The sequence below is a fragment of the Rhopalosiphum maidis genome, chromosome 1 (genome assembly GCF_003676215.2).
Source record: "Rhopalosiphum maidis isolate BTI-1 chromosome 1, ASM367621v3, whole genome shotgun sequence".
In the NCBI taxonomy this organism is placed as follows: Eukaryota; Metazoa; Arthropoda; class Insecta; order Hemiptera; family Aphididae; genus Rhopalosiphum; species Rhopalosiphum maidis.
In genome coordinates, this window is record NC_040877.1 from 675,967 (window position 1) to 737,192 (window position 61,226).

The 61,226-nt window shown below is 28.5% G+C and overlaps 5 protein-coding genes across 9 annotated transcripts in view; 3 read left to right on the forward strand and 2 right to left on the reverse strand.

Moving 5' to 3' along the window:
* The window catches only part of LOC113561052 (guanine nucleotide-releasing factor 2-like), a 13,667-nt gene extending 8,519 nt beyond the window's left edge, over positions 1-5,148 (forward strand). For 4 of the 5 annotated variants that reach the window (XM_026967247.1, XM_026967243.1, XM_026967248.1 and 1 more), the window contains 9 exons: positions 122-145; positions 312-492; positions 565-711; positions 1,044-1,225; positions 1,596-1,770; positions 1,833-2,195; positions 2,922-3,200; positions 3,711-3,842; positions 3,905-5,148. In XM_026967247.1, coding sequence (XP_026823048.1) covers positions 122-145; positions 312-492; positions 565-711; positions 1,044-1,225; positions 1,596-1,770; positions 1,833-2,195; positions 2,922-3,200; positions 3,711-3,842; positions 3,905-4,034 — 1,613 coding nt within the window. In that variant the 3' untranslated portion in view covers positions 4,035-5,148. The remainder of the gene's footprint in view (positions 1-121; positions 146-311; positions 493-564; positions 712-1,043; positions 1,226-1,595; positions 1,771-1,832; positions 2,196-2,921; positions 3,201-3,710; positions 3,843-3,904) is intronic. The other variant, XM_026967245.1, reaches the window with a different exon arrangement.
* Positions 5,149-8,384: 3,236 nt separating this feature from the next.
* LOC113548015 (sprT-like domain-containing protein Spartan) lies at positions 8,385-10,378 on the reverse strand. The gene has a single exon (XM_026948650.1). The coding sequence runs from the start codon at positions 10,022-10,024 to the stop codon at positions 8,483-8,485; it is 1,542 nt and encodes a 513-aa protein (XP_026804451.1). The 5' UTR covers positions 10,025-10,378; the 3' UTR covers positions 8,385-8,482.
* Positions 10,379-13,641: 3,263 nt separating this feature from the next.
* Positions 13,642-16,952, forward strand: LOC113549650 (something about silencing protein 10). The gene is made up of 10 exons (XM_026951045.1): positions 13,642-13,658; positions 14,511-14,664; positions 15,143-15,377; positions 15,435-15,553; positions 15,629-15,791; positions 15,891-16,008; positions 16,078-16,257; positions 16,319-16,506; positions 16,575-16,726; positions 16,809-16,952. The coding sequence occupies exons 1-10, from the start codon at positions 13,642-13,644 to the stop codon at positions 16,899-16,901; spliced, it is 1,419 nt and encodes a 472-aa protein (XP_026806846.1). The 3' UTR covers positions 16,902-16,952.
* A 15,914-nt stretch (positions 16,953-32,866) lies between these two features.
* On the forward strand, positions 32,867-60,074 carry LOC113554749 (homeobox protein EMX2-like). Its single transcript, XM_026958725.1, has 3 exons — positions 32,867-33,889; positions 47,940-48,112; positions 59,427-60,074. The coding sequence occupies exons 1-3, from the start codon at positions 33,244-33,246 to the stop codon at positions 59,694-59,696; spliced, it is 1,089 nt and encodes a 362-aa protein (XP_026814526.1). The 5' UTR covers positions 32,867-33,243; the 3' UTR covers positions 59,697-60,074.
* On the reverse strand, positions 34,139-36,391 carry LOC113554742 (E3 SUMO-protein ligase KIAA1586-like). The gene is made up of 2 exons (XM_026958712.1): positions 34,758-36,391; positions 34,139-34,660 (listed from the first exon to the last, which is right to left on the reverse strand). The coding sequence occupies exons 1-2, from the start codon at positions 36,354-36,356 to the stop codon at positions 34,229-34,231; spliced, it is 2,031 nt and encodes a 676-aa protein (XP_026814513.1). The 5' UTR covers positions 36,357-36,391; the 3' UTR covers positions 34,139-34,228.
* Positions 60,075-61,226: the final 1,152 nt, after the last annotated feature.

A 61,226-nucleotide genomic window follows, 5' to 3' on the forward strand; every position in this document is an offset into this window, starting at 1 on the left:
TCTGTGGTTTATATAAAATTGAATAATTAATAAAATAATTGAAATCACTAATAATTTTCTTTTTAATATGATTATTATTTATGGTAAATCAATTTATAGTTATAAATTTATTTTTCTTTAGTGTTTCATTCGGTGGCATATTCTGGTAAGATGTTAAAAAATATAGGTTTTTTTTTGTGCATGTTAGTTACCATTTAGTTAGAAGAAATTATATTAAATTTAGTTTGAAAATAGTTTAGAGTGAATATAGAATGTTGTTCTTTATTTGAATATTATAATTGTAATTTACTTTAAACATAAAATTATCATAGTAATGGCATACATGGAAATGTTTGGCAATTGTACGCATGGGAATACTACGGAATTTCTACGTCATTCTGTTCATACATACACAATGCTTCATCAAAGTAATTGGCATTCACCTCAAAAGTATCAGAGTGAAATCCAAAGTTATAGTGTTGAAAATTCTTGTCAACAATATTATTTTACCAAGTATGAGACATATTCTTAAATTTTAAATTAAAGAAGTTATTTGAATTAAAAAAAATATTTATATGTTTTCAGTGACTCTGACCCACCTGCATTACCGCCTAAACGAGGTAAAATAATGACATCTCCTTATAGAGAACTGACACCACCTAATACTCCAAATAAAGTATACATAACCGAAGTTATATCAACTCCGATTCAAACTCAATGTTTAGAAATTCAGTAAGAGTACTTAACATATTAATTTATTTCTATTTTTTAGTATAACTATTGGTAGATTGAAGGTTGAACTAAATAAAATATATATTATCAAATTTTACTAGAGTAGTTCTTAAGTAATTTTATGGTTTTAATCTTAATAGTTTACATTGTAATTTTATGTTATTGATCATCATAAAAAAATTGTATATACATTTGTACATGACAAACATTAATTATTAAGTGAATAATTATGATTTTAATTATATTTTTGAACTATGCAATTATTTTATTTTCACCAATATTTAAGTTTTCAACCTATTGAAAAGTTTAACATAACATAATATATTTTATAGGGATGTTACACCAAGTACTACTGAACAACCTTTACAAACTGATATTAGTGAAGTTAACATTATGGAAGAATTAAATGTATCTCAATGGCTATTATTTAAAAAACCAGAAGAAGACGGACCACTTGTTCGTGGTGGGCATGCAGATGCTCTTGTAGTTCATGCAACAAATGCAGTTAAAAATGGTAAAAATTAAAAACTGTATTATACAAAATAATCCACTTAAGTGTCTACACTCATTATTTCATAAAGTTTTATTTGAAAATAGAATTTCATAATATAATATGTATAGATAATAATAGAGTGTAACCATTGGCGTCCATAAAAAATTGTTTGTACCCTGATAGTGTGCGAACACCAATAGTCACACATCAATCAAAAAAATATTATTTTTATGTACCTTTTTTGAAAAATATTTTGCTTTGGAATATGAAACTTAAAATGTATACTAACCTTCAAAATGTTAAAGCTGAAAATATTAGTGAAGACACTATGAATAACTGTATGTATATTTACTATTTATTAACTATTTATAATATTTTATCTTAACTTTAGATTTTATGTATCAAGAAGCGTTTTTAACAACATATAGAACATTTATATCACCTTTAGAATTAATACAAAAACTTTGCATGCGACATCAAAGGTTTCAAAACTCTGGTGATTTAAATAGGCAAAGAGCTGGTCGAGAGTCATTTTCTCTGTTAGTTAGAGTAGTTAGTGATTTAACGTAAGTGAATACAAATTTTAAAATTATGAGAATAAATATTTAAAAGATTCAATTGATTATAGTTTAACAGACTTAGATAATGAAGTGTTGCAAATTCTCATGGAATTTGTATATCAACTATTATGTGCTGGGGATTTAACTATGGCAAAAGCACTCAGAGTAAAACTTTTGGAAAGGTATCAGGCAAAATTGGTGCATAATACTTCAATTAATGCTCTATTACCATCTCAAAATATATACACTCGTCAAGCCACTTTATTAGACTATAAAACAGAACTTATTGCTGAACAAATGACAATGTTGGATTCAGAACTATTTATGAAAATTGAGATACCTGAAGTTTTAATTTGGGTTAAGGAACAAAATGAAGAGCGTAGTCCAAATCTCACAGAATTTACAGAACATTTTAACAAAATGTCATACTGGTATGTATTTTTAAGGAAAATATAAATTATGTTTAATTAATGTATAATATATTGTTTTTCTATACAGGGATTTTTGCCAAGCATGTTCATCTTTATATTTTCTTTAATAATATTTTTTATTGAAATTCTGAGTTTAGGACCATATTTTTAAATACTAAGATTCTTGATGTCTTTATAATCTCACTGGCTATAGTTGTTGAGAATTAATTTTTTTTCCCCGTAAATTGTTAATTAAATGACTATTTTGAAGTTTTTAATATATTTAAATTCAAATCAGTTTTTTTAAAGAATTAGAATGATAATTCTATGATATATGGGAGCTATAATTATTTGAACATTTTAGTAATTAATATTTTATAATTGGTAAAAATTGCCTGTAAAGTAAGTAAAGTAAATACTAGACCCAATATTACATCGGTTTTATATATTTGTAAAACCATTTTGAAGGACTTTTTTCTTCAGTATATACATATATATAACTGAAAAACTACTTTTTTGAATTTTGATTTAGATACCTCAAAACTAAAAAAAATCATGTCTTGTTGAAAAAAAAAATTTCTATCGCCATAGATTAATTTTAATAATAATAAAAATTTAAATATTTTAAAATATGACCTTTATATAATATGAAATTTAAATTAATTAATTAGTAAAAGAAAAATTGGACTGAGCATGCTTGATGAATCACCCTGAATCAATACATAAGTAATATTATACTTTTTTTAGGGCGAGATCGCGTATACTAGAACAAAATGAAGCTAAAGAACGTGAACGTTATGTTTTAAAGTTTATCAAAATTATGAAAAGTTTGAGAAAGATGAATAATTTTAATTCATATTTAGCCCTTTTGTCTGCTTTAGATAGTGCACCGATTAGACGTCTAGAATGGCAAAAATATATTACCGAAGGATTAAAAGAATACTGTGCACTGATTGATAGTTCGTCAAGTTTTAGAGCTTATAGACAAGCTTTAGCAGACACAAATCCTCCTTGCATCCCTTACATGTAAGACAATTTAGAATATTTAAACATATTAAACTTAAAATCTTATAGGTAATTAATAATCATAATAAGATAATGAACCAACAAAAAAAACGATTGTGTTTACACCAATTTACTTGAGATAAAAATTATTGTTATTTAAATTAATATATCTAGACATGCATATTATAACGATTAAGCTAACCTAATTATATGTAACTACAATAAGTTAGTTGACAAAAACAACAAAGTTATTTTAATACTGGCGTGTCTGGCCTTATGAAATAAAATATACAATGTAAATATTATCTTTTATATTTTTTATTAGTAGTTAAACTAAAAGAATTTACGAACCACTTTTACAACAGTTATCTAACTTACATTACTAAGATTATTTTGATAGCATTGAAATATTCAACAATATACATTATTAAAAAAAATGTATTCGAAAAAATTAAATTTGTTATACAATTAAGTGTATTGTATTTCCTTATTTAAATATACATCAACATTTAAAAAACCTTTTTATTTCAGAGGACTAGTATTACAAGATTTAACATTTGTACACATTGGCAACAATGATTATATATCAGATAATATAATTAATTTTTCCAAAAGATGGCAACAGTTTAATATTGTGGAAAATATGAAGAGATTTAAAAAAGGGTAATAATATTTTATTACATATCAGACTATGCAAATTAACACTTATTTCAAAATATTTTTAGATGCTATAATTTCAAGAAACATGATCATATCATTGCATTCTTTAACAATTTTGATGAGTTTTTATGTGAAGAAGCCATGTGGCAAATCAGTGAAAGCATTAAGCCTAGAGGAAGTAAAAAAACTACATAGAAGTATATTTAAAAATATGATTTTTAATGTATGTAGCAATTTATATTCAAAGCAGTTTGTGGAAAAACTGTTGTTTTTCAATGATTTTTTGTGTTTTTCCAAATGAAAACATAATCTTCTAGGGCATATATATCAGTGTTTCTCAACCGGTATGTCACCGAGTAAGTCCAAACATATCGTGGGAAGTACTAATATTAAATGACACAAAATGTATACTATATTTACAAAAATTAATAGGTATTATTTTTATTTTTTTTTATCGAGTGTCACAAAATATGAAAAATGTTAATAGTGTGTTGTCATAATACAAAGGTTAAGAAACACTAATATAGATTATTGAATTCTCTAATAATTGAACGGTTATATAGATAAAGGTGTCAAATTAAATGTTTTGAAAAAAAATATGATGTTGTGTCATGTTTGTTACAACGTATGATTAAATTAAAGGTTAAAAAAGTTTTAAAATGTCACTTGACACCTTCATCCATTCAACCATTCAATTGGAAAGTAAAGAATACATAATGTACCTTAAAAATTTAATATTTTTCTAAGTGTTTAGTAATTGATAAATAATTTGTCATAAAATAATATATTTTAGTGCTCCAACTTATTCATACTAAAGTTCACTGTGTACAACAATTAACGAAAATTTCAATATATACTAACTTTTCACACTTTTAACTTTCACTAAGAATTCATGATTTACTTATGTTGATTTTTTCGATTAAGTTTGATACATAAATGTTAATACTTTAAATTTTAATGCAAAGTTAACACAGTTTTAAAAAAAAAAAATTAATGAGCACTTCCAATTTTAAAAATAATGTTAATACTAATTTATCAATGCACCACTTTGAATTATTATGTTATCATAGCTCATGATTAATCATTGCTTTCATATTTGGAAAAATAACAACCCACAACTTGCGTTATAGTAAGTGAAATGAAACAAGCTCTCGTACATCCAATCTGCTTTTAAAATTACTATATTTTTGGTAAATTTGGAATAACTCATTCATTTGGGTATCAAATATACTCGTATTATTATTAAAATTAGATCAAATTTTAAAGCTAACAATTAACAAGGTCTTAAATAAGATAGATTTTAGTAAATATCTAGTCATTTTTCAAAAAAAACTTTATTTTATTAAGCAATGTTTTCTAGTTGAAATTTTATACATCATTATTTTTAATTATTAATATTATTATTAAGTATTCTTCTTTTTTATTTTTATGTAGTAAAGTTTATTTTTTTTAACAGTATTTTCTATTTTTCTTTATATCATACACCATACTTGTCATTACATGTTCCTAGAGACCTCATAACGTATAAAATAATAATCATGTGTAACAAATGTTATGTATGTACATGCTTTATGTTGCAGAACAAAATACATTTGTAAAATCATAAATTAATTACATGCTAAAACAAATTATCAATATTTTATTTGTGGTGCCACACAAGTGTATTTTGTTTTTAAACATAATAAATGCAGTACGTTATTCACAATATATGTAATATATTACAGAAAATAGAAAAAAATGTGTTGTTTTAAAAACAAATGTAACAAATCAAAAGCACTCTGGGCGAATAATTTTATTATTTTTTTAATTCCTATTTATTAAAACTTAATAAATTTAATATCTTTGTAATGTAAAATCATTATTATTTTATATCAATCAAAAATATTATATTAGTTACACCAAAATTATATAGTATCTTGAGTTAAATCAAAGTATATAATATATATATAGTATAAATTATATATTGTATTATTTTACATTTACATTTATAAAATATTAGTTAAATCTAAAACTAAAAAATGTCAATTGTTGAGGATAAACGATTTATTAACAATAAATAATATTTACCTCTAAGGTAACCTCAATATTTACTTGATGAAAATATGATAGCATTGAACAATTTTAGTTCCTATTTATTTTATTTTTTATTTTTTTAATAAAATGACTATTTACTATATATATTATATTTGTTTAAGAATCTGGTTAATACTACAATTTTTTGTATAACAATTGTAAGCCAAAAAAAAAAAAAATATTATATAGACATAATAAATCTAGAAAAAAAAGATGGAATAACTGTCTTAACTACCTATTAATTAAATTATACAATTATTGTATAATAAATAACCAAGATTAAGATTGAGTAAAATCTATTAAAAACAATTTGTCCATATGTCATAGTATAAAATGTATTATATTGAAAATTTATAGTAAAAAGTTTAATGGTCAGAATACATAAAGCATTTTAAATTATACTTGTAAAACTGCATAGCATAAATTAAAAAATGTATGTATTAGAAATAAAATATTGAAATACTTTATATTTACCATTAAATGCTTTACCATAAATATTTACATTATTTATTTATGGTGATATTATTGTATATTTACATATTCCTTTATCGCATTTGGGTTATTATATAACTGTATAAGAAAATGTGTACTTTTCTAAAAGTGATTTAACTTTTTATTTATTTTATTATTTTTGCTAAATTGCTTTTAGTATTAATTTCAGCATTATTAAACAATGAACATTTGTTAAAATAATATAAATTTAGAAAATTGCTCTGCGTCATCTTATGGTCCTAATCAATTATTCAAAATGGCATATCTTATATTTTAATGTATTGTCACACATTTGTATTGTTTGTTATTGATCATATCATTAAAATAAGACAAATTAATACATTTCACTTAATCATAAATTAATTTCTCACCCATGACATCTCTTCATTAATTTATAAAATTTAAATATGTATTAATGATGTGATCTATATTGCTACTAGACAAATGTTAATTTTAAACATTTTTTTTTTATGTATCCCAAATGTAGAATTATTGAATTTAATTTAATTTGTTTTATTATTGTAAAAAATTATGTACAATAAACATTTTAAATAGAAATACACCATTAGTTATTGCATATAATATATTATGTATTAAATTTATGATTATATTTAATAGCAAAAGATGTATTTAACTTTATTGATTTGACCGGCCTTTACATAATTTATGTAGCAGTATTAAGGTGTTCTAATATTTGAAATGCGATTTTTTTATGATGTAGCTAAATATACAAAAATATATATCGATAACATGTATATTTATTCTTTGTTAAAATAAATTGTATAGTATTATGTTTGTAACTTGTTTAAAAAAAAAGTGTTATAGGTATGCAGTATTTATTTGTACTAGAATATTTAGTTGAAGCCATTTGTTTATACAAGCTCAAAAAGAGAACTCTTTAACATTTTTTTGTTTTTTGAGGTAATAACATATTAAATAATATTCTTGATTTTTTTGTAGTTGATCAATTTACAAAATAAATAAATTATGTTATAAAAATATTCAATTTTGAATTCATTTATGTTAAACTAACAATTCAAATTTTAATTAGATAAAAAATAAAAAAGATGACTTACTGTAATGGTGTGAGATTTAAAAATAAAGTGACTTTATAAGTACTTGCAATAATTATTATTTAAGCAGAAAAAATTCTCAAAAAGTTTCATTTTCAATATATAGATTAGACAATTAATCAAATTTGAAATAGCTCTATTTTAGATTTAGTATGTGTATAGTCAATATGGATCAAAAACATTAAGTTGTGTTGTACACTAATACACATTCAAAACACATGAGTTAAACAAATTGTGAATTAAAAAAATAAAATACCCACTTGTTTTATTTTTATAATCTGCAAATCAAATTCAAAAATATGCATCACTACCATAAATTTACTGCTGAATATATATTATGTAAGTGTTCCTTGTTTCCGTAAACACTGAATAGATTTGTATATTTCATAATCATAATTATTATTTTAATAATAAACCTAAATATCGTTATGTTATAAGGTTACCAAGTGCTGATACTAGGCCTTACAAATCTCTCAGCAAAATAGCTTAGCAGTGTTTACCAATCTACTAGTTACAAAATATTTTTGTTGGTTTGTTGTTAATTTAGTAATAACAACAGGAATAAAAATTAATTTTATTTAAAAATAATCTTAATATTTAACAGAATTTAGTATTTGTTATTATATTATATAAAAATATTTATTATATTATAATAAAAATGAATGTTAATTTAACGATGTCATGCCATACATTATTTTTTATTTATTTATTTGTGAATAACCCAATCAAAATTATTATACTGCAATAACTCATAAAAATATTTACAGTTTATATAATGAAAATCACAAAATATCCAAACATTTTCTCAAAGAGACATGTAATTTTTAACAAGTTGAAGCAGATGAGCTCTGGTTTAACATTAATGTTTTTTATTTAAGTCATTTATAATAATATTTTCTGGATTTTCTAAAAATAAGCATTGTTTTTATTTTAAATACAATAAAGATAAAAATATATTAACATATTAAGTAAACAAAAAGTGAAATACAAAATAAATTATGGTTATTAACATACTGACAAGCAGTTATCTATATGATCATCTAACTCTATAACATTTTTAAATATATTTTCACAGCATGGGCATTTTAAATTATTTTCATTAACATTTGGCTTTGGTGTTTCTGGCATTTCTGACGACATACAAATATCTAAATGTGTATTAATATTACTTTCTTTAACCATTTTTTCACAACATGGACAGTTTACATAATTGGTATCATCAGGAATATCCACAGAGTCGTTTTCAAACACATTAATCAACATTTTACAGTTATTTAAATGTTCATTCATTAAGGATCTATCAACTGTATTATTGCATGCTGGGCATTTACATTTATCATTAATTTCATTGCCAAACATCTCCCTTAATTGATCACAATTTTGTAAATGATCATTCAACCAGTCTGTTAATACAGGTTCATTACAAATAGGACATAATGTAGTTTCATCTAAATTTTTTAAGCATATATCTTGTTGAGCATTTTGTTTATTGCATTCATCAGATTTAGAAGACATATTAGCATTCTGTTCAGATACTTTCTTTGTGAGTGAATTCAATTTGTCGTCTAAGTGAGACTTTTTATCATTTTCTTTTGGTTTCGAATATATTTCAGAATCATTATGAAGATCTTTGTTTATTGGAGGACCCAATACTGTAATGAAATTTGTTATTTTATTAGCAGATTTAACATCCAATTGTTTTTGAACAGTTGATTTTTTTTTCAATCCATATCCTTCAGGCTCTTTAACTTTAACAAAAATTCCACTGCAATTAGCTTGATGATTAGCCCACCAATTATCATTTGGTCCTGGTGCACGATTCATACTCCTCTTTACATATCCATAAAATGGCTTATTATATTGGCATGGTCCATTACACTTCCACCAATGAGTTTTGTACAACTTTACTTCGTCGTGAAAATCGTGATAAATCGATATTTTAGTGCCAGCTCCTACATTTATCCTGTACATATGTTTACAAAATTCTGGCCCATGCCCATCTCTATCTCTATGGTCTCTATTATTGGTAAGAAACAAATATGCATGTATCATTTCATGTAATAGCGTTTCAACTAGATCCTTTCGAGGTCTGAGCTTTAAAAGTGGTTCACTAAGGCTTATGGAACAAAATCCATTTTGATATCTACATAAACCAGCGCAGACTGTCATCCTTTTGCTCCATTGAATCATTACAGAGTCCAATGTACTCCAAAAATACTGTCGATTAAATGCCAAAAATAAACCGTGTATATCTGGATTTGGGTCCAACGTTTCCCAAGAATGGTGTACTACACTTTTAGTAGCCTCTACATTTTGAGTATAAGATCGTTTAGTTGGTCGAGGTACATTATCTTTAGCATTACGCTTTTGTTTTTTAACATTAGTACCAATATCAGTCAAATCAACTATATTTTCATTCCTAGGGCCAGAAGCCAAACTGTTCTCAGATTTTGTCAAATCTATAAAACGTAGTTTTCCATTGTCTTCAAAATTGGCCAATTCGTTTTGTAATTGTAGAGCGAATAAATAATCGTTGCTTGTATCCATTTTAAAACATTCACAACATAACAAAACCAATCAATTTATTATCTAAATTGAATATTACTTACTAAAGCAGTTAATGTAAGATTATCTATGATTAAAAACATCACAGTTCATGCTGAATGTTAATTTCAATATCAGACCATGATCGAAACGGTGGATATTAAACCGTAATACTGTATACAAACAATCAAATAACCATTGACTAACGACTATTGAGGTAAAGAATAAGACGAGTAAGTACCGATTATTGACCACTGAGGCACTGAATAACACGATACACGAATACACGATCACGATCCAATTAATTATGAGTTAATGACAACGTTGATATCATAATCCTTAATAATTACTATATTTGACCATATAAAACAGTTATATTTAAAATTGAATACGTCTTGATATAGGTAGTTGATAAAATAATATGTTTTGAAAACAGCGAACATGTGTTTTTATCATAGACCTTATACTTATATCTCAGTATAAGGCTATGGTTTTTATCACTAAGAAGACGACAACGTCCCATTTGAACCATGGTAGATAATAATAATAATGTTACCATGAGGTAAATACGGACGATCACCTATGTATTCTTTAATTCCGTGGTACTAAATGGAGGAGCGTCTAAACACAGGAATGCACCTTATGCACTCTGCGCATGCGCGTAATTTATTCACCACTATCATTGTTAAGCTGTTATCAATACATACCACATATTATATTTGAAAAGTTAATTATTTTGAATTTGTTTCCGTTTACTACATGTTGTATAAATAATATAATAATAACAATTTAAGTGTTAAAATAATTTACAGTTTGTCATTTCATTTTAGTTGTTAAAAAACATGTCAAATGTATAAAGTATAATAATAATATTTAAAGTGCTAAAAAAAAATCAAAAAACATCTATTAATTTTACTTCTTAAAATAAGAATGTTCAGTTTCGTCACAACTTAAAATATATTTTTTTTTTTTTAGTAGTATAGTATTGAGCTGTTCAGTTTCAACTCTCGTTGGTTTTATTAATTCGTTAGGTTTTTCCTGTTTTTTTTTTTTTGTAGAGAAGAATGTGTCTTGAGTTTTAAGTTTTTTATTTGGTGGTTCATTTACTATCTTACTAAAATCTTCATGTGTCTCGTCATTATTTGATGTTGCATCAATGAATGCTTCTAAAGAGTTTAATTGTTTTAATGCTTGTTTAAGATGTTCACTGTTTTTTATATTGTTTATTTTATTGGCTAGACTAATGGCCTTTTCTTTAAATTGTTCTTGCATATTTTCTGTTTTTTTTTTTTCAAGTGTCTTAATATGAACTTGTATTTCATCATCTTTGTTTAAAATTTAAAATTGTCATGTTACATTCATTTTAATATTAGGTAGTAGGTTGTTAATGAAATATAAATAAGAGGATAAAAAAATATCATTCCCAAAAAATTTTGTTGTATGTAAGTATATTTATATTTTATAATAATCACATTCACAAATAAACAATAAACCAGCAATAGGAGACAAGAGTTTTCAATATTTATAAATGGAAAATATAAATAAAATAGACAAATAGTATAATAATTTTCAAAATAAAAAATATGTGACAACTGACGAATAATTCGTTTATCAAAAGTATTTGTATAAAAGTATTTGATTTTTCAAGTATAAATACCTCCTAAATAGTATTTAAATATGTGTATTCAAATACTTTACAAGACTGATATTACAATTTTAAAAATTCAATATTATCTAATATCTATATAAATTACATTATCTTAATAGTAAATACTTAACTACAATCGACATAAAGTAACCAAAATACAATGGGCTCAGTACCTCACCGTTTATTATGTTCATGGCATGTAGATAGAGCTTGGAGACAAAACATTTGCAAGATAACTGGACCTACACGCAAAGAAAAACAAGGAATTATATATAAAACTCTAAAAGTTCTTCAATCAATGTGTGATGAAAATGAATTTAATAATGCTTTAAAAGAATTTAACCTTGAGCTAATGAATGATCCAGACACTAGAGACTTTGGCATATATTTTGATCGCATGTATGGCAATAGAGTTGGTTTGTGGGCATATTGCCATCGAAAAGGTCTAGGTATAAATTGTAATATGCATCTAGAATCTATGCACAAAACAATAAAATATCATTATTTAAATGGTTGCAAAGTTGGGCGGTTAGATAAAAGTATAACAACTATTAGAAGATATACCCGTGATAAAAAAGTTGAAAGAATTATAAAATTAACTAAGGGAAAAACAAGTACAAGGATTCAGGAAATAAAAAAAAGACACAATAAAAGTACATTACTTGAACTTACAATCAATCTGGATAGTGAGAATAACTGGAATGTTGAAAGTGAATTTACACCAAGTCAGTTTTATAAAATAAAAAAAATAATGATGATGTATGTTGTCCAATGATATGTTCTATTTGTAAGTTGTGTGTTCACACATTTCAATGTTCTTGTCCTGATTACCAAATCAAGTCTATGATATGTAAGCACATACATTATGTTGCTCTGAAGACAATGTCAACAGAAAATTCTGAAGATATTGCTATTTTGTCAGCAGCAGATACAGAAAATATAAATTTTGATGCAACTTCAAACAAAGATGATGAAATACAAGTTCATATTAAGACACTTGAAAAAAAAAAAACAGAAAATATGCAAGAACAATTTAAAGAAAAGGCCATTAGTCTAGCCAATAAAATAAACAATATAAAAAACAGTGAACATCTTAAACAAGCATTAAAACAATTAAACTCTTTAGAAGCATTCATTGATGCAACATCAAATAATGACGAGACACATGAAGATTTTAGTAAGATAGTAAATGAACCACCAAATAAAAAACTTAAAACTCAAGACACATTCTTCTCTACAAAAAAAAAAAAACAGGAAAAACCTAACGAATTAATAAAACCAACGAGAGTTGAAACTGAACAGCTCAATACTATACTACTAAAAAAAAAAAAATATATTTTAAGTTGTGACGAAACTGAACATTCTTATTTTAAGAAGTAAAATTAATAGATGTTTTTTGATTTTTTTTTAGCACTTTAAATATTATTATTATACTTTATACATTTGACATGTTTTTTAACAACTAAAATGAAATGACAAACTGTAAATTATTTTAACACTTAAATTGTTATTATTATATTATTTATACAACATGTAGTAAACGGAAACAAATTCAAAATAATTAACTTTTCAAATATAATATGTGGTATGTATTGATAACAGCTTAACAATGATAGTGGTGAATAAATTACGCGCATGCGCAGAGTGCATAAGGTGCATTCCTGTGTTTAGACGCTCCTCTAAATGGTAGTTGAATTTTGATAGTGCTTAACCTCAAAAATTTAAATTTAAAAGTTGGAGATTAAGATACCTGCTTAGTACTTCATAGTTCATACTTCAAATTTCAAATTTGTTCAATAGTTAAATTATTGTCTTCTCGAGTACTTACTTGAGTTTTGAACAGTGGAATCTTGATTTTGAATAATAAATGAAATTGAGAAGTTTTATTATTTTAAACATACAATAACGTGCCAAATGTCTTATAATTAATTAGAATATACCTAGTAATAAATTATACAAAAAAAAAACTACAATGAAAAAGAAACCTTGGTAAGTACATTTGAATCAATTTAAATTACTTTATACGTGTCTACGTTTATATTAAATTAGAAATATTGTGTTAGTTATTTTATCTAAAATACATTCCATTTTAATATTAATTGTACATGTAAAATAAAAACTATATGAAACAATAATGATGTAGGTATATTATAATATAACTTTTGTGATTAATAATTATGTGTATCTAATCTTTTTGCTTAGAATTACTTTTATTAATTTAATTATTAGAGAGAATAATATCTTAAGAAATTTACAGTTTTACATAGATAATTTAAGATATATTTAATTAGTGCCATTTATTTTCTATGTACAACTATACTTTTTCATTTATCTACCTACTTAAATATTCCTAATTTTGAACCATCAGTACCTATATTATCACCCGTTGTAATAGTTTATATTTCCATATCTTCAAAAATGTTCATTATGTTCAAAGTATAAATCTTTTTAATTAAATTTAAAAGTAAGATATTATTTTAAATTAAATTCTAATCTAGATTTATAGAAATGGAGATTTTTAATGAATTCATAAATTAATTATGTTTAGAAATATATATCTATAAAAGTTCTTAAAAATAATCAAGTATTAATAAAAAAAAAAATTAGAATTAGATATTAATTTAACAAGATAATAGTACAATGTAAATAAATTTATCAAAAATGTTACTGAGCCTAAAGTGACACATTCAATAATCATCAAAAATTGATAAAAAAAAAGTTTTGAAGAATTGTTTGAATTAAAATCAAATGAATTTATTTAATTGATAAAATTGATTTAGTTGTTTTTATATATTAAAATTTTATAACTTATTATTTAATATAAAATCATTTTTTTTTAAGGGGACGCAAACAAGTAGAGAGCGATGATGATGCTTCTGTAGATTTTGATGGTGAAAATTCAGAGAGTGATTATGACGAAAACGAAAAGCTTCTTCTAGAAAAGACACGAAAAGAATTAGCTCAAGGTCCATATGATTCAGATGAGGAGAGCGAAGTAATTAAATTTATGCTCTATTATTATTGTTTACAACCCTGTTAATAATTTATATATTATGGTTTCTATGTGAAAATCATACTTCTAAATTACTCTTTCATTTAATCTTATACAAATTATGAAAGATTAGTTTTACTGTTGTGTAACAAAAATAATTTAAATTGTCAATACTGAATTTAGAAATGTTATTTATTGAGGTATAATAAATTCAATATAATAGTTTTGATTTGGTTGTATAAAATATAATATAAATATTTGTTACCAACTATTCTTAAATTATTTTATTTTTATTTAAGTAAACATTTAAACATTTATAGATTGAATTTATTTTTAACTTATAAGTTTATTGTTTTTTTTTTTTTTATATATAGTGAATTATTTAAAATCTTTTAATCATTTTTATGTATAAATATAATGCATTGAAAATAAGTAAAAGTCTTAAAGTGAATGATTATAATTTGTTTACTTGTGTAATTAGGAAGAAGTGTTTCCGCTACGTAACAAACTAGATCAGTATGAAGATAGCGAAGAAGAAGATGAAGAAGTTAAAAATGATATTGAACAACATTCAGATGACAGTGAAGAAAAAAATATTAATGATAGTGATATAGAAGGCGCAGAAAGTGGTTCAGATGATTTACCTAATGACAAAGCTTGGGGTCAACTAAGAAGATCATTTTATAATACAGATTACTTAGATAAAGATCATGGAGGTAACATAAATATATTTATATGAAATATTTTTATGAAATATAATTAAATATATTTAGGTTTTGAGGGGGAAGAGGATGAAGAAACTGCTAAAATGGAAGAAGAAGAAGCACGTAAAATCCATCAAAGAATGATGTCCGAATTAGAAAATGTAGACCTCGACAGTGAACTTTTTATTGTAAGTTATTGACATTATTGTAAATAAAATTTATTTACAGTATGTTTTTGATTTATTAATGTTGATTATTTCTAGGGGACTAAAGTAACAGAAAATGCAAAAGAAGGAACTGATACTAGTGATATAACACAAATGATGACTGTTAAAAAAGATTTGAGTTCAATGAGCGATCGTGAAAAACGAAAATTGTTAATGAAAGAATCACCTGAACTTTTTGGACTTATCGAAGATTTCAAAAGTAATTATTTCTTAACATTTAACATTATTTTCTTTAAAATAGGAATTCATATAATTTGTTATATACTATATTATAAAATTATTTATTATTATATTATAGCCTACATGGGAATTGTACAAGAAAAATTATCTCCTTTTTTGAAGTTAGTTAGATCTGAGGACATACCAAAAAGTCGGTTTACAGAGTATATACAATGTTATTTTGAAATTATATTGAAGTAATACTGATATTTTACATCAACAGCTGTTGAAATTATTCTTATTTTACATTTTTATTATTATTTTAGTTACTGTACTAACATTGGGTTCTATTTTCTTATGAAATCTGTTCGTAAACCGGTGCAAAATCATCCTATTATGAATAGATTACTTCGATACCGTGAAATGTTATGTGAACAGAATAAACAATTTGAAACATTAATATTACCTCAGATTGATCAAATATTGTCCAATATCAACACAGTAAAGTAAGAAATTGCTTAATTCAATTAAATATTTTTGGTACTTAATTTTTTTTATATATTTTAGATCAAACTCTAAGGCAAGCAAAAATAAACCAAAAAAATTACTCAATCTACTGACAAAACCAGTACAAAAAGCTGTTAATACGGTTAAACCCAAGGAAAATAATTTGGAAAATATAAATGACAACCGATCAAATAAATTCGAGAATAATGATGAAGAAGAAGAAGAAGAAAATGCAATAGAGCTTAAAGGTATAATACTAATATAATAATATATTATAAATATTAGTGTTTTCATAACAAAACTATTTATTTTATAGAAGAACCAATGACCACTGATGAAAAACGTGGTATAACTTATCAAATAGCTAAAAATAAAGGACTTACGCCTCGACGAAAGAAAGAACTTAGAAATCCAAGAGTGAAGAATCGTATGAAATATCGTAAAGCCAAAATCCGCAGGAAGGGACAGGTTTGATAAATTAATAATCAAATGTTACTTTTGGATTTTCATATGATTATAAATATTAATAATTGTTTGTATTTCATTTCAGATTTCAGAGCCACGTAAAGAAATTCGTCGTTATGATGGAGAAATTTCTGGTATTAAAGTTAATTTGTCTAAGAGCATAAAAATTAAAGCCTAATTGACTATGTTTTTGTTTTTGATAATATATGATAAATATATAAGAAAATAAGTCCAAACATGTTTTTTTAATAATGAATTATCAGTAATGTAAATAGTAATATTATTAAGCCTATATTAATCTGGAAATACAATTAAATATTGTTTGAACTTAACATAATATTTCTTTAAGGTAATCTGTTATGAGTAAATACTCTATTCAGGATAATAGTCTATAGAGAACCTTTTTTAAATAGATGTTATATAATATTATCAATTAAAAAAAAATAAGTTTGTGTCGCTACAGGATACTTCCTTATTGATATAAACAATTGAAATAATTGAAAATATGGTTCTTTAAGTATATATAAAAATGTCGAAAAGCAGAATTTGAATAAACTAGTTATTTATAGAAAAAATGGGGGTGATCGAGTTTGATTATTTTAGATGGTTTTTTAGAACTATTGATTAATTTTTTCATTATAAAATATGGCAGTAATAGAAAATTTAGATTTTAGAGCAAAATTCATTAGTTGTAATTTTTTTCTAAAATGTTACTATTTAATATTTATATTATTATTTTTGTTAATTATTTGAGTCTGTTAGCATCCATAAATAAATAATAGGTACATATGTCAAAAAATATATAAGTTACCAATCACTGTTCCTTAGTCCAGGCTTGTCTACGTCCACTGTGTTATAGTCGTTTATAGTTAATAATATGTTAAATTTATAAGTAGGTAACGTGTTACCAATATAATTTTGTTATCTATGCATTAATAATATATAAAACACAACATAACACAAATGTGTTGATGTGTCATGTATGATGTATGTAATACTTTATTGGGAACCTGGTTTTTGGATTTGGTTTTTAGTTTTTTGATTCATTAAATTTTGTTAAACCACTAAATTAATTCACGAAACCCGATATAAAAGTCCTTTAAGTCCCAGCAATATAGATGCAATTTTGAATACCTACTCCTTATTGAGTTATTGGTTTCGTAGTAAATAGTAAGTTCATATTTTTTATCGGAAATTAGATAAACATGGTTTATGACGATAGATAATATTACAGAAATGTATTAAGCATAAGCTATAATAATTGTCTACAGTAACTCTAACTATGACTATAGTGTTATTACTGTTATTATAATATTCACTATATAGATCCATTTTAGCCACAGTAAGTAATAAAATATTCCAAAACTATTATAGGTCAAAATGATATAATAATGTATTGTCTATTTTCATCATCGACATCGATACAAGCATACGAATGTACGAGTTATTATTCTTAAATTAAATGTTGGTCTTCAGAGGACATCACACGCCCGCATGTTTGGTCTACGTTTTATGCGGAGTTACAACAGCAAATTTTATATTTACAATAATCTACTTTACTTTTTTATTTATACAATTTGAGTGCATGTCATCATGTCATCTATCTTAAAATTAAAAGGTAAGATTATTATCTAGAGCATTTCTTAGACGTATATTGGTATTTTAATTACGAAGCAATAATTTATAAACATTTTAAAATGTTAAAATTATCATTAGTATCGAAAATATTTTGAATTTATATCGAACCAGCAGTGTGCCCAGTGGGAAGATTAGGGGTTATATCCCCCCATTGACTTTCGGAAAACAAATTATTAGATATTAGAGTTGTTATAAAATCGTTGCTTTTGATTATTACTTATTAGTAATTGCTTACAAATTATATTTATTATAATATATAAGTTTCACTATAATTATATACTTTATATTCTCTCATTCTCTGCCTATTTAATTTTATAATGCAAATTTTACAATTTCTCACAGAGACAAATCATACGGTCGGTGTTGGCGTCACTATCTAACACTAATGAAAAATTAAAATTATCTTGGCGTTATAAAAATTCATAAGATCGGAGATAAAATTGTCCTCATTTCATATATAATATCAGAACTACATTTACACTTACACACTATTACTATAGGTATATTCGTATGGTTGTTTAAAATTATGGTAAAAAAAATATTGATAACAGAAATAGTGAAACACAGAATATTGAATTGTAAAAATATCATAGATAATACTTAAATATTTTTGACATAACGTATTTCCTATAATTAGACTAATTTTAACTTTTATGTTTTTATACCAAAAATCAAATTTATTTTACACATAACCAGCACACTATTTACTGTATGTCGTACGGTATAGTAGATAGGGACAAAAAGGTGTTATTGACTTGTAAATTATAAATTTATTACATATAATATAACAATAATATTTAATAAAATATTATTAATAATTAATAATATTATAGTATAGGCAGGAGGTAGGTATATGCGTTGTTTTGAATAAATTAATTCAATCTATAACTTATTATTAAATACCCAGTTTTTTTAATCTAGCCTGCAGTATTATTAGGTACCTATATATAGGTACTTAACTTCGTTTTTTTATAATTTAACTTTAAATTTGTATTCGTCGAGAATTTGAATTTGAACAGATCCTTATACATATAGCTAGGTATATCTAGCATTAAACTTATATGTAAAAAAACATAACTTTTTTTATACCGCAATCAAATGATAAAATTTTGGAATAATGGAACTCCATTTGGTAGTCTGTGACATAACTGACATTAATATTGCTGTTTGAAATAAACTATATACATATAACCCATATATAAATAAGTGTAGGTACAAGAATATTAAACTGCACTGATAGATACACATAAAACGAATATAATATATAATATATTGCCTTCCCTCTCTCTCTATATATATATACATATTATATACAGATATACTATATACAATATATTGTACCTACCTATATTTTTTGATCGTTAAGCAAATAACTATATGGATACACATCAAAAGTATTTCCAAGGGTAACGAAAATGGGTTTCGATGTTCAATAGGTAACCGTTTTAAAATTATTACATGTACAAGAAGATCGTTTAATATCAAAGGTGAAATACAGTGGTGTCCTTTAGAATTTTCGCTCGGATGGTCCGAATTCTAATAAACGCGCAGCATTTCTCAACGGGCGGTCGCTCTTGTCCAAATCTATAGGTAACAAAAAAAAAAAAACATAACGTGTATGTACATTCTTCAATACACGTCGAGACTGAAAGATACAAAATTTGACTACATATTATATACATATATATATTAGCCGATAGTTATATATACCTATATCACATACAATAACATGTATATACTTATAGGTAATAATAATGGTGCATGGTCATTTAATATTATGATACAAGAAAAAGATAAAATTGGATAAGAATCGATTATAATAAAATATTTTTTCCAAGTATTACATTACATTTATTGAGTACCTATTATATTATTAAATATTTTATTTTAACGACGTCTGTCGTTTAAGTCCTATTCACGAACAGCTAATAAATTGTATTGCAACTTATTCGAGTATCACTAAACAGGCGGCATGCCTATATAGTATAATATAAAAACTGTATCTAAAAATTAAATGTAAAAAGTTGATGTTAATTCTGACGAGTGTCATAAATCATAATAAACGCTGTAATATTTATTATTTAATCGTTAATTATTATTTATATTTAGTAATTTTTATGGTCACCTAGCTATAAATATATCTATTTATATTTATTTATTTATTGTAATATGCGAATATGCCTGTATTAACCTTTGTCCGTAAAATATAGGTTTACTTAGGAAACTTGTAAATTTCTTTTTAACCTAATCAAACTTTAAAATGTGTACTTGTTGTTTAATTATAAAATATTATATCATATTATAAAATATGGTAAAAATGGAAGGATTCAATTCTGCTCTTATTTTATTCATATTTTAATAAACTACCATAAATTATCGTCCATAACAGATGTATTGGTTTTTTTCTGAGTTCTGACCGGTTTTTAAAACAGTCATCTTATTATTTGATGCATATAACTAATGAATAATAATAATAATAATATTAAACATTATGATTTAAATACTTTTTCGATAATTAGGTAATAGATTGCACTGTGGCCGAGAGAATTTTTAAATAAAAAATACTAATAAGAATGTATATGTTATAGGTGATTTGAAATTTTCTTTTGTTTTTCTACTTTTTAATTACGATCAATATTATCATAAACTTTAAACCGTTTAAATTAGCATATAAGGTCTATGATTATTACTTTTTATTAATAGATATTTTTGCCATCATATTTCCATTAGCCATAACATAAGTACTTACAATATATTTAATTCTCATTTATCAATAAACAGTTGATACCTATAATACCACTAAAACATTGCAGCAATATAAAAATGATCGTATTGGTTATTTATCTACTTTTAAATATATCTATAATATATATATATATTGAAAGGTAGGTAATAGATGTTATGTTGTATTTTAGGTACCTATTTAAAATATTCAAGTAAAAAAAATAAATATTATACATGGGCAGCCCCCTCACACCTGTATTTCTAAAAATTGTAGTTTGTTAAAAATAAAATTACAAAAAAAAAATATATTATGTATTATGTATTATAATATACCTATATCGAATATTATAAACATATATAGGTACAAGAATGAAGTTAGGGGTATGTTTTATGTATACCTATTATGTACTATGAAGTGTAAATAAACTTTAATAATATAAAACATACTATAATATGGACAATATATGGTATATAATATTATTATAAATATTATAACTATTAGCCTTCCACCAAGTCTTTGGAAACCACTGTTGTCTGTTGTTATACAATTTTTTTTTATTCTGAAGACAAATTTGTACTTAATTATTAGTTGTTAACAGATTTATTACTTCGGTTATTAGTTATTAATAACTTATTAGTTTTTGCTAGGCATCTTGTAGATAAATTCAACTGCATATTTATTAGTATTTATGTTAGTAGAATGGATGATTAGTGGGTATACGTATAATCAATTCCTACATTTATTATCAATTGCATAACCATATGTCATTCAATAATAACATGTTATTCTTACTTACATAATTACATGAACAATTTATTACAATCTATTCATATCATTTATTGTGTAAACCACTCATTATATTATGTGAAGGACAAAACAAAAATAATAGTATACTATTCTATTTGGTAAAATCAATAAGTAAACATTAAACACTTATATTAATTATGAATTACTTATCTGCAGGAAATAATAATATACTGGGTATAAAAATTGAGATGATGTTTCATTGTTTCACTGTCAATTCCTCTTCATCGGTCCCTTTCTTTTGCTGCTACACTCACTTAGTCACATTATGCTTATAATAGTACCTGCAATGGTATTCTTTTCACGTTGGTTTTTACAGTATTACCAATGGCTTCTTAAAGGTTCTCCTCTAATTATTGAACCTATTTACTGCTGCCTCATTTTTTTAACTTCTCTTATAATATGCGATTTTTGAAAATATTTTTACAATTTCATAAGTTGCTAATTTTGTACAACTAAACTATATAAAATAAATACTGGACAGTAAAAAAAAATTAATATTAATAAAATATTAAAAATTAATATTTTTTTTATAAACAATTTTGAATTATATCAGAATATAACAAATTAAAAAAATATATCATTTAATATTTTAACAACATGTCAACAAATGAAACCAAAAAGTATATATAAATTTAAAAAAATTGGTTAATAGAAAAAACCAAAAAAAAGAACGTCGTTCAGTGGCTCACACAACGTTTAATAATTGATAATACTAAAACAAATGAAAAATATACCATTGAGTGTTTAACGTGGCATGCAATTTTTTGAACTCGATCAAAAAAAAAATTAAAAACAGTATATCGGCAGGACAACACAATAAACCGTGTGTAACAAGATGTATATAGCGAGTATATATTATATTAAAGTATAGGCCACTGTAGGTCGTCTTTGCAACGTTTTCGCAGCCTACTGCAGAATTACTAAACAAGTGTCGCAGGCACTTTGCCCGAGCGCACGCGATGTGACTCTATACATGCGACTGCAGGCGAGGCCCGGCAACTTCCACAGTATTGATGGCGATTGGATAAATAGTGTGCGTCGATGCAGCACTGCGCGGATGACAACTCTGCGGTGAGCGATGGATGCGGCAGAGACCGAAATATTAACACGGGTCGAACGGAGATTTGTTGCTGTGGAATTGGCGGCCACCGGATGTGCGACCCAACCGGTGCGGAATTGACTCGGATGAGTGAAAAAGAGTCAACGCGCCGCGGTCCCGATGATATTATATATACTCCCGTAATCGTTTCCTCGTCTTGTTCCATGGCAAAATATCCCAAAACCGAAATATACCCGAAAAATATCCCTAAATCAAAATATCCCGCATAAATAATAATTTAAAATGTTAACCTTTATTATAAAAGTTGTGGTTAGAAGCAGGAATAATCGAATGTGACAGGAGGCTATAAGCTTGAGCAACAGACGGCTGGAATATCTCAACAAATGAAAAGACGAAAATATAAGAATTTGGACGAGCGGTTAAATGCTATTGTAAGACGATATGATGAAACGAATAACAATAAATACTTAAAATCAATAGCACATAAATTAGTATTATAATAAGTATTTTGGACAAAAAATATAATATTTTAATATTTTTAAACATTTTTTAATTAATTGTTTGTATTTTATAAATGTTAATCATAGTTGTAATGTAATAATAATATAATATTTATGTAACTTAATAATTTATAATAATTTTTGACGAAAAACATTATACTATATAATTATATATTATAATATTACAATATCATTTTAACATTTTTTTAAACATTTTGCATTGGGCAGCGAGCCAGAATCGCACACTTTAAATTATCGTTAGTCAACCCATGATAGTCTCCACCTCCACCGCCGTCGTCATCGCGGGTATACATCACCGCTTGGGCGGAATCGTCGACAGCACCGGTACCGCTAACCGCCGCATCGTCGTCATCGTCCGGCATCGCTTCACGTAATCTGCAGAGCAGCAGTCATCGGGCTCCCGCCGAGTCACCAGAGGATCGACGACTGAGCGTGCGACGTACACGAAGCTCGTCTCGCCAGCGTGTGGCCGATGTTAAGTGGCGCGATAAGGTGAAATACCGCCTGTTATACCGTGTGTTTTTGCTCTGTGACGTACATCCTTTCCGTCTTTATACCGCCTCCGCCGTCCTGTCTGATGTCTCCGGTTAAGTGGATGCGGCGATTGGGCCCGCAGGGAATGTTAATATATACATGTACAACCAGGGGCGTAATTTCGGGTTTTTGTTCGGATGTGTGAAGTATCAAGCAGGCCATATTAAAATAGATGTACTACGCCGTAGGTATATGTACATTATTCTGCTTTCAATTATTTCAATACATCATGAACCGAATCAATGTATTAACATAAATATTAAAAATCAATTAAAAACTAAAATACAATGAAAATGTATAGCACAATATTTGTGTATAACAAATTAATTTTAAGTTGTAATCATAATTGACAGCATACCGGTATTATAATAAATGTCAATATAAAAATCAAAATATTTAAAATACAATTTAATTTAAATCATATTAATAATCGTGCATTATTTCATCAGGGTGCAGGCCATCGGAACTATATTTTAAAAGTAAGGGGTGCAACCGCACACCCTGATCCCCCCCAAATGACACCCCTATGTACAGCACAAGCCGTTTTACGCGTTATACTAGACGGCCGCGAAATGTCGACCGAACGCGGTGCGTGTATGCGAGTATTGCGTCCCCGGATCTAGCACGCCGACCAGATCACCTGCCATACCGTTTTCCACTTCCGCACCCATATAGTCAGCGTCTCGTTCACATCTCCGTTTACTTTCATCGACACTTCTTTGTCGACTGACGAGCCGCGGACGTCCGCGATTGCCTCGGCCGTCCCTTGATCGACTGCAGCAACGTTGTCGAACGGCATCGTTTCAATCTCAGCAGGCGGACTATTGCCCGCTGCACAATATCTGCAGTAGTACAATGATTTCAACAAATATTACATTAATTATACTAAACTCCTTTGATTTTGGTTTCGTCTTCAGTGCCACAGAGGTTGGTAATGTTATTTGATATAATATCATATACTTTCGAGTACTTGGATTAAGACTTATTCATCAATATTTTGTATATATTTTATTGTAGTTTTCAGTGAGCGCGTTGTGTGTTATCGGTGGTTTACTTCGTTTGGAATCTGAATTTTTAATTAACTTGCAAATAAAATATCGTCCCAATACCGCGTAGTCGAGAATTTCGAAAATCTCCCAGACGATGGGTAGGTACAGCAGCGTCGTCTATTTGTTATTAGCAAGCTAATACCTATATATACGTTCGTTATTCTAATCGGTCAACATTAGAATTTCGTGGGTTCATTTATTTATTTTTTTCAAAAACCATTATTATAATTATAATTAAGCATTCAAGCCCGTATACAGAGGGGGTGGGTAAGGGTTTAAAACCCCAAAGAAATTATTAAAATAGAAAACAAAAACTAACTATAAAATGTATTAATAGTATTGTAATCATTCCATTGAAATCATATTATATTATGTATGAAACACTATATAGTAAAAACGGTTTCGCGCCTTCGCGGATGAGTGTATAATAGCTACAGTGAAAGCGAATCCCGTTTGGGTCGAACAAACGCGGGGCGACGACTCATTGACTCATATTATATTTTATTTACAAATATTGTAATACCTAATGTGAAGAAAATATTATCTCCTTGGTACTTACACAAATATACAAGTTAATAAATATTACCATTCGACTTTATGTGAATATTAATTTTATTGATTTCTAATCGTTATTTGCGTATACCTATATATATATGTATTATAAAAATGTTCATGTTTAAATATTGTTATTATCTCTGAAATAAATAATTATCATAGAAATTTTCATACATTCATAACATAGGAATGCGCAGATTTAAATCGCATATGCAGACATGCAGTATACCTATACAGGATAAAACAGCTCATGCTGATTTCGACTATGCGGTTTTAGCCAATATATATAAAACGATACATAGTAACGACAATATTACTGTATAAATTAGACTTATCGCAATACGTGTGTTATTATAATTTATTACCTATATATTTATTGGTAATTTATTATAAATTATAATATATATATATATACAGTAGAACCCGCTAAATTAATTAGATCCCACTTTATGTGGGACACCACATACAACCGCTTAATAGGTACAGATTAGTATAGTCCCGAAGAATGTATTGGTTTATTAGTTATTCGGTTAATCGGGACGGTCGGATAATGTGGACAGATAGTCCCAATGTGTCCCAATTAAGCGGATTCTACTGTATTACGGTAAAAGTACGAATACCAGAGAAGCATTGCAGAAATCTATGTATATGCAGAATATACAGTTTAGTGTAATAAAACTAAACACTGAATAATTGTTGTGGTGTTCGGACTTTTACAAACGATATTTGATGAATATTATAGGATAAACAATCATCTAATGTTGATAGAAGTCCGAAATAGTTTATTAACAATTATTGTGTGATATTTTTTCCGTTGCTTTACGTAGTAGTAAGTATATATTAATTAAATATTACACGTTAACTTAAAAATTATAATAATTATTATTATTTAAGTATTCCATTAACTATATACCAATATACCACTAGTCTTGGGGGTCATTATAACTTCCATAGTGTTTGGTATCATGTCTACAGGAGTGTTGTAACTAATGTTGATCGGAGGTTAATATTAGGTCTATCTTTGCAGTGTCATCGGACTGCAGTTTGAACTTATTCGCTGCTTGCATTTATAAATAGTATACTCGCATTAAATTATTAATTCCTAAAAAGAATGATTTGCAATTATTAATATTTATGATTTGTAGTTATTTATTAAAATATTAAATAGGTAATATGACGATCATTTAAATGCATTAGTGTGTAAAGGTTTAATAACTGCAGTAAGTTAAAAAAACAATAAAGCTTCCAAAAAAACTGTTAATTATATTTCAACACTACAGTAAGCTACGCGCTTATTATAAATAATACTTTAGCAAATAATACTAATAAATAATTAGTACCACAATTTCAATGTTCATATAAAATACTTTTTGATTTATTGATGTTTTATCATACTAAATACTTTAAAATTACATTTACTCAAAAGTATTATAGGTTTTGGAGATACTATATATTATAATTTTATGTATAAAATATGTATATATACTGACGCAATGTGTTTGCGATAGCACAATATCATAAAATAATAAATATAACTATATAATAAGTACCCAATAGCAATTATCTGTCAATGGCCCAGATGCAGAGGCTTATGTTATAGTAATAATAATAGTTTAATCATATAAAATACCTAATTAAAATTTAAAATTCTGTTCTGTAATCTGTCGATAAGTGTCAAAGAATGTATAATAATATGGTACAAAAAAATAATGTCACATTAAATTTATATATTATGTCTTTTTCTCAAAAAGAAAGCAGCAATAAGGTACTTAAACTCTGTTAAAACTACTACGTTGTATATTTATAAGTTCAATCCTTTCGATAGACGAAACAAAATACCGTCGAAAATGAGTTGTACCCGAAGTCGTTATGAATTAAATATTGTAATATTGTGGTTTATTATCTTTTCTGTGCGTATTTACACGCAGAGAATATATAGAAGTAGGCGTCGAGAGAATTAAGATAATATCGCTTACTACAAACTATATATGTTAATTTATTTAAATTGTGTAACTATACACATAGATATTTTACTTACCTTTCCACATATATATATATAAATTAATAGAATAACAATAAGTAACAGTTTCCGGTCGAATTTTTGGTGTTATTATATATAAATACAAAATATTTGTGTATTATTTTCAAATCATTTAACGCATATACATAAAATAATATAAATAGATAGATGTTGTATCCATGATTGATTTAAAATAGCAATAATAATTATAATATAAATATTTTTATATTATTAGTTTAATTATATAATGGCAAAATAAAGTATATATAGCTGCAGCTAGGTACCTATATGAGTATATAACAGTTATATAATGCGATGAGCTTATACATTTTTCGTCTCTATTATACATAGATACTACGCTGGGGGATTTTTTAAACAGTAAAAACACTCTAAGTAATTTATTTTTCAAAAACATTTTTTTTACTTACACTTAAGTCAGTACAAAAATAATTATTTTTATCGTTATATTTTTAAGTTTTTGCATGCAACACATTATATACATCTTTGATTTGAAAATAATGAGTATGTATAATAGATAGATAGTTGAAAAGATCACTTTGTATAGTAAAATGTGTATCGATTAAAGTTACACAGTAAGACATATTTATAACAAACTAAAATATGTTAAGTAAAAATTAAAATATTTTTCAAAAATGTTAGTTATTGTACCTATAGTTAAATGATTTCAAATTATGTAAAAAACAATTCATTTTAAAAAGGTTACGCTTTTTGGAATAGTAAAAGCTAGTGTTTACTGTTAAGAACCACTGTGTAATAATACCTACTAATAATATTTTATTTAATATACGTATTTATTTCAGTAATATAGTTTCATGATAAATCTCTGCATTCTAATTTATTAAAAGACAAAATAATACACTCATTAGAACTTATCTGAAACTTCAATTATAAAAATATAATCACCAAACAAATTGTATTAATAATTATACAATTACTACAATACCCAAACCAAAAACATATTAGTTTTTAATTGATATTAAAACTCATTCTTGAGATTTATAATACAATAATACAATGATTAATATAATTATATAATGATCATTGATTATATACAATTAATTATACTGCAATAGTATTAAATCATTAAAAACTAATCTTAATAGGACATTGATATTCAAAATTAGTATCAATCAGAGTATAATGTAGTGAATATAGTGATGCAGAAATACAATACGTATTTATATAGAAATCATGGACTCGTGTGTGGTTATACATATATATATATATAGACTATAGTCACTATAAAAGTAGTATATACTTATAGTAATATATTTAGCTATAGCGTTCTGAAGTCTCGAATATATTTCAGATTTAATATAGTATAATAAACGGATTATAAGAGGTTAAATAAACTATACCAAATTAGTAAATATTGTATTATTTATATAGTATAACTTATAGAACCAATAATAGTATAAACCAAATTGTATTTATGCATCAATTTTTATTTTTATTTCATCATATTTATGTATACATATATTTATATTTTATATTTTCTATGTCTCTACATATTATCATATTACAGATACATGGCATGCCATACGCATATTAAACTAAAAATATTATAAGATCAACAATAATACATTATAATGTACGGATACTATATATAGTAGGTAAATTATTTTAATTTTTAATCAATAATATAAACACTTCATTGAACACATATAGGTATCATAATTGTGTTATATTTGTGTGTATCAACATTGTATTATAAATAGATAATATAATAGTATACCTACTGCCTATACATAAATACATAAAATGATTCATTCTCTCACTTATTTTCTCATCTTATAATGAGTTTATTAAAATACTTGAAAATGTTGTGCTACTAAAAGCCTTAAGGAGTATCTACTTTGAAATACAAATTTTTGTTCTTCATCAAATATTACAACTCCAGTGCGTTTTCAGAATTCTTCATTGGGAGGGGGTATATAAAAATTAATCACAAAGTGGGGCGTACGAGTTATACCCCTGTACCCAATAATTACAACAGGATATACATTATACAAATTTAAAACAATTTTGTTTTTATGAATAATTTTACAAAAATGATATCAATTTTTCTTGATTTTTCTGCCATGACTTCAAGATATTTTTTAGGATCAACAGTTACGTTTCTATATTATAGAGTACTACAATGTTAATCCATTGTAAATGTCGTTTATGTGAATAACGTCAATGAGTCAAAAATTATTTATCAGTTACCTCTAATATATATATGTATAAATATGTGCCTACACACAATCAATTATGTAAATATGAATATCACTGTAACAAAAAATGATAATATTAATATAACAATAATACCTATATTATTTGGCACTAAAAAATTACAATGGGGAGAGATATCTATATCTCTATATCCGGATATCCCCTTATGTACAACCCTCTCTCTTTTTACTGTGAATTACTTAGTAATTTTTTTTTTTAACAATGCGGATGTACCATAGTTCAAAATTAAAACCGATAGTTTTTCAGAACTTAAAAATGGTTTTATAAAAATATAAAATAGATGTGTCTAATACCGGAGATAATAATATTTATTATACTGCACCATTTTTATAAATTATAAATATTTATAAATTAATATTAATTAAAAAAATTAATTTTAATTTGAAGAACATATAAGATTGACAGGTCCATCTCACAGGGCACAAAGAACTTTATAAATAACCTAGTCTACAACATTTTCAATAATTTGAAAATGTGTTAATTGTATTACTCTATTTGATGAAATTTAAAAACTCCAAAAATCAGATTTTAAATAACTTCATTAATAGTGAAGTGGAAAAAAGGAGCTAGCATGTTATATAAACGTATTGTTCGAGGATATCAAATATATTTATACAAGTTGCACCTGCAATTATATCAATAATATATAGATGCACATTTGTTTAAGACAATATTAGGTATAATATCTTTACGTGTACTCATTATGAATTGAAAAAATGTATATTATACTAGACGCACAATAAAATACAATTATATAGATAATCGTTTTTTTTACTTAGTAAAATATAGGTAAGTATATATGTACAGACATTATTTCGTTTATAAATTAAACTTTTTATTATTTGTGTTTAAAACGATGACAATTTCCAATTAAAGTCATTCAAGACGACTCCACAATATATTTTGTTATTTGATTTCCAGTCATTTATATAGTTTACTATATATACCTATATTTCAATTATTAATTATTTGTCGCTAATAATTATACTGTCTATATATATATATATATATATAGGTACTTAGACTGGACGTATGTATATGCATAGGTATGTATATTTGTAATAAATTGTGCAATATATAAATATGATTAACGATAAACGAATAGTTTAAGGGTCATGCATATTATTAATTTAAATATTTTATAATCACGCTCATAATAACCTGATACATGTTTTTATCTATGTGTATAAACTTGCTGAAACGTCCGACTCCCAAATAATTACACTTGCCCAAATGGATTATCGCTACGATAATAGCTGGTATATTTTATATAGTAACAAAGTTATAGTCCCGATATTTTTAATACTTGTTGATAATGTTACAGTCGTCAGTTATATCGGTCAACGAACCACGATTATAATTTTTAAGTATATTACATATTATACTTGCAGGCCATGTTATACCCATTACCCCCTTTTATTTTTATTATTGCAGTAGATTAAAATATATTTAGTTATAATTTAAGTTTCTATATAGTTATGATGAGGTAACTGTATAATACCTATATTATACGTGCAAGAGTCGGGTATAGTTATACTAATATAGACAAACTAAATTATATGTTCCTACTATTATAATAGTTAAAATTTAAAACAAATAGGTATAGGCCCATGACCATTTACGCATAATAATATGATAATAATATAATATATATATATATATGTATTATATTATTAATATTATTTAGATATAATACAATTATGCGATAGCTTAACATTTATTACAATTTACAATGTATATTTTTTATATGTATTCATATAGCGTATAATATACAACGTTTTAATAATTTATATTATTATTACATTGTGAACGGTCATAATAATCGGAGGCAAACAAAATAAACGTATATATCTACGTAACATCAACACATCTCCAAACAAATTCGTCGAGCCTTATTGGGATTCGCAGCCACCAAGATATTGATATTATACATCTATATAGGTATTATACATCATACGAATTTTATTTAAAAAATTATAATTGAATATATGTAACTTAATATAAAATCATGTTATATCTATAAATGTAGGCGCTATATATATATACAGAACATATAAGATCAAAAAAAATGTTACATATATGACTGCAGATATAACAGTATATAGCTCGTATACCTATGTGTACGCGAGAAATAAGTGACGACGGAGTGGAAGAAAATGTGTACCTGTAATAGGTATAAGTATATACTATAGCTGCAGTGTCCGTGCATTATAGATATTATACCTGCCGATTTTTACCTATATATATATATATATTCTGTATAAATGTAAAATATATAGGTATCACTCATGTGACATTATATACATATATATTATACCAGGTATCAACGGTATCATATACATGTACTTAACTATTATACCTACCCAGCATGGCAGCATGTGTTTATGATATTACGACCCGACGATTTCGATCTATTTGCGTCATTTGCGGACGCGCGCGAGGGGAAGGCGCATAACACGGCTATAATAATATCATATATTCCGAGGGGGCTAGCGCGTCGTGCTTCAGGAGTGAAGTGTGGCGACGGTGTGCAGGTACGGTGGCGCGTAAACGCATATTACATATTTATATTTATACAAAGATATAGGCAAATGTGTATATACGGGTACGTTAACGCAATAATCGAAACCAGTTTTACATATTAAACCATAGAGCGGTGTATGGTATACAGTTAACACCTTAAATACACATGTTTGTTATGGCGTTAACGACGGCGACGGTCTAAAAGTAAACACGGCGCGCGCCGGCGGGCCGCGAACGGCCGGCCAATGGGCCGCCTCGTTTCCCGGGCCGGTATCGCCGCCCAACCGCGGGCGCCGTCGGTCACGCCCACCGCGCGCGCCGCTTTTCCCACTCCGGCGGTCCCGCTCGCGCGTTCACCTAACCTACCGCCACCGCCACCACCATCACCACCACCACCGCCGCCGCCGCAACGGACGCCGCCGCGCCGACCGCGCACTGGCCCGGACCTACGCCGGCAGCAGTCTACCGTCGTCGTCCGCACGTCACATACACGCGTACCGTCGTAGAGTCGTCGTTTCTGATCGCTGTTTTTGTACCGTCTGTACTGTTGTTATTTTATTTTCCGCTTAGTACTGCAGCTGTGCGCGTGCGAGCGTGTTCGAAGTGCAGTGCGCGTAAACGAAACGACCCGCTCGAATGCAGCGGACAACCGCCGTTTTTGGTACGTCGTTGGCGCGCGAGTGATCGTGTTTCCTCCATTTCCGCGTCTTACGATTTTCCCGTTTAAATGTCAATTTCGTGTTGAGCACACTTCCTATTATACGTCACGACAGTCCGTATATAAACCTGTCCATAACGTATTATACGAACGACTGTTTCCGCGTCGATTAAAATGATACAAGTGGCCGCGACGCCGATGATCGTCAAACCGAAAATCGGATTCTCCATAGAGTCCATCGTGGGCGCGGGTTCCCGGTCGCCGGCCAGGAGCGAAGGTTCGTCGGTAGCGCACGACGAGAGCGAGGCGTGCAGTTCGGCCGCCGGTTCGCCGCTGAACCCGGGAAGCGTATCGCCGCCGCCGCATCATCACCATCACCATCACCAACAACAGCATCAGCAACATCAGCACCAGCAGCAGTCCCACCACGTGCACCAACACCAGCAGCAGCAACACGAACAGCAGCAGACTTCTGCGGCAAGCGGTACCGGCGGCACAACCGTGTTCAAGCCGTCCGCGCTGCCAGCGGCCGCCGGTTACGGCTCGTCGTCCGTGGCCGCAGCTGCAGCCGCCGCCGCAGCCGCCGGACACTTGGCCAAAGGGTTACAGTATGTGCACGAACCTTTGACGCCGCCGCCGGCTCACCCACATCCTCATCATCCGTTCGCGTTCGCCGCAGCCGCAGCCGCTGCCGCAGCAGCTCACCACTTTCAGCCGAATCCACACCACCCGCAACACCAGCCCACCCGCGACACGTACCCTCTGTACCCGTGGCTGTTGTCCCGGCACGGAAGGATATTCCCACACAGGTTTCCCGGCGGTAAGTGTTGTTTTTATATTATATATATGCAGAGGTGTTCCCAATATTTTTTTTGAGAGTATACTAAGACTCTAGTCAAGGTGAAGATCCATGATTTAAACAAGGGAGGGTAGAATGATACAAATAGAACCTTTTTTTAAGTATTTAAAAATACTCATAAATCTTTTTAAAATAAAAGTAATAAACATGAATATTTAATAATATACAAATATTTTTACTGTGGTCTATAATTATAAAGGATGTGTTAAAAATATGAAAAAAAAAATCAAACTTTTAAAAAAAGCTTGAAATTACCTTTATAAGTCAATAAAATATGAAAATATACAAATACTAAAAAATTTAATTAAATAAATTGTTAAAAAATAATTTCTGCATCTTATTTTCGTCGTCTATTTCTTTTCTTTCTTTACCTCTAGGAGTGGAAACGGCAGAACGGTGATCTCTTAACCAAATTTTAATATAAGGTCTAGGATTAAAATCTGCAATTGAAGGGCCATTGATAGAGATGAACATCAAATCTGACACATTTTCAATGTTTAAGCTAGTCCTTAAATCAGTTATTGTCAAATTCATATCGGAAAACCCTCGTTCACAATCAGCTGTTGAAGTTGGGAGTATATTTAATGCTTTCATGAAACTAGAAAAAACATTTCTTGAACGGAAGTCAACTACACTTTCAAATTCAGAAAAACCTAATGTCCGTGATACTCTTTTAACTTCATCTTCTCCCTTTGCATCATTAATTGCTACTTTGAACACTTCATCAATTACCTATAAAATAAAAGACGATTTATTAAATATTCATTTATTCTGTTTAAATAATCAAAATATTGAAATAAATTATCAAAATAATAGTTTTTTTCTTTACCTGAATGTCTTCTAGCATTGTTTTATTTTTTGAGTCATCAAATAAGCGTTGACGCATTCTGTCTACTAAATTTTGCAAAAATTGTAACCTGTTAATCCCTCCTGATTTTGTCATTGTAATATTGACACCTTTGTTAATTCCTTTCTGAATAGCTTCTATAATTTCCTTTTCTTTTTCCCCAGGTTCAGCTTTCAGACTTTCTAAAATTCTAATCGTTCTATTTATCTCCGACTGGGCACGCATTAGAGTTGTTTTTCTGGACTGTAATATACAAGATAACATTGCAAGCTCAGAAAGAACATCGTAAAAAAGTCCAAGTTCCTCCAAAAAAGAAGAGGATTCTAATTTTTTTTTTATGCCATTTGATGTCACATCATGTGTTTTACTAACATGTAAATATATTCCCGGATAATTATTCCATATGGCTTTTATAGTTCGAAAACTGCTTGCAGACCAGCGTACATTCAAAACACGACCTATTTTTTTCATTTCAATGCCTACTTCAACACAAGATTTATCTAAACCCATTGAATTTTTAGGACTTTGATGATAGTAAGCGTAGAGTTTGTCCATTAGACTTTGGAAACGAGAGACTCCAGTACAATCTTTTATTACGTCATGTACTGAGAGTTCGAGGCGATGACATAAACAATGCCAGGTAAATAGATTCGGAATTTTTTCGCGTAGTTTAGTAGCAACTCCAGCTTTCTTACCCGTCATTACACTTGCTCCGTCACTGGCAAAAGCAATCCAGTTGTTTAATGCAAACGATGTTGATATCCCATTACATTCTAAACTTAACCAAATAGATTTTTCGATAGTTTCAGCATCTTGTCTATCTAAGTCAATCAGGTCTAAGAATGCTACAACCGGCGATTCTACGTCAAAATATGATGAAATATACAAAATTAGTGTACATTTGGTACTCAGCGTTGTTGATTCGTCAATCATTATGGTAAATTTCGAATTCGACTGTATAAGGCGTAAAATAAGTCGTTTGCGCATCTCCTTTGCAATGACGTTTACCATTCGAGTGGCAGTTATTCTGCTATGTAAGGAAGATCCCATGTCCAATCCATTGATTTGTTGTAATTGAACAAGTTCTTCAAACTGTTTAAAGGGACGGTGATTTTTTGCCAAGCAATATACAGTTCTAAAAAGTCGCGTATTGGAATCAATCTCTACTTCAGATATACGTTCGAACATTTTATCTAATACTTTGTCTGAGCTTTTTTTCAATATGTTTTCAGCTAACACATGAGCTTTGCTTTCTGAATGTTGTTTAATTTTATTTCTTAATGAAGCCAGTTGATTTGTACGATTACACCCAGCAGCTATGATTTCAAAGCCTACCCACTCAGAAGAAATTCGAACTTTGCTATCGATGTTAGATTTTTGAAAATTGATACTATTTTTAGCTTGAATGCAATTATTACATCCTAGTTTCCCATTTTTGCTACTTAACCATGAGTTTTTCTTTTGAAACTCTATTACCTGTTCTTTTGTCCATAATGCAGGCCAAATTTTGGAAGTATCCCATACATCTTGTATTTGATTATCGATTTGACTATCACTAACAAAATTATCTTCATTGGGCATCACTAGCTCGTGTGAACTAGTAGCACAAATGGCAGTATTAGTCGCATTTTTAGGTTTTTTTTCTCGGGGCATAAAAAAACTATCAAGTGTTCCGCTTTCACGTTTAAAATTCGAACTCATATTTTGATAAAAATTTAAATAACACTTTATACAGTAAAACAGATTAGGATAGTTAATTAAACTCAATTAAATAAATTAATAAAACTGCTCAAATAAAATGAATACGTTAGTAAATAATAATTAATAAAAGAATTAAGAACTTATTCACGGTAAACACAAACGGTAGATCACACAACGCACAATCGATTTATAAAAATAATAAAATGTTACAAGTCGGCGGTAACGGATGTACTGATTAAATTAATCGTGTTCAGAGTCAGACGCATTTCCATCATCTAACGCGATAGTTCGTTTCTTGTTTTCTGAGAATCTAATAATAGTTGTAAGATATAAGTGTCATATTTCCGTTATCAGCGTCATAAATAATAATTGACTTTCGTAGCATTTTCTGAGTAACCAAAACCAGTTTTTTTTTGTATATAATTTGAGAGTATACGCAGTATACCCATATTTCTGACAAAATATCTTGAGAGTATACGGCGTATATGTAGTATACCCTATGGGAACACCCCTGTATATATGTATATATTGTATGTTTATTCAAAATCTGAGTAATATACGCGCGAAGTAATAATCAATGCCTATAAACAAATCTAAGCCATATATTTTTATCACGCGACATTCGAAAAAGACTGTTCGCAGTGTGTGGTTGGTATATTTGTTTAATATATAGGAATTATTACGTTGTATAATAATTATTAAATAATTAACTTAATATATGCCTGTTAGGTATTAAATACATAAAATACTACACTGCTATAGTAGCATATAAGTATCTATTTTTTTTTATAACACACCAATTTGTATATATTATATAACATCTATATGTATGCATTTATTTTTACTGCAGTTTCGTTATAACTACGATATTTCGAAGCTATACATATGAAAACAGTATTTTAATTTCACTAATTTCAACAAATAATAATACATATACTTAATTTATGAAATCCCATTGTATATAGTACATAATATAGCAAGTACATATTATTATACATTTAAGTATTTTCGCGGAGTACAAACACTATAGGTATATTATACAGGCACGGATAGAAAATAAAATTTCGGAGGGGCTTACAAAATATAGCAATACAAATTGTATCGCAACATAACAAAACAATTTCTTCCTCGTTACTCGAAATTATTTCGGGGGGGAGAGAGGGTTAACCCCCAAAACCCCCTGTATATTTGCTTGATATTATATATACCTTGAAATAAAATCCAGACAATATTAATTGTATAGTTTTAAAGTTTTTCTTTTTTAACGAAACACACATATTAATTATTATAAATATATACATACATTATGCACATCTAGAAACGATTTTATTGTTATCTATAATATGTAGGTACTCACTATACTATAATAACACGTGCGAGTGCAACGTAGCCCCACACGTAGGAATAGTCATAATTTTTTCCCGCCTTAATAATATGTTAATGTATAAGTACGTCACAGGTATTCGAGCGCCGTATCGTTCGCCGCCTTTATACGTGATGTACTTATTATATTAGATCAAATAATGAGTTTCCTTCAAGTACACAAAACATAATATTTGCCTATTTTACGTGACTACACATCGATAAATGTACTCGTATTAGTTGTTTTATTGTTATATTATATATTATAAATCACCACTCCTATTGCACAGCTTTATCAATACTGAGCATTTATACTTATATGTATCCAAATAACATTTGTTAGAATAAAAAAAAAGGTCCAGATACTGTTATTTTTACTCATCTTTTTTTTCTCCCAAATTCCAGTATATTAATGTTACGGTGAAAAAATGACCAAGTTACGCAATATAATACAATAGTAGGTATACCTATTATATGCACAGAACAATAAAACATGTGCCATTTCTATAAATAAATATAATAATATATAGTTCTATATTGGACAGTATTATTTTTCGAATTGAATTTCTGGTAAATTTCACTTTGACAAGATATAAAAACGCTGTTCGTCTAAACACATATTTTGTATTTAATGTGAATAGTATTGCGGAACCCCCAGTGTGCGTATATATACCTATACAGTACGACCGGTCGAAATTCTGCATGGCCTGTACGGTTATGTTCGATAAATAGTATGGATTCTATTATAACAAATATCGGTACTACCTAAGTATATTTTTATTGATTATGTATAGCATACTATTTAAGGCAACGGGAGGCGCTGATTATGGGCGTACATTGCGTACAATATGTTATAATGATAATATAATAATGCTAATAGTGTGTGCATGTATGTATATTTATATATACGTTTCGGCAGCCGGCGGGATATAAAGAAACCGTGACCCAATAAAAATTTGTCCTACAATAAGTTATAAATACATGTTATGTAGTTGTACCTATACCCACAACAATAATATAATACGCTTGTAGTAGGTATAAATAAACGATTCTTGGTGTGCAGTGTAATATGTGTGCATATTGAAAAAAAGGTGTTCCGGGGTGTATACATTATATTATCATTGAATATTATGATGCAACGCGCACACGCGGATCATTATTATTATACATTATATGCTCTTCGGATCCCGTTTGAGTGGAAAAAAAGAAGAAAAAAATTTGGTCACCATAAAACTTTTGTCCTAACATTCGTATATCACAGTGTGTGTCCTGTGTACCCATCACAGCGCACGTTAAATAGATATATACATACGTTCAATTTTCGACTCTTCCTGCAGTATACCTTTTGTATATTACTTATTGTATAACATTTTTTTTAGACATCGCATTTGCGCAATATATTGTGAGGGTCCCGTTATAGGTCTTCCTCATGACGTGTGTGATTTAACACTTAATAATAATGTATATAATATATAGCAGTACGTGCTAACGGTTAAAAATAATATTGAATATATGTATACCTAAAAAATAATAACAAATATTTGAAAAATCTTCAGTACACCTTTGCCACCTATATAATATATATAGTATATATATGAAGGATTATAGGAATACCGGATGTACAATATAATATAATATATAATAGCTAGTGATGTGTACACGCTGTATATCATTTCGACTCCTGTTTGACGTTTATCCGCATAGGACCATTGAGTGTAACTACCTTTAATACCTATTATAAAGTATCCGAGTATCTCACTTTATTACTATATATAATTTATAATATAAGCGTACAAACAATGTAGATATAATATGTAGGTGCCTAATAATGTCTGAAATATGTATATAACAGCTATATATATAGCGTGTTGGGTTGTCATTAACCGCATTAGCACAGGTTATATTATATATATTATAATATATACGTCTTAACGCAAATATCATCATTACAGAGGTTAAAACTATTCGCATTTATATATTATTTACTACACGATGGTCGTAACATAATAATAATGCACATGTAATGTATAAATATGGACATATAGTATAGGCGTAAAGGTATCGCAGGTATATCCAATATGATCTAATCGAGAACGCAATTTGTTGCACCATATAATATTTGTTTGTATATAATAATATGTTTAAACCTACACGATGAATAGATAAAATATATTTCGCTCACTAAATCGATTATTTTTCAACAAATTTCCAAATCATATCCTATAACTCTATGTATGGCTATAAAATATTATTATTATCGAATTCTACGGTACAGATTTTAAGAGGATTTGTTGTCTCACACACTAGTAGGATTATTTTTCTCGTTTATATAATATAGTATATCCACACAGCCTCCTGTAGATTATTATATAGTTGCATATTATAGGTACAAACCAAACATCTACAAAAAAAAACATGGTTGTTTATAAACAATTGTGTGTAGTGCGTAGTAAACAAATCTTGTTTCTGTTTTGTGTGCGTGTATATACAATACGACATGTAAGTATATACTTATTGCATATATATATATATATATATGTTATTCACTACAGTGTGTATATATAGTTACGACACACCCTGTCTGTAGCTGGTTATTGTATAGTCACTTAAATATGTATAATAATCATATATGTTACACACACACACAAACACATAAATAATATGTATTTTAGATACTCAAAAATAAATTACAGCAGCGACAATAATATTGTAATAATCGCGCGTATATATATAATTAATGTCCAATAATAATAACTGTATAATAATGCGTTGTTAAGTTAACATAATGATGCAGTGAGCACTGCTCGTAAAGTTGTCGTTCGTTGGTTTAATACGCTATGGTGTTTTATCTACACACACACACACACATATCTATTTATGTATATTACAATATACCGAGAGAACATTGTTATAATGTAATTTGTTCTTCTTCAACCCGTTCTTGGAAATCGGTTGTTTGAACGAAAGACCGAACGCCGTATAATATATTTGACTGTTCGAGGGAACGCTCGCACGATTGTGGTGTGTATACTAATGTACCTATACAAGATAATTTCTCCCGCCCCTCGCAAGTACTATAATAATAATAATAATAATAAGATAATAAGTACCTTTTTGTATAATGTTTAAAACGAATATTTTAATTTAAAAATGAATATTTAAGGATAACAAAAGAATAGTATAATATTAAACCAAAGGCTTTGTACAAAATGTGATATTTTTATATGTATAGGGAATATCTATATAGGTTTTTAATTTTATTAATTATTATTTATTTATATTTTATTTGCAAAATATTTTAGTAATTATATTATCAGTCTTAAAAGTTATATTTTCACTTCTTTTGCGTTTTTAAAAATAATTATTGTTTGTTATTATTATCGTATATGTACCAACTCTTTATTGCATCAAAGAAATAGTGATCATTCGATAGTAAAATGTATTATATGAATAATTATATTTATAGAAATGTTAGGAAATGCATTGTGTTTTATTTTATTGTTGGAACTTTAGAACAAAATAAGATATAAAAAAAAATTAATAATTTAATCTGTTTCATTCATAATTGCCGGGTCAAAAATTGTCCACTTACCGCGTATAAAATAGTATAGAAAACAAGAACTAGCTAGCTAGACTTCATAATCTGCGGAAGACACGTTATAATAACCATACACTTAGCGCAATGTAAACTTATAATAAACGTCCATTCAAAATATGCGTTGATTATACTTAATATTATTTATCCAACATTTTTCCAGCTTTGAGTATTTTCCTCATCACTGCGCTTATTTTCACGCCCAATGACCGTTTCTAATGGTCTATGTATCTATGAAGAGAATATGTATCTGCCTATATATATTATCCGCAGTATAATTAGTAAAATACTTGTGCCTATAATATTATTATTATTATTATAATACTTGCTTACAGTTTTCCTTGGGCTACAATGACTTCGATCAAATAAAAAAAAAAAAAAAATCTATAAAGTAACCGATAACAACTAACAAGCCACTGTATGTTGCGTGTATTAAGTATATGTATATCATATATAGGTATAAACATTATATAGTATATATATAGATACGCGCATTAAGGTTCAAATTACTAATTACTGCGCGGACGTTGTTATGATTATTATAAAACGTGTACACATAGTACATATATATATATATATATATATATATATATACACATAAGTATAGTTAAGCGAGCCACCGTCGCCCGCGGATCGGTTAAAAAAATCATAATTTTTCATAGCCTGCATCGTATACTAGTATATACTAACTCATTTACCGATGATAAGTTGATTTGTATAATATTATGTAGCGAGTATTATACACTACACGTGTACTTACTTATACATATAGGAAATTCTCTTTGAAAATAATTAATTTGAATTATACATTCAGATAATACGAATAATATGAATATGAAATATGGAACGTATGTATTAAGCCATCATTTTTATTACACATTGAACACATTTTATATTTCATGGCACATATGTATTATAATGGTCTATGTTGAGCAAAAATGTAATAATCGTGCGAATCCAATAATAATAAGCGCAATATTTGTAACACCTATTATATCAAAAAAAAAAAAAAAAAACAAACAATATATTTGTTATTTGTTAGAATCACACTATTTTAATATAATATTATTTATAGATATACGTAAATACTTCGTCAACTCTGTATCTGTTTAGGTTTACCTACACTTTTTACCTTTTGGGTGTATTATTTTTCAATTTTCTTGTTGTATTTACACACTAAAAACACCGAAAAAAACGTTTATAAATTTGCGAACCCACTGACGATAATATTATACATTGTATCGATTGTATTTTTATATTTTACATCTATATGTTCTGTATAGTTATTTATTGTGCGTTAACAATATATTATGTGCCGTGTGTATTATACGCCTTCAGTACCTCTGTATCTTATGTATACTATATATTTATAAGATATATTATAACCCGACTTGATTTTTAACACACCTATTGTTGTATGGGTATAGTTTGTCTTTTAAATTTATTTTTTTATTGAATAAATTAACAGCTATTATAATGTTATATATTTGCAGTAGCCAGTCGGGCTATTAGCGCACGGCTGTATAATGTACAGTGTACACACTGTACATATAGTAGGAGCGCGTTTGAAACCATGTTGACGAAAATAATCGTTTCCCGGCAGCTGCAACGAAAATCTGTGAAGTATTATTATTATATTAGGAAATACACCGTATTTATTATGTATATATATTTTACCAATTATATACGATATTATAATGTATTATAACATAAAAATATAAAATAACATGATTTTGTGAATTTCTCGCGTGGGTTTCCAGCGTAATATAGAATTTGTCTTGCCCACCGAATTTGACGCGTTTCCGACCGGTTGAGCTACTGAATTATATAGGTACACATACGATATACGAATGCGCCCTAGGGGTGGTGTTTAACAAGTTTTATCTTACAAAATATACAATAGGTCAGCTTTCGGAATCTCGCGTAGCACCGCTTATGCATATATATATATATATATATACACATATATAGGAATATATATATAATATTGAATATAGCTGTATACCTATTATTATATATGTTTAATACCTATAATACCTGGTGTGTACACGTTATCGGGCCCGAGGGGACAGTGTACGGGGTGGAGGAGGTGAAGTGTGTATATTATATTAGCGGAGAGAAGTAAAAAAAAAAAAAAAAAATAAAAGAATAAATAAAAAATTAACGTCGCGCCGCCCGCGGTTATTAATTGCGCCGTCTCGTGGTTGTTTCGGGTCGGCCGTGCGGGCGTGACGGTTAATTAACAGCGATAAATTAGTAGTGGAACAAAAGTGAAAAACAAAATGTAAATTGCCATTGTCAAAACAATATAATAAAACGTAAATACGTATTAAGTGTATTCGTGTATATAATATATACATTTATAATACGATATATCTATATACATATATAATACCTATATGTGAACGAGTACTATATTATGTGTGTGTATATATATATATGTAATCCATACCCGAGGCCTAGGTAGATTTACGCATACAACGGTCAACAGATGGCGTTCGTTGTCGATATGATATGTATATAGGTAGGTATGTGAAATAGCTGCCCATATTATTATGTGTATGTTTAACCGTATAATTATCTCCGCGATCTTATCCGCCCGCCATACACACGCGATGACATGTCCAGCTGTCTTATCAACCAGACGAAATATCGTTATCAGGCGCCTCTAATTATTAATTACCGCTCGGACGTTGTACCTATATATATATATATATATATATTATACATTTTTATATCATATATTATGTAGATATTTATTGGTATACCTATAATATATGTATATGTACGGCACCACAGCAGACCGCGTCCAAAATCCAAATGCGCGTGTCATTGCGTTATTGTTTTATAATTTATTATAATGGTGATGATGAGGGTATATGTATGTGTACTAACTCCTTAAGGATATCCAAAATATATCTCCTATCATATGCGCCAACCGTACCAACTATCCAGTATGTAGTTATTTATCGAATAAAACTATTCGGAAAACATAAATTAATTCATCACGAAGTTGACTTGTAGACTTGTTATTATATTTTTTTTTGGTTATTAACATATTGAAACTTTTAATAATCAAAAATTAATAACGAACTGGGTTATATAGTGCAATTTAAAAAAATTTGAAATTCGTTTGCTAGTGAACTACCGCACGTTGAATTCAAATATGTTTATAGAAGTTTTATCATTCATCGATTACTATTATATACACCTAATACGTATATGATAAACTCGACATAATCTAGTCCCTGTTTTTTCAATAAATATATTGTAAAAAATAGGGTGGTCAATCGTGTTTTCTCGTATGTTTCGATTATTGTTTACGTATCATAGGTATATTATACCTAGTCTATTTAGTGTGTCTGTGCATCGCGCGCGCGTTCACGTAGGAAGATAGGTGGTCCCGCTTTCGTCCGGAGAGGCGGTGCCAATTAATTTCAAACAATAGAGGTGGATACAAAAAATAATCATAATGATAAACTTCCCAAAAGCGTTTTTGTTTTTTTTTTATCCTTTTTACATAATATACGGACAGCTTTTTATTAGTCCCGAGCCAGATTATATTACAAAAATAATAATAATAATTTTTATACTGCATATTATTATACTGCACACTTATATAACAATACGCGATCTAATATGTTTCTCGTTATAAAACAGTAAAAACCGGCAATTAACGTTTAAATTACCGGACGCGTTTGTTTAAAATGAGAATAATATAATAATTATGTTAATAATCATCCGAATGAGACCAGTCGCGCGCACGCGTGTGTGTTTCGGTCGTATAATTTTCCAAGGTGGAGTATATAATAGTTTTGAAACGGGATTTAGAGATTGTGACGGAGGGGTAGGATGCATGCACATGGTTTGTAAAACGTCGTGTAATTTTTCGGTTAAAAACAAATTGTTTCCTGTAATTATGATATTTATTGCGTGCGACTTATACACACACCAACGATAAAATGATAAAATCATGTGTGAAAATCGTTGTAAAATAAAAATTCAAAATCAACACACGTTGAAAAATTACCACCGTCTACTATATTATAATAACATTATAATATTTAACATTAAACAATTGTAATATATTTAAATTATTTTCTGTGCATCGCACGCACATATTATATAACAACATACATTTTAAACATATAATGTGTGTGTGAGTGTCAAAATATTCTAAACATAAAGTGTTATGTATATAGTTATAATATGCACTACCTGCATAATGATGAATATTGTAATACGAGTTAAACGGTCAATCAGTATTACCTATTGCCCACGGGCACACAATATTTTTAGATTACCAACTGTTGCCTTTAAGTATACCTATACATTGCTATATAACTATGTAACTACACAATATAATACATATTATTTCTATGGTTTCGAGTTATTTTTTATTGTTGTGCACGCAGCGTGGTTGGTACCTGTTTACCTATTCGGTGTGCTGTGTGAACGATAAAATAATAGTGTGTATTAAATGTTAATACACAATAATATGAATAAACAATAAGCGACTTTTATTTTAAATGACGCGATTGCCGTTAATCGGACGTCATGGATAATATTGTGAATATATTAACCGTTAAATAAATCATTTTCATATTAAATTGCTTTTAATAATCGCAATTCCGGCCTTTTCATCACGCATATGGATATAACCGGGTTTTACATAACGCGCGTTTCATGCAGCAGTAATGCAATATTATATTACATTATAGTACGTTTGCCGTTTATGTATTTTACAGTTTTATATATTATTTTATCCGTTAACATGGTCGTTATTATTATAGCCGTCTAAACGGTCAGTTGGTTATCGGTACCATCCATGGATGTTTATTTTTTTCTAAAAATATTATTTTTACTTAAACGGTAAACACGTTTTTTACAAACATTTCTTTTCTGCTGCTACAACACTCCTTGCCATATAACCTACTGAAGAATATGTTCGATCAAGACTTAGGGGTTTAAATAATTTTAGTATGTTCAAAGCTCGTACGAAACGCGTAATCAAACAGTTATTAATTATATGATCATTATAAAATAATACACGTATAGACGTATTCGGAAATTTGTCTTTTCTATATATCATTAAAACAATAATAATTACATATCATTTATACATTTATTTTTGTGTATATGAATGCGATTTTGTATTATTTATACGAATTGTTATAGTGTTGTGGTTAATGTGTTGCGAGTATACGCTGAATATAGTCTGTGCGCGATAACCCGACTGGCAACGGTTTTCTCGATAATTCCTATGGAAATCAAACGAACACGATGTAATAAAATATTAGTAATGACGACGACACTGCATGTGACCAACGAGTAAATCGCATAAGATAATGTAATATGTTATATTATTTAGATGTTATGTATTATAATATTCTTGGTTGCCGAATATTACGGTCAGCCTAAATTTTATTGCGATGACCTTTATCAGCTTGACCAATCTATATATATATGACAAATAATATTTACTATAAATTAATATTGTATAAGCGATCAATTTGAATGATGTGATTAATATAATATCTCTGTTCAGTAATTGATGAATGATTATAATAATGTCTAACTGTGTTCTTCTCAAATAGTAATATATATTATATTCACGTCTCAGCATAATTTGAAATGCTTGGGTACAGGTCATACAATTACCGCCTTACCGGCTCGCTGCTGCACACTGCATAGTTTATATCATGTACGTTTAAGACAGCCAAGATAGGTAGTTGGTATCTACCTGATTTTCGTCTGGGAGTAGTCGCGCGCAAGATGGAATGAAAAACAATTTAATAGAAAAACGGCGGGGCGACGATTGGAATAGAGTATATAATATATTATATACCTTGCTATAAGTGTATAGCGAGACAATATTATTGAAGTCTCGCCTACACCGACTAATATATTATGTTTAATTTATATAACAAACTCTGCATTGTCCAATTGTATATTCTAATGAAGCTGTTAACACACACGCACACACACGAGCGCGCACATACGTATTAATGCTTACAAATATATGTATACACACATGCGCGCGCGCGCGCGCGTGTGTGTGTGTGGTGGGTGGAGGGGAGATATCATATTGGACTCGTAGGCCCCTGTCTCGTTATAATAATATATTCCAAACGAGTTTCGAAAATAAATTTATTTGACACCGCCGTTGAATATTTTATCACTGTTGGCTTTCAAATTAGAGTGGGTACAATGTTATCAGGCGCAAGGATTTTCGGTATAGACCCCATGCCGGGTCATCTTCGTGACACAATCCTTATACGCTCCTGACATCCGATTATCTTAACAACCATTAATAACAATTTTATGCAACTGCGTTCTGTTGGTCGTCGGAAAATGGTGTTACAAAAGCAAAGCGTAATAATATCTAACAAACAAACAACACTGCCACATAATATAATATTATTATTATGATAAACGCGTTCAGCTGCTAACTAATTCCGTTCTTTCTACAAATACTAAATTAAACCTTTTTTTCCTTGTAACAGGTCCAGACATACCAGGATTTTTATTACAACCCTTCAGAAAACCAAAAAGAATAAGGACCGCTTTTAGCCCCAGTCAACTGCTTAAATTGGAACACGCTTTTGAGAAAAACCATTACGTCGTTGGTGCTGAAAGAAAACAGTTGGCCCAATCACTGAGTTTAACCGAAACACAGGTGAGTGCCATATAATAAATTAAACTATTCAATGTAATATGCATATTTTTACTATCTAATTAATAGGTATCTATTATAATTATAAATATATTAAATACCACACATTTTTTAAGTCGAGGTCAAGCTATCTTTATATTAACGGATGCGCTGTTTACATTATAATATAAGCGCATGTACCTATATGTTGTTATAATTATATTAAATTATTATTTGTCTGACAACCGCAGACGTTTTAATTTTGTTTTCGGGAACCCGTCGTGTTGTGTTTTGACGTTGTTTGGTTAGGTATATTTAAATACGCAGATTACAAAGTTACAAAAAAGATAATTTACTTAAATTTCTCATCGTCAATTTAATATTTATAAATTTATAATTATAATATTATACAAAGGTTTATTGCATCATAACAATATCAATTTTTTTACCGTTATCGACTAAATAGTTTTCTCTTTTTGTCAATCTCATTTAATTACATTTACAATAATCAATAGCCAATAGGTATAATGTATTATGTAATATCTTTTAATTTATTTATTTCATATTATATCGTATAAATACAATATAGGTACTATATTATTATTATTATTATTATTATTATGACGGCTTATCTACCACTACGTGCATTATATATGCTATGTGTAGGTATTGTGTACACACTGCTGCAGTACAATTTAATCGGATTGCGCCCGTCTGCAATTACTTTATGGGTCGTTATATTATTATTTTTCGACGTTAAGCATGTACAATGCGGGAGTAATGTTTTGATACCTTGACGTCGGTGATCATTTATTGTCTGTTGTCAACACAGCAACGATGCGAATATAATATTTTTCATGTTATAAAGCAGAATGCACAAGAAAAAAAATAATAAATACATATTGAAAAAAACACATCGTCTAGAAGTTTAGGCATTAAAACATCTACGCGTGTACGTATATATCACACACATCACACGCACACATATTATATTTATAATAATATAATAGCATTATACCAACAACGTCGTTTTCCTGTTAACCTTTTGAAAGGATTATAAATATATGCGACGGATATTATATATATTATTATGGGAGTCAGATTAAACGGGTACTCGCTAATCGCGCGGAGGGATGAAAAGAAATCATAATGGCCGCTGGGCCGCTTCCACTCTCATCACTTGTTGTTTGACAAGAGGGTGTTAAACAGCGTAGTTAAATAACGGTTTAGATAAAATTGTTCTCGAAACGAAAATGTGTTTTTAATCATTTTTGCCGGCTATAATATAGTAAATCTTGTTACGTCTATACGGACCCATAATACACATAATAATAATAAATATATATTATATATAATTATACCGTGTTATTATGGCCAATCAACTGTAATTAAATCGTACATGATTTTTTTTATCACTGTATACAACTGTACTAATTGGTTACAAAATGTTCGAGAACTTTTTCATTATAATATATAATATGTCATCATAAAAAAATGGAATATAAAATTTAAAATGGATGTTGCCTAATTAAATGTTTACTTGTGTATATATACATGATCATTTTGTTCTTAGTACCTTACTAATCTCACGTGTTTATCGCAATCTTCCTGTGCATATACGTGTTACAGTGTCGATGTATTATAGTTATTGACAAAACATGCAGTAATTATCGGATGCCAGAAACGCGTTCTGAAAATAATAAAAAAAGAAACACGAAGAAATTATTAATTATAAATTTGATTATCCGAAATTGAGGTCAGACCTTTGGCTCGTTGATGATGATTACATACATATTTACAACGTTTAGAAGCAATATTATATAGTACATGCACGTCAATCGATTTTTTTATACAACGTTTTTTAAAATAATATTACTCAATGTGGGCTATATTTACTCGTGCAATTTTATATTTATAATATTATAAGTATAATACTTATTTTTATAGGTATATTTCAATTGTTACTGTATATATAATATATATTATATACATTTATTATATATTTTTTGAATATATATTATATAGTAAACACCCCGTATGCGCATCCATTACAAACAAAAAAAGTGATCGAAACTAAAAAAAAAAAAATTATACAACTCCCTAACCTATATAAGGTTATAACCATCACCCCTTTTGCGTAATCCAATTGGATTGTCTTATACAGTTATACACAATACGATCGCGTATAAAATAACACTCGTGTAAATTAGTTGTTATTCTTTTCGGACCGCGAAGGGGATGCGTACTTACTTATGCGTATATATATACGTGCGTGCGTAACGAGGGGGATATATTTCGAGTGCCCTTCTGGGACCGTTTCGACCAATGACGGAGGCGGGTACCATATATATGCACCCTAAAACGGTAGTCAACTCGCGAGGGCAAATTATAATAATAAGAGGCGTCGTTAAATTTTTTTCACGCACCCGACAGCCCCAAACGGCGTTTTATTAACACGAAACGATTTATCACGCTTGCTCCCAAAGGACGCAACACGGCCACGGCTGTATAAAATATATAATATTATATTGTGTGTCAATTTGTGTTGCATTTTACACGTAATGTTCTTATACATATTTGTATTATAGACATATAATAGGTAAATATTATATAATAATGCATTACAAAATGCGTATAATATATAAATTCCAATAATATTAATATTAACGAAAGGATTTATCTAGGTAACGCACACTGTATTATAATAGCTGACAGAAACAATAAAATATAAAATCAAATATTTAATTATAATTATTGTGTAGAATATAGACGGTAATATAATCAGGCGAAATACAATATTAATTTTTGTACAATGGATGTAATTTAAAACAATCGCCATGCTACACTGATGCAAAGTCCCTCGCTCATATATATATATGTATATATATTATAATGTTTTATTACTGTTATAATATATAATATTGTTTAACAAAACCCGACCGGAATCGAATACTCCACTAGCGACAGCACGACGTGCATTATTTTGGCACTAATTTTCGTTGGTCCGTATATCTGTGTATATATTGTACATTTAATTTATGTATATACTTATATATATGCTCACATATTATTGCACTATACGTATACTGTGCATATATAATATGATATTGTAATAATAATTATTTTATGAATAGAATTTATGATTCGCATGCACATCGACAATGCGAATCGGTGTTTTTTTTAAATGCGTTTTATTTTTATTATGGCCGTGCCAACGGTTTTAGTAGTTTTATTAAAATAATATTATATGTATATAGTTTAGGTACCTTATACCGTTCTAAGCTATAACAAACATTTTGTCACTTTTTGGTATTTTATACAATGTTAATTGGGAGAAGGGAAATACATGATTCGGTGCATTATATTGTCCCAAATCGATAATAGCAGGTACCTTTTGTCCGAACAGTTTGGACACAATTTATTTGTTAATTATTACTGGAAGTTGAGGTAAGTTGTATTCAAGTGGTTAGGACGCAACTTACCTGTCGTATTTATTGATGTGTTAATCGCGTCTTGAATGATAATTTCGTGACGTTATAATTTTACAGTTAAACATATCCATATAAGAAAAAAAGATATAGGTATAACATATAGATACGTAAATTATTTATCAAATAGTTATTAAAAATTCTTTAAAATATTTCACAAAATCGTAAATTTCAAAACTATATGTACTATACTTGTATATCTCTAAAATATCACCTCCATTAAAGGGAGGTAGTTTAAGGTATTTATCTTAATTTATTAAAATATATAGATGTCAAATTATATCGATAAGAAATGATGATAGAAGTATACGATTGAGAATGGTCATTATCGTTGATACCTTTTTGATTATTACGCTTAATTTTTATAATTAAATACAACGTTCTCAATTATATTGTAATCGAAATTATCGTTTGGGACGCAAATAACCCGTCAATAAATATGATAATAGGTAAGTTGCGTCCTACATACTCGAACGCAACTTACCTGTTGAATATTGAAAATTCTTATTAACAATCTTACGGGACGCAAGTAACATGCAGCCACATGATTGTTATACAATATTATAAATTATGATATACACGCCTAAAATTAAGAAAATCACAATTCATAATTTTTCAATAATTAAACTTATTAAACCTGCAAACTAATAATATATTATAGGTATTATTGAATTCGGTAATATAACCCAAGTTTGTTCGAATAATGGGTATTTTAGGAACATTCATGAAGTACGAATATATAATAATTATTACCTATATGGATCAAGAGCTAAGCGTATGTTGAGTATACCGATATACTTACATTATAAAAACAGAATAAAACTATAGTCATGTTTTCCCTAATTGCAATATATACGTAATTGTATATTATATATTATATAATATATAGGGATAAAATTGAAATATAATTAATTATTTTTTATCGTGATCATGCTTGAATTCATGACGTTTATGTTTAAACGACACAGTATATTATAGACTCTATAAAATATTTATAATATATAAATCTTGTTTCTTCGTGTTGCAATTAAACACGTAGTCTTGGAAAAAATTCAAACTTCTTATATATATAATCTAAATATAGACATCTGTGAGATATAATATTTTAACAGTCTATTAATTACTTTTTTTTTATTAGAACCATATAATAATATTAGGTTTTTCTTCTATATAATTATTAAACAAATAATTTGTCTGTATCTAATTCGAAATATGAACTAGTAAATTCTGAGTTTTGTACTTTCTGCAGTACTATACTAAGGTAGAGGTAGTAGCGAGAATTATGTTTAATTTATATACAAAGTTATTTGTGTTAAAAATAAATGTAGTTATTGCAATAATACGCTAAAACATAAAATACATTTATTTAATTTAAAATAGAATTTCAATAATTAGAGTTTGGCTGTTTGAGTATTAATGCATTGACAAATCGCATATACCTATATATAATATATATATATATATATATTTATGTATATACACCATACGGCATATGTCCATAGCGTACATAATATTATAATACCGCAGTTTTCAACGGCCATTTTGAATTCTGAAACGGTTCATCCACCACTGCACATATGAACTGTTTTTATCGTTTTACTTGATGTCATTATAATAAACATTACACTGATATGTGCATTGGTACATATACGGTACGAGCTAGGGGACACGCCGTTCAGTCGTTGTATGTTGTACATTTGTATGTATGTATTCCTGTTCCCGACAATAACTTAGAACATAATTCGAGCGCCGTAATAATAATATAACGACGGTAATATAGCGCATATGATGTCTAACGTTGTACACGAAAAGCGTTCCCCCGAGATCGGCGGCATGATGTTGTGGTATAACCGGTGCTAGGGGTTTTTAGGGTTGGCGGGGGTGCGATCGAAGGGCGCGGCGCGCGTCATCGGCGTTTAATGTAGTGGAAAACTGAGCTTGTTTTATGTGTCTTTTGATAATAGCGAGCGAAGCTATTGCTACATGTATAATAATAACAGTACAATATATATAATAATATGCGCACGTACCAGACTATATATATTATATTATGTAGGAGTCACTCACTCGGCGTATAGGGTGAATATTGCAAAACCAACACGGATCATTTGATATAAAATACTTAATCATACATCATAATGTGTCATCCGTCTTATTATTATTATCATTATCGTTGTCATCGTATCGATAATTTCGTATCCACAAAAACTTAAATTACTGATTCAGTCGAGTTTCCTGTGGCTTTTATAATATTTTATACTATCATGATATTCTTGTTTTTAAATGAATGAGTAGCGTGACACTATAATAAAAATCAATTTATAATTTAAAATTTAAAATAACATGGAATGCATTTCAACTTATCGTAATTTTATTATCAATATTATACTAATCAGTACACATTTTAAAATACAATTAATAGATTTTATTAATAAAAAAATTATAGTATTTATACAATGCACAATAGTAGGGTGGCTAATCTCTTTTCACGATAAATCATGACTTTTTATATTTATCTAACAAATATACCCAACAAACTTCTATATAGTAGAAAACATCGATTATGCAATAAATCTACATAAACAATAATAAAAATAAAATTTCTCTCTCTAGAAAAAGCCCGTATGTGCGCATGTGTAATATGTTTTGATGCGTATATCACATATTTTATTATAATATTAAATTATATATAGATACTGCGGAAAATCTCTGGCAAACACCAGTCAGAAAGATTAATAGGAAAACGTGTCGTGGACTGTTTTTCCCCGAAAATTGATTTTCATATTATATCCCTATGTGATGCTTGTACTGTGTAAACACTGTATATAAATACGTAATTCGTGCAGTGCACATCCGCTTCTGTGGATCAAATAACGTTGTTTACCTATATTTCATATATGCACGTAACGATATATTATTACTTATTAGAATAATAATATAAATGAATCATACGGTAAAGTTTAAATGGGTATAACTTTATTTAAATCCTTAATAAATATTAATGCTGTCGGAAAAATTATAATTTCCAAGAATTACCCCTCTTCTATTTTTCAATAATAATTTATTTGAATTTTGATCTTTGGCTTTTTTAAAAAAAAATCATACAATTATACAGGACACCTTATTCTAAATTGGAGAAAAGTTCTAACTATTTGAAAGTATATAGATATTTAAATATGGTCTTTAAATATGTATACTTTAAATTCTGAAAATCAGTATTCAAATAAATTTTTGCTTAATGGAAAATGGGGGTTACCAATGTTACCATCCTTTGCTAATCACTCTGTAGCTGTGTCATACAAACACACATATACATATTATATATAATATATACACAAGCATAATTCGGCACTTTCCACAACGGGTGGTTTTACGACTATATTGTATATCATATTATGTGAAAATTTTGTCTCGGAGCCTCGTTGACTATGTATGATGTATAATATATAATATTATATATTGTGTCACGTACCATATTTTGATGCGCTACCGGGAAATAGCTATAAATCCGGAGGAAGTAAAATAAAAAATAAATAATACCCGAGAAAACAGATATTTGATTACCACCCTTGTGTTGCGACATATGGAGGAAAAGGTCGGAGGAGGGTTGACTCTAAAACGCACTGATATTGTCGCGTCGCAGTATGATGACGACGGCTGTAGCAGCGGTAGTTTCGGGTACTCCTTGGAAAAAGGAAATTGCCATCCTTCATATATATATATATATAATATATATACTCGTATAGTCATCGCCGTGTATAATATAATACATATCGTCTAGCTATTTTTGTCGCGACCTAAAACGACTCATATTTATTATTGTCATTGTTGCCGTCACGACGAATAATTTTCGGGATAACTTATACCACGTATAGGGTCGTGGAAGACGCAAAAGGGGTAATCAACCGTTCAAAATAAAATAAAAATAAATTCCTCCTACCATGTTTGCATAGTTATTTTTTTGATAAATGTCAAACAATTCGTATTTCTATCCGCAGAAAATATAACGAAACAAAAGCTCAATCGGTCTTCAAGGAGCTTAAAACGTAGTTTTATATGCTTTTCATTGTATACGACCACATTTTTATTTAATATATAATATGCATTTATTGTATTCTGATTCGTTTTTAAGTCACAGCTAGTGATTTAAATATTTCACATCTTCTGCACTCATTGTCTTCAATCTTCATACACACAGTAGTATATACAAAGCTGTATTGTTATTGCGAACTTTTGTTGGCTTTATTATACATACACACACCCCCAATAAGACCATTAGGCATAAAGCATTATACATTACGATTTACTTTTGTGTAGTTAAAACCGGAAGATCGTTTTATAATTGAGAATAATAAATATTTTTATGAACATTGTAAAATAATTTAATGAAATGTTGAAACATATTACAGTGCGTGCATATAAATGGTATTACACATAATATCATATAATGCATACTGGTATCGTAGAAAACAATATTCACGAAATATATATAAGCGCAATAATCGCACGTTAAATAAAGTAATTATTACTAACATAGAATTCGCTTCACAAGCAATTGGCGTAGAGTTAATTATGCAAGGGATAATAAATTTAAATCTCGGTAATTATACTGTGTATGTATACGGCGCTAGATAGTTTTCTTAAGTCGAACACTATTAATTTATTAGAGAAAAACGTCTGTATGATATAATTATTACAATTAAACCGAAAAACAAATGATGATAATTTACTGCATTTTTTAAAATTTTTTTTTTTAGAGCTGCAGTAGAAAATAATATATAATTACACTTAAATAATGTTTAACCATGAGTCGTTATTTTATTTCTGTTTTTTTTTTCGGTTTATCGCCTACGCGCAATTTATTTCCATGCGATTATTTGCATATTAATACTGCACTAACCCGACCAAAGTTTAATCGCAGCAACCGTTTAGAAAGGATATTTTATTCTTTGTAGTTATTATTGGCGCAGCGTCGGTGTATGTACTACAATGCAATCAGAAAAGCTGTCACAAGCAAACGAATTATGGATCGAATAAATAATAACTCAATAGATTGACAATAACAATATAATACTGTGTATTTTAATGACGGTTCTATAGAACTCAGGAGTTTTTATCTATAACTATATAATCTGCAGAGCCACATCATCCAACCCACAGAAAAATGATACTATATAGTCTACTATAGAGCTAACTGCGGTAAATAATCAAAAAAATAAACCATTTCTATATTTTTATATCGTTAATATTTTTTTTAATAAAGTAAGTACAATGTACATATTATAGTCTTATATTTTCTGTAGGACCAGTACCTAGTATATTTGTAAATGCAATGGTAAATGTTTTGGTCCGAAGAGCTTTTAATTTTTATACATAGCCGTCATAGTCGCCTTCGAGTAAAATACATAATCATCTGTTTAATATAATATAATTTTCACGTCCGGTCCGAGTAATGTAAATATAATATGTATAATATTATTATCATTTATATACATAGTACATAATATTATAGTGGCAGACTCACCCTAACTTTTACGTATATTCATATATAATATACATATATACTGAAAAGGCTGACCCCCTTTAGTGATGTATTTCTCTTACTTGTTCAGTCACTATTGACGTGGGTTGTACAGCTACCTCCTACCGACTATATATAGCATAAATGTGTATTATGGCAGCGCAAATATTATTTTTCAATCGTTTATAAATCGGCCATCTTTCGACGGGTGCTTTTGGACGAGAGCGGACTAGTGTGGCGTATGTGTGTGTGTGTGTATGCATGTTTTTTTGCCCTTCCGTAAATCATATGATGTGTGGTACTCTGCAGTATATGTATGTGCTATATTATATATTTTTTATTTTCCTCGACGATATTTTACTCGGAAATGAATCGCCCGAGATCCATTTTCCGTCACGTACTGTTTGCGCGCGTATTGCAGATTAACCGGCAATCATCCACCGAGTAAACAGCCCCCGGCCCCTTATATTTATTTCACCCCCTTTTCCAACCGATCCACCCACGCCAGTTTGACGAACTCGCATATTATATCATCACGAGTGAGTACACGAATATAATAATATATTCCCCAAGTACGATATTAAATATATATATAGATAATCGTATATTGTTTGTATTTCATATAAATATATTATTTATACACTATGTATAAAATGCATATCGAGGTATTTTTTGTGTGTACCTATATGGCTATATAGACCGATTTTTTTGTCTCAAAAATAAACAGTAGCAAGACTTGTCACCTCCGCTGATGCTTTTTCCGTTTTATTCAATTAATTTTTTTTAAACTTGCTTTTATAATATAATAATATAACAACTATTGTTACCTATATTCCACGCGTATCCTTTTCGGCTCAAGGGCCACAACTATTTTATAATATGTATATAATAATATAGTATTGTGTATATTATAATTATGAAACACGAATCGAGTTTCACACGTATGGAAGTTCTGATAGCATTATCATCACGGGTCCATTATTAACGGTTTCTTGTTGAAGTATTATAAATATTATTTAGGGGCTGTGTTATTAAAACAGCGCTAGGAAAACTTTTAAAAAATAGTTTTTAGTATTGAAATGGATCTATTTATACTGATATTTATTGTATTCTGTTTCTGTGTAATGTATATTATTATTATGTGTATACATATCATACTATCGTATCAATAATAATAATAATAATAATAAAATAACGATATTATAATATTAAGTGCATTATTTAATAGAATAATATAACTGCAGTACCTGCCTATGTTAAATTATATTTTTATATAAATATTCATCGGCACATCCACAACAATATATTATAAATATATAATGTGCATTATGCAGAAAAATATATGTTAGCACTGAAAGGCGACGATCAATTATATCCATTAATTTCCTATAAGAACTCGACTTATATACTTGAACGATATTTACGTACATATTATTAAAAGAGTTAAAAATGCGAGTTTACAGTTTTTATAGTTATAAATATTTATTACATTATGTTCATGTGTATGTGTTTTAATCTCAACACGAGAACGTTTAGTATTATTGCAATTGAGCATTAAACATATTATAATATTATGTAATATTATTACAACGCATGACTCGTCGTTAAATGATGTATACATATATATATATATTTATATATACAGAAAACAATAATTTATCATCGCGTGTATATTGAATATACCTAACTTACTCCAGGCGTCAAAGAAATTATAGTAATAGCAATAAATTGTATTATCTATATATAATATGTTTTAAATTGTCCGAGTATATAATATAGACTAAATAGCTCACTATAGCTTGCTATAATATTTTTTACTGTTTAGTATATGTGTAAAAAGAAACCTTCCTGCAACCATTATGGTTATCGATCTACGGATCACATAAGATCGTAATGTGTGTCACTAAAATATTTTTTGATTTAATGTTATTCGTATAATTTCATAATACATTATTATTTAGTTTTAACGACTTAAGCGTGTCACCATTTATTTGAATTAAAATTAGAATATCATTGTGAAAAAAAGGTTAAGATTTACTGTTATAGGTATAATCAGTGTAGTGGGTGAAGTATCACCCTCCGGTTGTATTTATGCAAAAAATATGTTGTCGTATATACAATTCTAGCTATTTGTATTGGACATAACATATGAACATACAATACATACAATACATGCAATATAACATATGTTATATTTAAATATAAAATAAACACTCCCTCTCCCAACTAAAGAAAATCCTTACTACCCGCATGAGCACAATGCCGTATTAATGTGCAGTATAATTATCTATATATTGTATAATAATAACCAAGTCATCTCTGTTCGTAGGTCAAAGTATGGTTCCAAAACAGACGCACAAAGCACAAAAGGATGCAACAGGAAGAAGAAGCCAAGGTGCAGCAACAACAGTCGGGTGGCGGCGGTGGTGGCCCGAAAAATTCGCATCACGTCAACAAGTGGAAACAGGAGACCCAGAACAGCGGATCAGACAGCGAAATGCACCATTATGGCGAGGGTTCGCCGCACTCGGTGCAGCACAGAGACGACAGTACGATGCACTACGACGGGTACAGTTCCGAAGCGGACAGCGATGTCTGAACGATGCGTGAGTCCGAGCAAATGACATAGGTACCAACAGCGTGGTGTCATCGTTGTACCACGCGATACCTCAGCCGGCGGAGCATCATGTGATCATTTCGATTACCTTCTGCAGCGCGGCCCATTGATCTTCTTGTATATATATAATGTACATACACAAGTGTATTATAATTTTGTTCAATTATTATTTTCCATCTTGTACGCACAAAAATGGAAACTGTCCATTTTTCTAGTCATTTTGTGTGCGTCGTTGTTTTTAAATCCTCCTTTGTATGTACCATACAAATAAATAATATAATATATATTAAATGAAACGTTGTAAATAATTGAAGGTTTATATGATATGTATAATATTTGCGTGTAAATAAAATATATTTGTAGTAACTATATTATATATATAAATACAAATAACTCGCAAGTTTTTTTTAATTATTATTATTGTATAATGTACAAAAGACTAATAAAATTATATTTTCATTTGTAGGCTAATTAGAATAAATATTATATATTATTATGTAACACGTATTATTATTATTATTATTATTATTATAACCATTATTATCGTATCGATAAAACATATAAAATTTAATGTAAAAGTCTTATGTACAAAAAAAAATTGGCCGTTGTACGTTCGCCTCCTCTTTCTGCTATGCATCTAAGACGAAAAATGCATTCATAAATTATTGTTAATTTTAATACGTATGTGTTATAATTGAAGAAAGCGCATAATTGTTTAATGTTTTGTTCGAATAATAATAATAAAAATTAAAAAATATCAATAATAATAATTTCTCTAATTTACAGTATTGTGTTTTTATTTTACATTTGAGGATGGAGTGGTCGAGTTGTTTACAGCATCGATTTGAATCTTGGCCATGGGGTGCATGCCGGCATCTCTCTCTGGGCAGGCAACTGTTTAGAGAATCGGAGAATCGAGAATCCGCCCCCTCCCCCGCTCCAATCGGGCATGACAAAAATCTACGGGTGCCTAATTATGAATTCTGCCAAATATGTGTCTGAACTAGACTTAAAAAAAAACTGAAGCAAAAAATATTAACATAATAAAATATTTAAAGTTATACTAATACTAATCTAGCAAAATCTTAAGCACATTGTTTACATGGATAATTTTTTGATATTAATGTAATGAATAGTATCATTCTAGACCATCGTTTCTCAAAGTTTGGGTCGTCAGTCAATTTTTGGTGGGTCACGAACAATTTTTTGAATTATATAGATTCAAAAAAATGTATGTTAAATTAATATTAAATATATTATTAAATATACTTATATTATTATAGTTATATAGTACCAAAAATTACGTGCAGGTTAATAAATAATAACGGGTTAATAAATATTAATATGTCGTTATCGAAAGAATTCGTGACAAAATACGATAAGTTAAATACTTTTTGAAAGTGAAACCATGTGGGCCGTGAAAAATTTTTCGGGGGAATTTTAGGTCGCGGTACTAAAAGATTGAGAATCACTGTTTTAGACTCTTGATTGGTCATAATATGCCGGGTTACA

Excerpts from the sequence above, each read along its gene's own strand:
- LOC113548015 (XM_026948650.1), bottom strand. The coding sequence starts at position 10,024 with ATGGATACAAGCAACGATTATTTATTCGCTCTACAATTACAAAACGAA.
- LOC113549650 (XM_026951045.1), top strand. Across the intron at positions 15,554-15,628 it reads TCGACAGTGAACTTTTTATT|GGGACTAAAGTAACAGAAAA; the intron begins GTAAGTTATTGA and ends GATTATTTCTAG. Across the intron at positions 16,258-16,318 it reads TCCAATATCAACACAGTAAA|ATCAAACTCTAAGGCAAGCA; the intron begins GTAAGAAATTGC and ends TATATATTTTAG.
- LOC113554749 (XM_026958725.1), top strand. The coding sequence starts at position 33,244 with ATGATACAAGTGGCCGCGACGCCGATGATCGTCAAACCGAAAATCGGA. Across the intron at positions 33,890-47,939 it reads CCCACACAGGTTTCCCGGCG|GTCCAGACATACCAGGATTT; the intron begins GTAAGTGTTGTT and ends TCCTTGTAACAG. Across the intron at positions 48,113-59,426 it reads TGAGTTTAACCGAAACACAG|GTCAAAGTATGGTTCCAAAA; the intron begins GTGAGTGCCATA and ends CTCTGTTCGTAG.
- LOC113554742 (XM_026958712.1), bottom strand. The coding sequence starts at position 36,356 with ATGCCCAATGAAGATAATTTTGTTAGTGATAGTCAAATCGATAATCAA. Across the intron at positions 34,661-34,757 it reads CAATGCTAGAAGACATTCAG|GTAATTGATGAAGTGTTCAA; the intron begins GTAAAGAAAAAA and ends TTTATTTTATAG.